The following is a 64307-nucleotide window of genomic DNA, read 5'->3' on the forward strand; positions in this document are numbered from 1 at the left end:
TAGTGCAGGTACAGCAAGCAGACATACTGTATGTTATACGCAGAGGCGTAGCCAGGAATTTTGTATGGAGGTGGGGCTATAGGGTTTTTGTAAAATCATTTTTTTAATATGATTATAATAATATAGGCTAAAATAAATACGGTCAATGGGAGGGGGGGTATAGTCCACTTATCAACCCTCCCTGGCTATGCCACTGTGTACACGTAGTGTGTACACACTACGGAGTATCAACTCGTTTGGCGTATGACAATATAATATAATTGCGTTCACGCAATCTTGTAGTATTATTGGTAGTTTGAACACACGTATCTTTGAATTTTACTATGACCCCTAAATTGAGAAATTAAAATAAAAAACATCGTTTTAGAGCAAAAACATTTATCATTGTTTTATAATTTTATTAAAATATGCATTATATAAGACATTTTGTTAACATTTTATCGACGATTTATTTTAACAATTGTTATACAAATTACAAAGAAATGCAGTAGTTTATAATGATACACACCTGAATTGAAGAATTGTAACGTATAAGCATTACATTCTACAAAACTTATTAATTACCTACACACATGTCACATACATAATATTATCGTAAATCACGAACGGAGACGGAAATACCGCGTAAACTAACACGTTTGATGATCGACGATCACATTTGTCCTGTATTTGTCACACGTATTATTAATTATTATGCATTACATATTTTAATTACCATATTATTATTATACTGGGCAAATTGCCGAGCACGACACGATTTTTTCATCTTCAATAATGCAGTTATCCAAAATCTGATGTTTGGAATTTTTAAATACCTATATTTAAAGAACATTTATTACCAAATCCTTGATATTCTTTGAACTACTTAAGGAGTGTCCCGTGGAAGTATAAAATATTGTTTTTTAAATGACCCCTCTCTTTTATACAGTACATTTTTTAACAGATAATTTTTCTGAAAGTGTTGACGTACCAAAATCAAAATTTGAATGAGAAATTTTTGAGTTATTTAACTTTGTGTGCCTACTAAGGATTATAAGATTGGAAGATATGACGGTTGAAAATTGTAGTAACATAAATTAATCTGTCAATATTTATAACTTATAAAATTGGGCCAAGTATATAAATACTAGATCTGACATTTCATCTATTTTATATATTTTTAAAACCATTTATAAGGACAAAAAACTCATATGAATTTTGAATTAGGTACATCAAATTAACAAAAAAAAATAATTCACTAAATAATTTTTCAGTCATCATGGTGGTTCTGTCATTTGAAAAAACAGAAGTTTGTAACGCTACAGAACACTCCTTAAGTAGTAAAAAAAAATCTCAACATTTTGAAAATACTACGGTCTTTATTAAATATGCTTAAAAATTCCAAAAATCAAAGTTTGAATAAATTTATTATTAAATGAAAAAATGGGGCTGAGCATTTTTGGTGAATTGCCCTGTATAGTAGTCAAATAAATATAATATAATTTTGTAGGTATTACATTATCAAGGACAAAGGTACATAGTACTTAATAAATATATTATTTTATAATCAAGTATACAGATTATTACAAGATATCATAATATGTAGATAGTCCGGTATAATTGTATTTGGTAGGTATTTTATGATGATATTTTAAATGAATAGCCGCTTTAGCTAAATTATCAATTCTATTAGTATCTGGACGCGAATATCGGAACGCCAATCTTCAATGATATTATTATCGCACAATATTATGGAATCGGTTTGGAATTTTATTTTATTTTCTATAGATTGTGAATCACTTTATAGAAGGACATTCGTTTAGAGCGTGTAAGGTTGCAAAACGTCTATAATATAAAATATTAATAGGTATAGGTATAATAATCATAGGCACAACTATGGTTAAAACTCTGGGGGGCTAAAGCCCACCTAACAAAACTATTTATTTAAAATAACACTACATAGGGGGCTTAAATCTAAATCAATAAGGGATATTTTTTTGGGCGGAGGGCTAAATCGTAGTCAGCGGGTGGGGCTGAGCCCCTCTAGCTACAATAGTTGTGTCACTGTATATAATAATATTCTAAGACCACGGACAAAAACAAAATAGGTACCGATTTCGACGGAAATAACGAACACCTAACGATTTTATAACGTCCGAGTTAATCACTTAGGTAACTTTATATAGTAGTCACTCAATTAATATGTATACCGCGTTTATCCCGTAGTTTTAATCGGCGTAGGTTGCCCCGTCTAAATAAATATTATACAGGCTGATCCGAATCTAAACTTTATACGCGACTAATGAACCGGAAAAAACTGACGTAATATATAATATTGTTCGAACGACTCAAACGTTCAAACGATTATTTGCGAGACGGCTTTCCGGATATGGCCAAACCACTGCGGTGTGGGTGTGCATTATTTTGTACATTTTATTTATTATTTGTATTTATTACATGTAATCGAATAATAACTGAGCACGTTATTTATGTGTTTGCGGCGTATAGGTAGGTACACGCGTTTTGTCATCGTAATATCATAGGCACCGGCAACGGAGTATTATCTTATTGTTGAACCCGAGGCCGCCGCATAATATAATAATCGCAGATTTGGTATTTGCAACCGGAGACCGCCAATTTCATTGTAGGTATATATATATAATTTCTTAAAAGGGAAAACACGTCGAGCACGATGGATATACGAGAAAAGAACGACCGTTTAAGTTTCGATTTCGTACAGTTGATCGGTACATATATTATTATAATATATAGTGGTCAATGACATTATCTTTAATATAGAGATATATCATATTATGTATGATACAATATATAGGTACATATTAAAAACGTGTATTTTAGTGATAAACATTTTTCGTATACTGAAATCTAATATTTGTTTAACTATTCGCGTTTGTAAATCGTGTTAAACCGTAATATAAATACGCACGAGAATTACCAGGAATTACTTAATAGCTCAATGAGATTGGGGGATGGGGGTAGTAAGGCCTACAAAATTCGATGTGAAGTCGAGTATCGTATATTATATATATTAGGTAATGATTTTATTTAGAATGGTTGAATTAAAAAGACCATTTTACTGATATCTATCAAAAATAAAAATAAATCAAGAACGGGATGAGCTTTATTGAATTCCCTGGCCATAATATATGACGCCAAAGTGCGCACAATAAATAATTATTTTATATTATATTGCAGATGGTGACGTGGTACGGATACATATTATACGGTATTATAGTGGCTTAGTCGGACGAACGGCGGCGCATTTATAAAATTACTTATTTAATATTATTATTCAATTGTATACAGTGTTATACAAAACAATGTAGGTACTATTATTTTATGGATAAAGTGAATCGGGTGATCGGACTATGAACACATTGTTATAAATATCTTGCATTTTACAATAAACAATCGAATCGACGACAAATTACTCGCGTATTAGTTCAAATAATAATTAGCTTACGGATGGCATCGCATAATTTTTCCAGTCTCCGTGAAATTTTACAATATGTGCATACACGATATACATTTATAAGTCATCAAGGTATATTAAGATGATTATTAATAATAATAATAATAATAAAAAAAAAAATCAACATTTTTGTACACAATTATATAGTAATGAAAACGAATCGTTTTCGCTATAATCGCTTTATAACAAACAAATGTAAACGTATTAAATGTTTTTACATCTACAGAACTTCAATATATTTGTCTTAGAAAACTCTTATTATTAAACGTGACTAAATATTATGAGCATACCTATAGGCTATAAGTCATATTATACATCGCTGCAGCAACGAGTATAACGTATTTATCATTCTGCAGAATTAATAAAATATAGGTATAATATTATAAATTAATGGTTATACAATAAACACCTTGACGACGGTTCCATTTTTTAAATTGTACGAGTATTGTACTATAGTACCTACCTTCGAAACGTCTCTCTTGTTTGTTTTTCGAGAGTAAGTAAAAACAAAGGAGAGAGAAAATGTGAGTGTGTGTTCAGTTAGAGAGAGAGAGAGAGTTATATTTAATATTGAGATAGAGAAAAGAAAAAATTCCAACGCGTTTACACTTTGCATGATCAATATACCTTATCAAAGACCAATATAGATGATCGGAACAATTTTCCAGGAAAAATCAGACATAATAGAATAGGTTAAATTTTTACTAATGCCATAATAGTTTTTTTTTTATAAATTATTATAAACGATCATTAATGCGGTAGATAGCATATCGAATTGCAAACGAATAAATATATTATAATATAATATAATATAGGCTCAATGCGAAATTGAGCAAAACCGATTTATATAAATGTACCTACCTATATCACAAGAGCGTTTGCGTTATTTTCTAGAAATCACAAGAAAAAAAAATCATAAATAATAGTAAAATAGTACCTATACAGTATAATACATGGCTATATTATATTATAATATTATAATTAATTACTAATAAATAATAATAAAAAATCACACTGTCCCTTCTCGCTCCCCTCCTCATAGATATCGCCGTGCAGTATATAATGTTTTTATGTATGTGTGTATGTGTGTATTTATGTATGTATGTATATATGTATGTATGTATGTATGTATGGTATGTATGTACGTATATATATATATGTATATATGTATGTATGTATGTATATGTTTGTATGTATGTATGCGTATGTATGACGTATAATATGTATGTGTGTGTGTTCTTTTCTCGCATATCAATTTCGTATTAATTTATCATATCGGATTACTTAATAATGTATATTATATATATATAATTAAACACAGCCATTGTTCCGGAATCTCGCCTATATAATTTGTCCAATGTGGCAAGAGTATATATATCATATACATAAACACCCCGAGTACGCCTGAGCCTGCACCCTTAACACCATTATTATCCTAGAATAATACAATATATTATATATTATAATATACCTATGTATAAAACAATGCGTCTAAAATAATATAATATGTACCTATATATAGAAGTACAGTGTCAAATGAATAAATAATATTAACGATGAAAAAAAAAGATTTTGAAAAAAATTACACAGACGTGACTATATAATCATAATAATAATAATAATAATAATAATAATATTACATATACTCGGTTACAGCTACAATAATGATAATAATGTTTCTAACACGCTAATCGGATGAATAAAAGTAACATGAAAACGCTTAACGAACAACAAACAACATTTAAAATGACTAAATTTATTTATTATTCTATTTTTATTATATATGTATAAAAAAGCTTAAGTATATATATTTTTTAAATTTATTTATGTTTGGAAATTTTTAAAAATTGTTTATTACATTTTCTTTTTATATATAATATATTTTTTCCTTTCATCGAATTGTACAGAATACACGTTTATACGTCGTTAAAATAATAGTTAAAAAAAAAAAAACAACGGAGGTACTGAAAACATACAAACTTAATAAAAATTTTAAAAAAGAAATAATAATAAGTTATTAAGGTTAAGTATAAATAAAAATATATAAAGAGGTGAGTTAATTAACAAAAAAAATTGGCTATTTTGTACTTTTGTTACAAGTATTTGTGAAATATCGTACTGTTTCATATATATCATTACATTATATAAACATGAGGTAGAGCTGTAAAAAAAGCTTAATAATTAAACATTTTACGAAAAAATTGTACTATTACAGTTACGAGTTTTGACTATTACAATTAATATATTTATTTATATTTATCAATTAATTATGTATACGCGGTGTGTTTTGAGATTTGTGAGTTATGCGTTTTAATACTGTTTTTGAGCAATATTTATCTTCTTAGCACAATATTGTACAATATATAATATTATATCCTATGCTGATATATGTCATGTTATCTCTGGCTCTGGTTCGGCCACCCAAATCTCAGTCTATTTATTATCCGTATCATATTATCAGAAATGCACATCATTGACAATAATAGTAAAATAGTAATAATTATTATAAGTTATAACATCATAATATTTCATATTATACTATATCGGATAATACAACACATTCTAACACGCTACAATACCTTTATAATAATACATTCATACAAATATGTATGTATTATTATACTTAATACATCATAATATTACTTATATATGTAGTATTACATATTTATTCTCTATTAAAATTCACAAACTTACACCTACACAATACCATTATTATCACCCGTTTCCTCGTCTCTGCTTATAATTAATGATAACACCTATATATCAGGTCATAACCCGCACTCACGACGTAACAATATGGGTAACAAATTGCTATATATGTTATCACAATCGCAGTCAAGTATATTAATACTTTATTATCTTTTATTATAATATTACCTATTTTTGTTTTTTTTTTTTTTTAATGGTTCGACGTTTTAAATACATATCACTTCCCTAACCGTTTCTATCACAGATACAATCACATGACATTTCCTTGACAATTTCTCAAGATAAATATATGCTTATTACGAGAGACAAAAAAAAATACAAATACATAAAAGCCCTATTGAATAAATCCTAATCTAAATAATATGTTTCCGTTTAAATAAAAATGTCGAATTGTCGAGTTCTATAGCACATCAATCCGGGACGTGCGACGACAAGAATGCGAAACACTCGACTCCGTGACGCCCCCCAATAACTATCGCAATGTAATTTCACATTTATCACATACAAGTTTATAGAAAAAAAAACATTATAATAAAATAAAAATAAAATAAAAATTATCACATCAAAAATCGCGAACGAATATAACCGACCGTGAATATGCGAGTAAACGTATTTATAGATATACATACAAAGTAACAAAAATTAAAACAATATAAATATGTCAAACATTTTAAAGAGAAAAGCACGACGATTTACGAAATAAAAAACAAACCGTACGTCTGATCACATAAACAAAAACAATTTTGATTTTTTTCAAAGGAAATATAAACGTTAATTTATATGACTAGAGAATAATAATTATACTTATATAATTTAGAGTTCTTTTTTGTTGTTGCTATCTTTCGTGTGTACAATTGAGTTGGATTCGATATACGTAGTGTATATAATATATATATATATATATTTTGTATTATTATTATAATAATACGTTTTAATAAAATGTTATTATAATATTTATAGGCCGTTGTCGTTCTTCGACGTTCGATTTCTCCTCCATACGACGACAATGGTTCAAAAGGGATGGTAAAAATATAATCGCGAACATTACATATCGGCTATACGTTATCGGTCGATTTCAATCGTTTCGAATTAAAAAAAATCTATCATAATATAAGTCACCAAACATATTTATTATTATGGCGGTGGTAGGTATAAAATTACGTTAAAAAAATTGAGCTTTTCTCTGAGCGGCGCTCAGAAACCGAATCGACCGACGTCGACGACACAATAACTGTCAGACGTATAACATTACATCGTTATAGATAGAAAATAATAGTAAAAAAAATTAAAATTATAAACAGACCACCGGAAATGAACAACGTGAAAATTAAAATAAAATAAAAAGACGTATCTGCCAAGAGGAAACCCGTTTTGAACCATAGCGCTGGGGCACGCGTCGTATTTTCTAGATCCATTAATTAGTGTAATAATAATAATAATAATAATTTTAATAATAATAATAATAATAATTATATTAATTATATTAATAATAATAATAACGACAACAACGACGACAACAACAACACATCTATTACAATACACGACGATGGTATTTGCTATAGCCTATAATGTTATAACAGTTGGCGTTCAACGTTGATGGTTGTTGTGTATGTGCGTGGTCAGATGTTTGGACAGGTAGTCGGCCCTAGCGAAACACTTGCCACACATCTCGCAGTGGTACGGCCGCTCGCCGGTGTGGATGCGCAGGTGTCGGGTCAGATCGCTCTTGCCGCCGAACGCACGGCCGCAGAACAGGCACGCGAACGGCCGTTCACCCGTGTGCTTGCGCACGTGCAGCTTTAGGTTTTCTTTTGACCGAACGCACTTGCCGCAGAATGGGCAAGCGAACGATTTGGCGTCTCGGTTGTTGTTGTTGTTGTTGTTGTTAATGCCACTACCATTGTTGTTGTTGTTGTTGTTGGTAGTGGCCGCCGTCGTCACTGCTGCGGTCGCGGACGCCGCGGTGACAGCGGCCACTGGTGTGGACCTGGTTACCGCGGCGACGGCGGCTGTGCGTTGAGCGTTCGATCGGAGCATATTGAATAGCGACGATGGTGAAGTGGCGGCCGCGTCACCGGCCGCTTTTTGCTGTCCGGCCGCCGCCGGTTTTGCCGACGTCACCGCGGACACCACTTCGTTCGTGCTGGTCACCTGGCTGTCGGGCGCCGACGACTTGGCGGCGGTTGGTGTCGCCGGTACATCTCGGCTGTCGTCGCTGTGGGCCGCTGTCACCGCCGCTGGCACATCCCGCTGTAACCTCTCCAGCGCGTGGTTGAGACGGTGCTTTTTGAACGACTTGAGGTACCTGCGAAAAACACACACAACATATACGCACACTTACGACACTCATAACTCTAATGTGGGTACGCATTAAAATATCAAATGTATTGTTCTAATAATGTATTAGGATTGTTTTTAATTTTCCTCGTAAATTGAATAATATTGTATCTATATCGATTATATCTCTTTTAGCATTTTAAGACATTTTGGCTTCTGAAATTGATAAAATATCACTATATAAACCCGTTTAACCAATAACATAATTTTTTTGCCCAATGAAAATGCCCTATATGAACGTATATAGTAGTAACTATATGGTGAAATGGTGAATATTCGAAGTATTATCACTTGTAAAATTATGAGAGCCGATCGATCAATTCTTAAAATAAAACGGCTATATTCTTGTGGTTGACAAACCATTAGAAAAATGTCAAGGCACAACACCGTAATAAGAGTAAAAACTATAAATGTCATGTTAGTTTCTACCTATTGCAATATGGTGCCCTCGTCGAGACTTCAAAAGAAGATTGAACGGTTAAAAATGGATTTTATTCCGATCACTATGGCTGTGATCAATAACAAATGACTGGACATGGGCCATCTGATACTCAATACCAACACCAATATCGTTGTAAATCTATTCAATGTAGTGGTCAATCTGCGTTCATGATTACCGTAAACCGATAGAATTACATTAGAAAGTAAAATCTGCACTCTGATTTTAGTAGGTACTAAGTACTTACATCGTAATGATCGTTATATTTAGACACAATTCCACCCCTAACAGATTTTGTATTGTTTACATTCTAATAGTGATTTAATAAAGTAGTGATATTGTAAATCAAGGTTATAAAAAATATTTAAACAAAATAATATTATATAATTACTAGTTTAATATACCCACATATAAGTATGAGGTAGAAATAAAATTATCTTGACTAAATAACGTTACTAAAACTTATTTCAATTCCTAAATAACATTTAAATTAAAAATGATATTAAACAGTAAAGTATTTGATATTTTATGTCTCAATAGAATGTAATCTCTTGCACACATTAAAAAGTATCACAATAATTTATGTATTAAAAATACAGTAGGTAGTTATAGTTATATTTTATGCAACGATTATATTATAAAACATGATGTGTAGGAATGTTTATAAACAAATGAAAACAAAAACTGAAATCATAAAATTAATTTATCATGATATTTATGGATATTATTATACCGTTGTAACGAATATTTTTTTTTTGTTTCTGCAGGCTGGATTTATAGTTTTATTAAGAACAAACGTTCTTAAAAATAAATATTGTAGAGCACTGTCCTGAACAGCCATCGCAGCAGTGTGTATAGGCAAGTAACGAAAAAAAATAATAGGGCGACGAGGCGTAATAATATATTGGCTGGTGAATCTCAAAAGAATTAATCCGGCGCTGCGGATAACATACTTCTGTAAGATAAAACGAAATGACTAAATAAATATTATAATCCAAATAGTAATAATAATAATAATAATAATAAAGTACCTAATAAACCGTACAATACCTATACGCGGGAGAGCTAACGGGAAGAAATACATCCAATGGGATTCACCGATAACTATATTTTTGCGGTACCCAAACAAATTATTATTATATATAATTATAATTTATAATACAACCGGACCGGTTTACGCCGTGGAAAATCGGTCGTCGCGAAACAGGTTGTTGTAGATCCGAGGGCCGTGCAAAAACTGGTTCACTCAAACGGTGCCACACTTTTGCGCGCGAAATTCCGGTCCGACTAACCCCTGCCACGTGCACGGGAATAGAAAAAACACATAAAATCTTCAACGGCAACTCACCTGAACTGCATGCCGCATATGTCGCACGTGAACAGCTTGTCGGCCGGCAAGCGGGCCCTGTGGTTTTGTTCGCGGTGCTTGAGATATGCTGAACGGTAACGGTAACTCTGGCCACACTGGTCGCACTGGAACGGTTTCTCGTCACCGCCGTCGCCGCCGTGGCCGCGCACTGGCTGCCCGGTGTGCTGCAGGGCTGTGTGCTGTTCTAGGAGCCACGTGGACGGGAAACCAGCCAGGCAAATGGCGCACCGGATCAGGCACCGGCTGGCTACCTCGTCGCTGGAACTCACACATGGCCCGATCAGTCCTTGTTGTTGGAGCACCGAATACAGTGACACGGACGTTTCTGTACACAAAAATCATGCACATACACACATAAATGCGACGTTGTTAAGCGTTGCCGAAACGAACGATTGCGGCAAGATTTATTTAACTCTCGTAAAAACATTTTCCAACTCTTGTGGTTTTTGAAAGAAAAAAAAAACGTTTTTTGCATATATTGTGGTTTTATGGTATCTTAGTATCTATTTGGCTATGTATAATAGCTATAGGTACCTACTTGACTATTTGTTTTACAAAAAATCTCTAATTTTTACCATTTTCATTAAAAAGTGTTTAACGATAACCAACGACCAACATCATAACCGGAAGCAAAATACTTTTCTATAAATGTACTTTGGATATTGAATTTTTAATTTTAATTTTTTTTTAAAGAACATTTGAAGTTGAGTGATACATTTTTAAATGACCGGAGTTGTAGAGCTCTATGACTAAAATTCCGTGTATGTAGATGCAGTCTCTGAGCAGATACTATATCATGTAAAAGCATATCTACATTCACGTTTTATATAGTATGTATATGAAATGGTTAGATTTTGAAAAACTAAGTTAAACTACGTTAAAATAATATAATAAATCTGTAAGCATTTCAATTAAATAGTTATTTAATTTAATGACTGTTATAATCTTTACTTTAATTAAAATTAAATTTAAAATAATTGTTTAATATGCCTTCTTCGCCCTCTAACGTCTGACTCCTGAGAACAATCCCTCATAATAAGAAGAGTGATGTAAAAAGAAGGTAGGTTTACTCTACCAGTTTTAATTTTACTTCTTTGAAAATGGAAATTCTTATAAATAATGGATTATTGACTCAATGTTTTATTTTACTATTGACTTTTATGAAGTGACATTTTCCAAAACAAAATACATACTGCCAGAATATGAAATTAAAAATATGTGTCACCGTAAAAAATATTTAAAAATGTCTATAATAAAAATTGTAATATGCATTTTTTTTATTATTAATGTTTTTATTTTATGAACATTAAACTATTAAAGTGTTAAACTAAGTTCGGTTCAATGTTTCAGTTTTCAGATATGACTGTTCATCTTTGCTTTGTCTAATAATTAATAATAACTAAATATTAAATAATTAATACTTCACGCTATTCCGCACCAATTTATTTTAACACCCTCCACAAGTTGCGTAACAAGTGTCGAGACAGTGATTTTTTTTGTTATACATATTCGTTGAGACTGTGTTCGTTAGTAGGGTGATTATATTGTTATAACTCAAAACACTCACAGCGAATGTATTGTCGTCAAGCGTCTGCTATTGTTTGTCTGATTTTTTTCGCTTATACGCCAGTTATGTAATAATTTTCATGGTTTGCTAGTTAAGAAATCAAGAAGAGTATAAGTGAAAGATAAAATCGTTTTTAAAGATTGTCCGCGCGAATACACCCACGTATAATAGATATATAATATATATATACTTATGTCATCGAAACTCCAAATGTTACATAACGATATTATATTTTATTTACTGTAGAATTTAATTATCTGCCTTTGCAACGTGGAGCTATATAACGTGTGTGTGGTACTAGCTACCTACTAGTCAGTAATTTTGTATTATTAGGTAGGCAGGTACGTGTTATATATATTTCGGTACAAAATCAAATTATACATCGAACATTCGAACTGATAATAACATTATATAATATTATCTATTTATCTGTATCTGTATGTCTGTATGATAGTATGGTATGCAATCGATGAAATACCGCGTCGATAGCTTACAAATGCCTTGTGCATTGGTGGGAATGGATTTTATCGATTTTTTTTTATATACATTTAAAAAGTCGAAACGCGTTCGTATAACTTATATATTAAAGATACTGAACACTAGAGAGGAGTTTGAATATTTGTCAAAGTCTATCTGATCAGACTGCATGGTTACATAAATATATGTATAGATACATAGCCACAAAGATATACGTAGGTTTACGTATAAAAGATGAGCTACTATATTTCCGACTCAATTCGTTCGACGACAGACGCGCGTCTCTGAATGATACGCAAATTTATCTGGAAACACTCGTTTCAAATACGCGCCAAAGTGCCGTACGCGAATATTTAACGTGGGCACGCCTATCTTTACCTATAACTGTTAATTGAAATTTGAAATTTGAATAGATGTACAATTTAAGCTGTCTAGTCGGTCTAGATTATATTGAATATACCTATTGCATGTTAGAAGTTTCACTACACTGCAGACTTATTAGTATATCGTGTATTTTTAGTTTTTATTATTTACTATTTAAAATGTGACCTCAAAGACGAATATAATATATTAAAATATAGTAGATAAGTATAGAATTTTAATGGATTTAAAACAACAACCATCATAATAGTAAAATGTTAAAAATTAAATTACGCGTGTTATAACTTATTAGTTATTATACCGTATTGTGATGTATTATACTAGATATTATTATGCATATATTAATACCTATATAATTATTATATTATGTCTTAATGTATTTATGTATAATGGTGACATAGGTACTATATAAAAATAAAATAATACGACAGTGGTCAGCGATTAAACTCGACGACCGTTTAGGTTTAGAGTATTTCCCTGTGTAGGGTATTATTATTTTATTATTTTTTTTTTACCTGTATTGTAAACGGGCGGCAGAGTCGAGAACCGACTGAAAGCGGAAAATCCTTGTTGTAGAACGGAAACTTGCGACCTGTATGCGGCCAACGTGTTGAACACCCCTTCCACCAAGCAAACTTCCTATTTCACACATAATACACACACATATCAATCAATGTTAACGTAAAACGACCCGCGTATAATGGACGCAATATTGGCTAAATATTCGAAAACCATATAATTATAATATATAGTGGCCGCATTTCATTACACTCATATTATATTATGTGTAAGATGTACCTATATAATCAGATGCGTTATTGCAAGTTTACAGTAGTAGTATGATACTATACTATTGATGAGTAAAAAATACACAGCGTGTAGTACCCATGTAAGATGTATAGACGTATAATGTATACTTAATATTCAATGTATGTTATAATAAATATATTATAAATAATATAAAATATTTAAATGTAAGTGTGTCCGTGTGTTGAGTAAGGATGGGGATAAAAATGAATACTCGGTTATTTTTCGTACATTAGCAATTTTTTTTATATGTATATTGCACTGACAGAAAAAAAAACTATAATAAAATACACAAAAAGCTAATCTTATAATGTTTTTAGCACCTAATAATAAAAATAATCGATGTTCTCACTTGTCTCGTTATCACATTTACTAAAAATTATTTCTTATACGCTACTCGGGGCTCACATAATCGCATCACCGTCGCACGTTATTGAAAAATAAATTTTCATTACATAATACAAATACTGCCTAATTTTATGCATAAACGTTTTACACTGGGTCACCACGTTAATAATTGGGTAACATTATAAGAAACATTATGGTTGTGCTGAAAGATAAAAAAAAAAATAATAGTGTGCACAAGTGCTTCTGAAAATGATAAATGATTTTGGTGACAAATATAAATGCTTAAACGTATTAAAAGATTTTTTCAAAAATTAAAAACTTAACCGATTTAACAACAAAAAGACACTTAATAAACGCGGAAGATTTTTAAAGACTCTCTTACGTGTTTGTAAACTTCGTAATTTTTTAAATATTACATGTCTTTAGATTTTACCCGCAACATATAATACTATAATAATTATATATTATGCTATTGTAAAGTTAAATTGCTGACTTGAGTCACGCATTATAGCTAAAAAGTATATACGAGTTGAGCATTACATGACTTGGTTATCGTTATCGAATGTTTTCCCTTTACGTAGGAATTCTGAGCTTATATTATTATGTTAAGATACTAAAACTTTATAAAATTTAGTGATAAGAATTAGAGCGCTGTTTGATTAGGAGCGCGTAATGACGAAGATTACAAAGCATCAAGAGGACGTCTTTCAAATCCCCTGTTTACATATTTTATAACAAATCTTTTAAATACCATACAATATGTAGCCTATCACAGTCGGAACACCTTAATCCTAACCCACGGTAATCGCAGACGACCATGGCCTAACCTAAAATTAAGCCCATATGGCCATATATTTATCTTTAAAAATACCACTGCTCAGTTCGAGTTCAGGTCATATGTTACGTTCATTTTGGTCCATCAACAAACTGAATAGAATTAAATCATGAAACATAAATGTTTGAGATAATTTCCTCACATAGTGACATTTGTATTTTGTACCATAACAATAAATTGAGACTTGCCATTAAAATTGTATAATTTTTTTAGTAACTTCACTGATAACTAAATATGACATTAAATTATATGAGACGGATTTGATACATCCTTATTGACAAGTTTATCATTAATTTTAAAGAAAAATATTTCAATCATATAAAATCATAGTTAGTTGGTATTGTTATGTACAAATAACTGTAATGTAATCAAACACTAAACATAAACCTAATTCCTAATCATTTTAATTATTATGGTGTAGATACCTATTTTATATTATTAATTTTTATTAATATCATTATTCAAAAACATAAAACTATTATTTTATACTATACTTTTTGAATAAATGAATACATTCCACGACTAAGTACAGTACAAATAATATCTTTAAAAAGAATTAATCTTATTCAATAATATAATACAATATATTATTCTAATCACCTATCGAAAAAATATCACATTCTTGTTCCTTCAAATCTCGCTATTTTAATTCTGGTATAGAATTCAACATTACGTACATTTTTTATATCTACTTTATAATTGTAATTATATATAATAATAATTTTATGAAAATGAGAAAATTTGATCACACGTGTTATATAGATTTTAACAAACAAATAATAAATAAAAAGCTTAAATTACTTATATTATATTTTGCAATTGAGTGCCAATAATTAACAATAAACGGTGACATGACTGGTAAAACGTACATAATATATTATAATATAATATAGTAAATGTTTTTCGAAAAAATAAAGTTTTGATCCTTACACAAACTCATATGAGCACACGTGTCTTCTGGAAAATATGTAAACATTTATGAGGATAATATTTGCAATGCGTTTAAATTAAGAATATTATGATGAGTTTATAACGACGAACTGGATTTTATAATATTCTGAGCATCATATTTTAAAAGTTTAAAATGCGGACGAACAAATTATTAAAATAAATTCGACGAAAAAAAATTTAAAGAATTGAACATTAAACCGAGAGTTAAATCAAAATATTATCTATATTTATTAAATATGTATAGTTAAATACTCGATAGTACCTAATTAAAAAAACCAAATAAGAGTAAAGTTTTTTGGTTGGTTAACTAAAAAATAAAATAATTTAAACAACAACAATGTTTTTAACGCCATATTGTATCATCATTAGTGGAACTAACTAATAATATTATTATAAAACAGATTCGAAGTTGTAATGTCAGTCAGTACTTTTGAAAATATATTAATAAGCTGCACTGGTCCATGTTAACGCCTACTTCTGTTATTAAAATTAGATATTGTTTAATTATTTATATAAATATATAAATTCTATTATATACTTGCATATCACAGAAAATTAAATCTACTGACTTATGAATAGGCGATAGAGCGTTATAATAATGATGAGCGAAATTAAGTATGTTAAAAAATGTACTCTGGATTTTTGAACCCTTAACCAATTATACACACCGTTAATTGTTACTAATGTTAGAAGTACTCAAGAGGTTTATCTGAATGTAAAGTTTTCAAAAGTAATTAGCTTGAACGTAAAAAAAGGAGGTTTTTTTTTAGAGAGTATTAAAATAATTACAATTTACGGATGAATAAAATGTTGTCCTCGTGTCGGGAGAATAATAAATGATGTGTCCAACTCTTTTAAACTTCTCTAACTCTGTGTGAAAAGAGAACATCTGGTTTGTGTTTGAAAACGTTTCAATACAAATCAAATGTATTTTAAAAACGGTGATTATTATTTGTTATTGTTAATTTTTTTAATTGAGAATTTTACAACGATCTGGTATTGCTCATGGCATTGAAGGAGGATGGGATGTACAAGCTATGTACCATAATATACGCACAGATTCAGTCGTCGGTTCGGAATCTAACAGCAACGTCGACGGGCTGTTTAATTTTTTTGCCAAACGTAGTAAAGATAAGAATATCCAAAGCATAAATTAGTCTAATGTACTAAAAAGATCATGCGTATTTGTCGTACTTTATGTTTGAAAATGTCGATAGTAAATCGAATCCAGTGCCAACGGCCGGGGAGGAAAATTCACCAATACGCACTCTAAATTTCGACGGATGCCGGAACAAAAATTCATAGATAATTGTTATTATAAGCTTTTTATTCATCCATATAATATGCGGCCGATTTCAGTAAAAGTGCAGTGCCCTATTATAGGTGTGAAGGCATTCGAGCCAATAATTTCACTGCGTATTATATTTATATATCCCATCGGTTTTTAACCGTGCGCATATCATATTACTATTATAGTTTTTATCACCTATATCCTCTCGACGATTTGTTGACCGAGGCCAATTTTGCTGCCTCATGTACCGTCGACAAAACGCAAGCCGACAAGGGCACCGCTATATAATATGAGGCATGCATGAAAGACGGCGCGGCGCGTGCAGGTATTGATTCTAACCTAAAATATTTGAACAGTTTTCGCGTACGATCCTAACCTTCGGTGATGGGGTGAGTGGGGCAAATTATTTGGGAGGGGGGAGGTGAAGCCGTTAAACGTTCCAACGATCGTTTTTGTTTTTCGTCACGCAACAAAGCGTGTAAAAAAACACAAACGACGAAATGTGTCGCGCGTATATGACATAAATACATACGTAGGTATACATAGGAAGTAGGAACCATTGTAGACGAGGCCGAAAGCACGTCCACCAAAGTCATTTCAAGATTTAATTCAGACGGTATTTTTTAAATTTGGGTGGTTTTTTTTTCACGTTCAAAATAATTACCTACGAAAACCATAAATCGTGGTGGTGGTGTGTGTTTTCAGTTTATCAGATATAGCGAATAATGCAATGTAATAATAAGTTAATAACTATATAATAATAATAATAATTATAATATATGACGGATATTACAATGTAACAAAATATATAATAGTATATTATCGTATATGACTGAGCGCGTAGAGAACGGTCCCGGCGCGACCCTATTTCTACTACACTCTATAAGGAAACAATCGTCGTCATGGTGGCGTGGGTGGAGGCGGAGGTGGGGCGGGTGGCGACCCGCTGCCGTGCCTGTGGTGATGATGATGCTGGATGACGGTCAAGTCAAATGGTCTGACGGCGGCGGACGCGATCGTCGCAACCGCCTGCGCCATTCCGCCTCCGAAATTCCCCAACCCACCACCTACTAACATCCCGCCTCCCCCACCTCCTCCTCCGGGTTCCTCTTCGGGACTGGGTGACGACACGAACCGGTGGCGTCCCGTGAACTTCGGATAGTGCGTCTTCTCGTGCGCTTTAAGTATTGTCGACCGGCTGAACGTCTTGCCGCATAGCGCGCATCGGAAGGGCCGTTCACCGGTATGCACGCGACAGTGATCCTTCATGTGGTGCCGAAGCTTGAACGCTTTGCCGCAGAACTCGCACTTGAACGGCCGGTCACCGGTGTGCGCGGGTAGGTGGCCGACTAGTGTGGCCACGTCCGGGAACGTTTTGCCGCAAAACTTGCAAAGCGTACCGCCCACGCCGTCGTCCATCGCGGCCGCGGCCGCAATGCCGCACGCCTGCTGCAGTGACGCGGTGGATGACGACGACGCGGACAATAGCGACAGCGACAGCGCCGCCGACGACGACAGCGGGGGTGGTACAGACAAGCCACCGCCTCCGGGATCCGTAAACGATGTGCCGCCGGGCTGGTTGTCCAGGCTGTGCGATAGTATGTGCCGCGTCAGTTTGCTCTGGTGCGGGAACGTTAGGTTGCAGTACAAGCACGTATAAAACCGCGGAGGTATCGCGGCCAAAGCGACGACAGCTTCCGTCGTTGGCGTCATCGTCGTCGTCGTTGCCGTCGTTGGCGTCGTTGTCGTCGTCCTGCTATCGCGCTCCTGTAACCGAAACGAAAAAAACAAAAAAAAAAATAACTCTCATCAACTTCTTTTCGCTGGTAAATTTCGTTTAGTATAATTGTTTACGTAAGGGTGTATGGAAAAAAACCGAGGAGAAAAAAAAGATAAAAAAAAAAAAACAAAAAAAAAAATTGTAATATTATTGATATACTGTCAAGTAAATAATACTCATGGAGGACAAAATAATAGTGTCAGCACAAGAAGTTGACGTTGTTTTTTTTTTTTGTTATTTTTGTTTTGGCTACAGGTGCGGCCAGGCCATATATATACATATATATAATATATATATATATTTCTATATTTATGTAAAATATAATATAATATTTTACGATCGAAAACTCCAATCCACGCGCACCGTTCGTTTAAGAAAACGCACAATATAATATTCAAGTGTAGTATTATATTATTATAAAATATACGTGTACAAAATGCATGTTTTTTTTTTTTAAATTTATGATCACACGGGTTAATGATTATAATTTTCGTACCGAACATTGGTATAGCAGAGGTATATGCAAATGCGAAATTTAAATGAAATAATCGTAGCGAAGGTCGTTTCTGGTTTGGTGAGTTTTTCGCAGTTATATTTTTGACAATCGCCTCCAATGCGCGATTGGCATTTTTTGGCCGGTTCGTCGCAGCGTAGATATAATAATATTAGATGATGGTACGGCACAACTGGGGTTGGTAATGGTCCTTGACCCCCCACAGCTTGTAATTTAGATCCCCATTTTCCCTGTTTGACCAATGGCTACGAGGAGAATTGTTTCTTATTACTTTCTGAGGTCCAATTAAGACTATCTTAACTAATACAAAGCTCTCTTTATACTACTTATTCATTAGGACTTGACGTCTTGTTATGCGTCATTATAACATTCGAAAAATAGTGAAGATAATAAAAACACACAATTTCGATTTGGGCTGTAGATCCCTTTGAATTATAACCTTAGTTGAGCTGTGGTACTTAGGTACACATTGAATTTTATTTAAAACAATCGTTCTTGCGTGTATATCATTATAATTGACTATGTAACTAGTAGGTATTTAATCAATTAAAAATAAAAATGACAAAATAAGAATCCGTGATTAAACGTTCAAATATTATATAGCGAGTATAGAGTCTCGTCGATTTACAATCATGAAATTACTAGTTTTTCAACAATATGAAATAGGATTAAGAGGTATATAAATCGTAAAATTCTAAGAATAATATTTTCATGAAATTCTTTTGTGTATTTTAAAAAGAGATTTTAATCCATGGATTAAGAGGAGTTTATATTCTCACAATTTAAGACACGCACCAACAAGTTTATAGAACTTAAATATAACAGATAATTCTGTATTTGGTTGTTATAAATAATTTTCTTTAATTGTATAAAATATAGTGAAATATCAGTATCGAAGTTGAAGAAATCAAATAAAACGAAAAAAATGTTCATGTTGAACGATTGGCTATAAAATCTTAAGATTAAGAGTTACTATACTCAAATTAGGTGACGAAGTAGAACATTAAGACTTATCAAAATTAGTGAAATCAAAAGTTAAATTTTAATGGCATTCATGCGTCCATAAAACATAATTATTGTAATAATAAAATGAATCAAAATAATTAATTACAATTATAATAGGTTTATCAACAATCATTTACGGTGGTTTAAAAAATTAAGTTTGACAACATTATACCTTTTATAGTCCATATTATTTTTAAATAGATTTATATCATACAAAACGTGGAAGTTGCAGCGTGCAGCAATCCAACTCTGAAATAGTCTCCACTTAGTGATTAATACAGAAATTACACAGCTCACAACATTTATCGCTTAAAGTACCTATGATAATTATAGAATTTGGAGAGTAAATCAAGTGAACCTATAATATGTATTAAATAATAATTAAATGTTTTGAAGTCAACTTCTTGAGACTGCACTTAGTTTGTATAAAAGCATTTAAATATTTTTTAGCCGTATAATATCAGCAAATTAGCAAATTACAAAAAAAAATTGTATAATTTGTTTTAGTTTTTATTCTCTAAATTACGTTCAGTCTCGTTAATAAATGAATATTTTTATCATTTTCTACTCCAAGTTCGATTTTTATTAATATTTATAAATATATTTAATAACGACGGGAATGGATGCAATTTGAATAAATAAATAAACAATATTTTATGCTTACCGGATCTGGTATACTCCGATATTCTGAAGAGCTTTCCCCTTGAATGCTTCGGTCGTCAGTCTTGTCACAGTCAGCTTCTTTCTTCAAGAACTATACAAATACAATACAATATTGGTTTTAGTTAAACCAGAATTTGCTTAAAACGAGTTCATTAAAAAAAGTTATACATTTGAATTGATTATTTGGATTGTAGGTATATTATTATTTTGAGTAGATATCGATGTTATTCAATCAATCCATAACGTGTACGATTATCATTATTAATTATAATAATAAAATCTTCAGGAATACGATAATTTAAAAAAGCAGCTTGCAGGTAATAAACGATACCTTTAATTTATATAATGATCCAACTTGAAACTGTTATCTGATACGGTTATACATTTCTTTAAGTGTATTTCAAAATTTTAAAATAATATGGGTGAGCATGCCTGCAGACGAAAAACTAGGTATATGTATCTAATATAAGTTGCTGCCGAGCTAGGTATACAGTTAATAACAATAGCCAATAGGTACAAATTACAATTACGGGATAAATTTAATTTAATTCTGACCACTTAAGTAATTATGGGAGAATTATTAGTTTTGTAAAGAATAGTTTTTATAATTCACAAGTTATGTAAAGTTAGTTTAACTTTTTTAAAAGATAACATTGAAAAGATGTAACCATAGGTAGTTATTTTACTTTGTTGTAAAAAAAAAAAACTTCACATTTTAGATTCTGAGCGGAACGATGAATATGTATTGATTTTACAATGATGTATATTTTTTTATTATTTTTGATTGTGAACACTGAACATGATAAGTAGTCGAAATAATGATTTGATTTTCAACTTCAGTAACTTTTCTGGTGGGAAAGTGAATCTAGTTGCAGCATTCGAAAAGTCACCATTTAAAATTCCCAGTAGTTTTCAAAAGCGTCGGGAAAAAAAATTGTGAAAAACAGGAAGTTTTACATAATCGATAAAATTATTTTAGTTCTTGGTGTACCGTGGGTACTAGGTACGTGAATATTTATATTAGCATATTATATAAAGTATACACTATAAAATTTTGGAAATTTTGGAAAATATCTTGTGTCTTTTGAGCTATTTTATAGGCATTAGTTTTTTTTTTAAATTATTGTCGATAAAAAATTGTTTACTTGGTAAAAAAAAATTGAAAACTTAATACAAGGTTCGTCTTAAGTTGTAAGTAGAAACTAAAAAGAAAGTTGAGTATTTGTATTGGTCTACAATAATTTTTTATGAGCATCTGACGTTAGAATTTCGATAAAATTCGACGAAATTTGTCAAGATTGTGAACATTTGCAAATTATTTTGTAATAACGAAATTCATAAAAAAATTTGTATTTATATCTAAGATTTGAAAATTGAATACGAGATTTCTCATAAGGTTTCCTATTTTTAACAAACAAAATATTTACCGGAAAGTCAAATCAAATTTTTATGAGATTTTGAAGTTTAAATATTTTGGGCATTGGATATTCACACGTAAACTAACGATTCCTAATGGAATCAAATATATATGTATATCAATACATGAAATCATTATATCAAATAATGTACCTATAAGTATGTATTTTTATCTGACAATTTTATTGAATAGGTTTACACTTTGAGACGATTCAGTCAATTTTAATTGTAATTGAATATAATACAATAAAATGAATAAAAAAAAAATGTAGAAATACAAATTTAATATTTTTATTTTAATAAATGAGTGTAGTGCTAAAAATTTGAGTTTTTCTCAAAATTATTAGTATAAGATCCCCTTATAAAAATATAGATTTAAATTGAAGGCCGTTCTACAAAATATTTAGTGTTACATTTAACTTTAGACATAGGTACTGTATAATTGAATTTTATGTGCAAAATATTTAAATTGATTTTTAATCAATTAAAATTTGAAGGATATTTATATATAGTATATAGATATTAGATATACAAGCATAAACAAAATCAGGTATATACTAGGTAGTACTGTAGCAGATTTATGTATATATGTCTACGTACTATGTAAAGCTTTAAAAAGTGAATACATTATTGTAATAATTATAGTAAAATAACAGATATGAAAAATATTTAAATATTTAATGTTTAGTAGTTATTTAGGTATTTATACAGGTTATTTTATTTAATAAAAAAAGTACATAATTAAATAAAAAGGCAGTAGACATGTCTATAATCTTTTTTTCATCTTGAGTAAGGCACTTAACGAATGTTTTAGAGGGAGTGTACTATAATATTTTGAAATGTGTCACGTTTTAAAAACGATTCAAATAGTAGAGCCATTTTTACATATTTTCTTGATAAATAGGTACTCAACATAATAATATACGTTTTTAAATATAAAGTACATTTTTACTTCTATGTTAAATAAGCATACTATTGATATAAATACTCAGTTGTACTCATAACGTAATATTCATAGAAGGGATAATACTTTTTGATAAAAACTAAAGTTGCTTTTCTTTTTAAATATGGAATTTTAAAACTCCAAGTTTTTTTCTGTATTTAAAACTTGCAAAAAAATAAACTATTTATCATTAATTCTGTACAGTTAATAAAACAAACCACTAGAAAACTTATAAATAAATTAGTTCAAAACTCAAACTTGTAGTAGGTATTTGATATGTTCATTGTACACCAACAAATAGCAATTAATATAAATATTCTAAAATTCTAAAATGAATGTCAAAAATCATTAGTTGAAGTTTTTTAATTAAAATATATATAACTGTCAACTACTTTAGTATAGGTAATATAAATAATATATTTATATTAATATAGGTAATATAAATAAAGCGAATCCTAAAGTATTATTATTTAAATGCAAAATACCATACAATTTACATAAAATAGTAAATATATTATTTCAAAAGATGAAACTATCACAAAAAAGTTAATTTTCATGAGAATGTCAACATTAAATAGCAAAAATTAAATTAAAAATAAGTTATCCCAGATAATTTCATATATTACGTGATACGAATGCTCTTAATATGCTAACATATGTTTCAAGGCTGTAAAACCTTTGTTACAAGTTTACATAATACATTGTGGTACAGTACGAAAATCCACGTTAAGACGAGAAAAGACAAGGCCAAAATAGTCAAAAACGTGGAATCAGAGGACAATTCTATTATTATTTTAAAAATTATGTGACGACTGAGTATCTATGAGTGTATGATATCTATTTATTATATCTGGGATGTGATTATAAAAATTGGACATAAGTTAAAATATATTTGAAAAGTGTTATTATTCATTAATTTATGCGTGGACAAAATAAAATGCATGTAATGATTAATGATGATAAAATAAAAGACTGCGCTACAAATTATTGGCAGTATAAATAAATAAAATAATAGAATAAATAAATTAATTTTAATGGTTTGGTCGAACGTTCATCAAAATTATTAATTACAAAGTTTAAAAGACTTAAAACAATGTGAGATAGCAAAGTGCAGATGTATGTATATTAAAAGATACACAAACTTAAAAACTTATAAAGTTAAAGGTGTTAACACGTATAATGTATGCGTAATGAATAAAAACAGCTATTATATATATTATATTTCTGTGTAGTATGCATAGATTGAATACTATACTATGTGTCATAAACCTATTACCTACAATATCAACTACACTAAAGGTTGAACAGATATACTGTTATATGAACCATAACTACAACATGAAATATTATTTAAACATTGCATTTTGAAGGTATATTTAACTAATATTTTAATACATTTGCATTAGAAATAAGTTTTTAGTGCAAAGTCATGAAGATATATTATATTGTAATATAGGCAGTTTTATTTTTTACGCCTATTTATGTAATGATGGGTAAGTATTGCATAATACTTTGGGCATAAATGTAATAATTAATTCTATTATAATAACTACACCCATTTAAAAAATGTACCTACCTATGTTAAAACGGTTATAGTAGGTAACATTTTGTAATAAGAGTTAGGGCCCTATAAATCCAAGAAGAATACAAGTTAATATTTATTAATTCTTATTATTATTATGTTTGTTTTTCTGAGAAATAGAACTAGGCTCTTAAAAGATAATTCTAATTTTGGTATAAAAAACATCAAAAATAGTTCTTAATAATTAAAAATTTAATCAAGGAAAATTATTTACTTTAAGTATTTTACTGATAATTATAATTAGACAAACGTATATCTACCTACGTTTATTAAAAAAAAATATAACTCATATAAGCAATTGATAAAAAAGGCTTATATATATAAGAAATCCTAATTAACTTTTAAATTATGTTAGAAAACAATTTGGTAGGTACTGAATTATTGTATTTTATTCTATTGAAATAATAATTTTATTTGTAGTAAAAAAAAATGTTCGTTATCAGTATATATTTTATTTTACTATTTATGGAAATTAATAAATATTCTGAAATGAAAAATATAAAGTACAAAGTTATTTGTTAATTTTTAAAAACATTCTAACAGAATAAAGGAATACTAATCCAAAATATCAAAAATATTTCTCTATATTTCTATGTTCTAACTAATAGTCATAAAAATAATAAATATTAAAATATACATAAATTATAAAAGTATACTTGAGTTCAAATATACTTTTGGGTCATGTTATTTATCTCTGATCTCTGAATTTCATGTCTTAATTAAACACGCACTTTAAGTTACCGATTACATTTTAAACACCAATGCATATTCATGATCAATATTATACGTGAAGGATTCCCTGGTTATAAAGAATTAAAAAAAAAGTTATTAATAATTTCAAAGTCAGAACTTATGATCTTGTTATTCAGTTATTTGTGCGTAAAAAGGAACTTCCATACAACGGATATCTTATTCTCTATACTGCAGTTATTTTATTACGGAAATACACCTGAATTATTCGATCTTTTCCGTTATACGTATACCATTTCCTACCTTTCGGGACACCCCTTTTTTGGGGGGACGTCAGTAGTGTCCACGTTGCCAGATTTGTAGGTCTAGTTTTTTACGGGCGTCTCTATTGTTAAGATAAAAGGTGATAGAAATGGTTTTCTTTACTGACGTGGTATACTGGTATATACGTATAACGGAAAAGATTATTTATTCAGATTTGGGGTGTTAAAAAAAAAACAAATTCTAGTCAAATTTGATTGAAAGTCTTTAAGGAAATTGCGCTTTTATTTGGTAATAAAAACTGTAATTAATAATATTAGAACAATCAAATAAAAATCAAACAAAATTGTTCAATAATCAATTACTATATTATTTAAACTATCTTACTTTATTAGCGTTATTATTCTAGATTTATTGATATTTTCGAGAATATAACTTCTCGCCCTACATTTTTACATAATATCTATTATTTGCTAATCATTACTTGTTAATAAAATTGAATATTATTCATATTACTTATTTTTTGTTTATTGTTTTGGTTTATTTTAAAACTATTAAAATTATCTAGCGAAAGCAATCATGCTGTACCCAATCTATCAGTGATATTAAGTATATAAAGTGGTGTATTTATGAATTTGTTCAGGAATGGATGATATAAATAATAGTGCTCAGTCCCGTTCAAATAATGAAAACATATAACTATATATATATGTATATATATAAATTTTTTTTTTTTTTTTTTTATTGGGTAACCCGCGGCAACATAGGCCATTGGGTGTGGGTAGGGCACTGTAGGTTTTATATTGGGTAGGTTTGGTAGGTTTTATATTGGGTAGGTTGGTGTGTACACGTGGTACACGTGTGTGTTGTGTTTGGCAGAATTTCTAATGGGGCACCCGTAGGTTTCTGCCGTGCCCCGGGGTGGGGGGATGGCGGCACTTGTTCTCCGGACACCGTGACTTGCACGGAGAAAAATGCCGCCCAGTGGTCGAGGATCGAACTCGGACCGGCTGTGCCGAATCCGTCGCGTTAGACCACTCGGCCACCTCGTCCCCCCTATATATAAATTATGATACATCATACATGCATACTTATGAAATATAATCTTATATTCAAAGATACAATTTACACTAATTTTGTTTTGTTTTTGAATAATTTTATTTCTCTACAAAATTTGATAGTTGATTTAGTCATATGTTCAGATATTGCCATATTGGTACATCTCAATGTTAAGTATTAACATATTATTATTTATTTATTTATTTATTTATTTTTTTTTTTTATTGAACATTTAAGCTTCGACAGCATAGGTCATTAGCAACATATTATTATATTAATATCAATAAATCGTTAAAAATGTTAAACTTTATATAGGTACCTACTTTCATTCTAAGTACCTAGTTAATCTGTAAAATGTATATGAATTGGTTTATTTTGTACGTACAACTAAATTGGAATACCTATTTAATATATTGTGAACAAATAAGGTTAAGATTTTTATAGTTAGAGATAGTAACCTATCTTAGACTTGACCTAATAATTGTTAATGTGAGTCTCCAAATATTTTTGCTCTGCCCTCCACACATTGTCTTATTCCGGCCTAGTCGAATCTACTTTATAACGATACTATCTACTTATTGACAGGTATATAACATTTTATACCCAACAATTATGCAAACATTTTAATTTACTTTAAATATTTCAAAATTATATTAGACATAGTAAGTTTAACACTAGGTACTATAATATAATATTATGTAATACTAGCTGATCTTGCAGCTGATCTTCACTTCGTTGCCCGTTAAATGTACCAACTCTATATGACTTAAACTTTGTTCAGTTGGTTATTTAATATTCGGTGTATGGTGTTCAAAATTTATCTTAACTATTCTGTTGCTCGGAATAAAAATTCTGATTCGCAGCAGTACATTATCAGGTAGATCGTGGTTGATGGCGGACCCTGTGCTGTTTGTACGTAAGTGTATGATTTAACACTTAAGTATCAAAGTTATACCAAGTTTGTCGATTTTATTGAATTCCACCTACGGTGGATTAATGTAATCAGTTAATACAAAATCCTATCCTAACATAACTGTACCTACTAAAATCAAAAAAAAAACTAAAAAACCAAATGTAACCCTTTTTAAATTGGCCTATCTTCTTTCCAGAGGTCTTTCTACCCACAAATATTCATTTATATATGCATCTAACTATATAAATGTGAAATGAAAATCTCTCTACGGGCTAAACTCTGGAACTACTTATCAGATCTTCTTGATATATTATATATATATATATATATATTCTTTATGTATATATTGACAAAAGAAAATAATACAAATCAACAAACATGCCCTATTAACCAATAGCAACCAATATAATATTATGCACTATTATTATTTTAATTTGCAACAATAAACTAAATTTTTATTTTATTATTTAGTTTATTTTTTTTTTGGACAGATGGCGTCACTATTGCATTTTTGACATCCAGATTTCCTACTTTTCCGGTGAATTTTCCTAAAAAAATTTTTCATATAAATCTTCTCCGTGAAATACTCTTTTGCTTAAAAAAAAATCAAGAAGATCTGATAAGTAGTTCCAGAGTTTAGCCTGTAGAGGGATTTTCATTTCACATTTATACCTATATAGTTAAAAGATATTATTTAACTATTTTATAAAGAGTAGAATTAATATAATACAATAAACCTATTGGCTATTTGTTTACAAAAATTATAAATTTATGATGTATAAAAAATAGTGGCATACACTGTCATACGTATAGAGTTTTATTAAAAGTTCAAATACAATTATTGTTTTTGTTACATGTAATCGTGCTTAAAACATAATATCTAAATCTAATACTTATTTAAACATATAAAATGTAGATAAATGATATTGATTCACTGATAGTATTTAATGGTTATTAATTATTATAGCTATATATTTTATTTAATACAATGATTGAATGATAAATACTCAGATTCGAAAAAAGGGTATAATAATACTCATCTTGTTTTGAATACTTCAGCAAATAATAGTGGTGTGCTGGTGATATTGAGATATAGGTACATTGGTACAATTTAAAAGCAATGATTTATCATTGCTTTCGAAAAATGCTTCTTAGCTTCAAACTAATTTTGAGATATCAACAAAATGTCTCGATGGTTAATAAAAACGTTTCCTTATGATTGCGGAAACATTAAACTTTAAAATACAGAGAAAATCAAACTCTTCAAAGAACCAACTAAATTTAATCAATAAATACTATATTACTATAGTGGTTATAATGGTGTTTATGAAACTATCAGTACCAGAACTAATCTCCGAAAAAATAGAAAAACTTAGTAATTTAAACCACTTATATTTTTCTCGCCTCATTCGGGATACAAAATATTTGAAATAATAAATTATTTAATACTGGAAATTGTTAAAATTATACAACATGTTGTACTTAAATACATCATTATTATTTTCTGAATTACGACAAAATAACAAAAATATATTTCGTTTAAAATGTGTATGCTGGTAATTTTAAGTTGTTGCCATAATGTTAATAATTTATCCATATACGCTATAGAATATTGAAAATTGGCCTAGGTTTAAAAAGTACTAATTATAATATAAAGTGTCTAATCTTGCTATCTAAGCATATCAGCTATCTAAGTGAGGTTATTACTTATTATACATCCAGATATTGTGGATAGTCATAAGTCATAACTAACTGATAATAGCCAATAGGTACTGAATTTAAAATGAATATAAAATTATAATTGAGAATGTAGTTTTTTTTATATAAGTCTATAATTTAGGTACAATTTAAATGATATTGCACGTAAATAAACAATTACTTACATAGTTACGTTATTCGTATATACGTCATTGCAGAGTAAGATCTTTTAGGTTGTATCTTTCAAACAATATGAATTATATTTTACGGACGACTAACAGTAGCTATATTAACATTGCTAACAATTTACTATTATAAAGTTGAATTTGAGGTTTATTATGCATTGAGTATTCAACAATTAAATAGATTTGAAAGTCGAGTCTAAATTTATTTTTTTTAGTTTCATAATTATCTATATATGAGTAGTTATTTATGCCGATTAACTTAACCAGTAGTGGATTTGATTTGTCTTCTAAGGGGGAGGGGAATGGCGGGCAATATCCTTTTGGTCCAAAAATTCTACTTTTAACTATTCACTCAACTTAGGCTTATACTTTATTATTAACAAATTGGCTAGACGTCAGTCAGTTACTGTGACCACTAATCGATTAATGTGATAACACAACTTACAAAACCAACAAGAAATTATTATTTATAGGTAGTTTCTGATGTCTAGGGGGGCATGCACAATAGTATGCCCCCCTCCCAAACACCAAGTCTGAACATAACACGTTAAGTAATTAATTTTTATCATGTTAAAATAAAACGGATATAGGTACCTACGTCTATATTATGTTTTAAATATAAAACTTTAATATTGTATGGTTAACGTTAAATATCAATTAAAATATTATATATTCGATCATACCTATAATATTATGCAAAATGCGGAAATATATTAGGATAACTTGAAACTAAAAAAAAGTTCACGGCCACCCTCAAAAATTATTATGAAAACTTTGCACCAATAACATTTTGCGGGTTTACATATATGTTATTATTTTATTGGAAGAAAAAATGTTGTGTATACATTGATACAAAAGTTGATGTTTTAAAAATGTATATAAATAAAATAATTTAATTAACGCCAATATTACATTTATCAAATTATTATCTACTAATAATAACGAGTTTGGCTTATTTAGCTTGTTTAAAATTATTTAGGAAAAACGAAGAGTAAAAGAAAAAAGAGGGTAAATGGATGTCGCTCTGGTGTACAGTAGGTTGCAAGTGGGTCGCTGTAATGGATGGTGTTAAATTTTAATTCAATGATATAATATCATTGTATAAGAAAAACGATTCTGAGCGCAGTCAGTCAGCCTATGATATTACTACCTAAGTATATATTTCATGATATTATTGTGAATAAAGTAATTTATATAATATAACTTACTTACGTGAAACCTTGTTTTTAAATTTCAATTCTTAGCTATACAATTTGAACATTAATACTATATTCAATAATATAAATAATTTATGAATTATATATAAATTATAATAATTACAATATATTTATTAAAATCACGAAATTTTCAAATGATTTTATGTTATAATTTTATATATAATCTTAAAATCTTAAGATTTAAAAATTGAATACAAGATTTCTTATAAGTTTTTAACTACCTATAACAAATAATTTAAAAAAAAAACATAATTTTATATTCAATTTGTATAGATATGAATTGAATATACTGTAACCAAAAAATTCTTAAATATATACTGTTTTATTAATAGTTAAATAAATTATTTTATTAGCAATAATATCAATAATATCATAAAATATACTTAGTAGAAAATTACTAATTAGCCTAACAAACTTACTTCGCTCAGAATCATTTTTCGTATATGCACAATGATATTATATCATTGAATTCCAATTCAACACATCCATAATAGTGACCTACTCGACACTTACTGTACAACAATGAATTCCCGTTCGTCACCTTTGTCACCTATTTTAAATTCTAAGTGGAACGATAAATGTATTGATTTTACAATGATGTTTTTTTTTTTTTGTGTCTGTGTACACGATAAGTAGTCAAAATAATGCTTCGATTTTCAACTTCAGTATCTTGTTTGATGGGAAAGTGAATATTGTTGGTGCATTGAGGATGTCAAAATTTAAAATAGTTTTCAAAAGTGCCGGAAAAAACAACATAAAAAGGAAAAACGGGAATTTTGGTATTTGGTGTAACTCTAAAACAAATGAACGTATATACATGAAACTGGTTGTTTATATTCACATTTTCTATGCACGATCAAATTTTCAAAATATTTTGATTTGTTTTGAATTGTTTACGGACATTTTGAGTTTCATTTTTTTAGTTTTTTTTTCTATAAATATCAATACAATTTTATTTGTTGGTTAAAAAGGCTTGAATAGAAGGCTCCTAGGTTATTGTTACAATGACATTTGAAAAATATTAAAAATCCTTAGTCACAGTTTTTTTTTATAAGCATTTAAAGTTCAAATCTGTCAAAATACGGAAAAATCACGAAAATTAGCAAATTATTTTGAGTCTTAATTATGTCTACAAGCGAATCAAATTATGAGCGTTTGAAGTTCATATTTTAGATTCTGAGCGAAGCGATGAATGTATTGATTTTACAATGATGTGTGTTTTTTTTTTTTATTTATTAATTTTTTTTTTTATTTTTGTGTCTGTCATCACCTTTTAGAACAGTAAAAGTGCTTAGATTTTCTTCAACAGTAACTTTTCTGATAGAAAAGTAAATCTAGTTGGTACTTTGGGGGGTCAAAAATTTCCCAGTAGTTTTCAAAAGCGACGTGAAAAACAAAAGAAAAATTAAGGAAAAACGGGAATTTTTACGCAAAATCTGTTTTTGAGAAAATCGATTTTGGTTTTTAGTGTAATTCTAAAACAAATGACCGTAGGGACATGAAATTTTGACTGAATGTTTATATTAGCATTTTCTATACACCATAAAATTTTGAAAATATTTTGACTATTTTTAAGCTAAAAAAGCTTGAAAATTTAATAAAAGGCTCCTAAGTTATTGTTTCAAAGGCAAATTAAAAAAATTAAAAATTCTTAGTCACAGTTTTTATTTATAAGCATTTAAAGTTCAAATTTTGATAAAATACGGAAAAATCACGAAAATTAGCAAATTATTTTGAGTTGAGAATTCATAAAAATTTTTCTTTTTAAATCTAAGATTTGAAAATGTAATATAAGATTACTCATAAGTTTGTCTACCTTTATCAAAAAAAAAATGTCTACAAGAAACTTAAATAAAATTTTTATGAGCGTCTGAAATTTATATTTTTACAACATTTGATATTCACTCGATTTCTCGTGTAACAATTTTCTTATTTTATTGTAATTAAAAAACGAATGACTGTAGATACTTGAAAATTTCATTGAATGTTTACATTAGCATTTTCTATACACCATAAAATTTTGAAAATATTTTGACTCTTTTTAAGCGGTTTACGGACATTGTGAGTTTTCAATTTTTTTAGTTTTTTTTTCTATAAATATCAATAAAAAATTTTTGTTGGGTAAAAAGCGTGAAAATTGAATATAAGGCTCCTGATATATCGTTCTAATAGTAGTTGAAAAATATTAAAAATACATAGGCACAATTTTTTTTTATAAGCATTTAAAGTTCAAATATTGACAACATTTATCAAATTTATAATTTATTAATTATTTTGTAGTTAAAAATGTATAAAATGTTTAACTTTTATGGCTAAGGATTGAAAATTTAAAACAAGGCTCCACGTAAATAGGTTAGGTATATATAAATTACTTTATTCACAATAATATCATCAAATATACTTGGTAATATCAAAGGCTGACTGACCGTTTTCGCTCAGAATCGTTTTTCTTATACAATGATATTATATCATTGAATTCAAATTTAACACCATCTATTACAGTGACCCACTTGTAACCTACTGTACAGCAGAGCGACATCCACTTATCCACCTTTTTTACAATATTGGATATCTACTTGATGTCTCATGTAGCGGTTTTGTTATTTTATTGTTATTCAAAAACAAATAACTGTAGATACATTAAAATTTTACTGAATATTAATAATATCATTTTCTATACACCATAAATATTTGAAAATATTTTGACTATTTTTGAGCTGTTAACGGAAATTGTCAGATTTCAATTTTATTAGTTTTTTTTTTCTATAAATATCTATAAAATTTTATTTGTTGGATAAAAAAGCGTGAAAACTTAATGCAATGTTTCTGATATATTGTTACAAAAGTAGTTGAATAATATTAAAAATACATAGGCACAATTTTTTTTTTATAAGCATTTAAAGTTTGAATTTTGACAAAATTTATCAAATTTAAAATTTAATAATTATTTTGAAGTTAAAAATTTATGAAATGTTCAAATTTTATAGCTAAGGACTGAAATTTAAAAACAAGGTTCCACGTAAATAGGTTATATATAAATTACTTTATTCACAATAATATCATGAAATATATACTTAGTAATATCATAGGCTGACTGACCGTTTTCGCTCAGAATCGTTTTTCTTATACAATGATATTATATCATTCTTCTGAGAAACCTTGTATTAAATTATCAAGTTTTTTGACGCTTCAATACATTTTTTATCGACATTTAATGAAAAATACTAAAAAAAATTTTAATGTAAAATTACTATAATATATACCTCAAACAGAGTCACACTGTTTTAGTATCCACAGTTATTTGTTTTAAGTCTCACAAAAACTGGTTTTGTATAAAACTTCACGTTTTTCCTTAATTTTTTTTTTGTTTTTCCAGGTTATTTTGAAAACTACTATACATTTTTACTTTTGAGTTTTGACCTTGAGAGGTACCAACTATATCCAAATTTCAACTAATAATCCACCCTCAAAGTTGAAAATCAAAGCATATTTACTGCCCTAAAATCTGATAACAGACATGAAAAATAAAATAACACTCATAATAAATTGTAAAATCGATTCATTCATCGCCCCACTCAGAATCTAAAATTGAAAACTTACAAAAATTAATTTTAAAATATCAATGATTTTAGATATATTATTATATTATATACTAAAATGTTACATTATAATTTAAAAATACTTTATATGGGTATAATAAAAATTGAATTTGATATTCTTTATAGCGAGCATTAGTTAAACAAATATTCATACTCATAAATTCAGAAAATGTAATTAAAAAAATTGACAAATAATTAACAGTAAAAATAGAGAAAAAGAATATAAAAAATGTAAATCTTTCGGAAAATGTGGAAAACATAAACGTTTGGTAAACATTATTAAAGTGCAGTTGTTTTGAAGAAATTGTATCATTTAATCGATAATCTCAATATATATATTTTTCAGGTCTGTTCATTATTAACACAATCGAATGAGTTAAAAAATAATTTATTTATTATTTAATGTCTATCAACTCAGAAAAATGTACAATATCAATATGCAAGGCTGAGCATTAACGAGTTAAAAAGTTAAAGTTAACTTAACTTAAATAGTTACTTTTGGCTTTTCATTAACTTAACTGTTAACTTACTAAATTTCTTTTTAAATTAACGATTTAATTTTCCATTTCAAGAAGTAAGTTAAGTTAATTTATTTTGTTTTTAGTTTTATTATATTTCACTATTTCAGTCTATTTCGTTTTCATGTAAAAAATATTGACCGTAAATTGTTTAAAGTGAAAAATGTATATCATTCGAATCTAACTAATATGGAAATACTGTATAAAGTATAAACACTATAGTCTATAATTTAGTTTTGGGTTGGAAAAAAATTAAGTACTCTAGCGTTGTATAAACAAATTAACTTTTTTTAACTTAATAAAAAGTTAACAAAAAGTGTGTATTAACTTTTAACTTAACTGAGTTAACATATAGTTAAATTAACTTTTAACTTTTAACTTTTTGTTACTGGTGCATATTAACTTAACTTAACTGAGTTAAAAAAAATCATTAACTTGCCCAGTCTTGACAATATGTATATAAACAATCAAATATTATTTATTACACATATATTTTATAAAACCATTACATTTGATTTGTTGAGTGCTATATTAATATTTTATATTTATTTGATTAAGTAGGTACAAAATATCGAATTTCGGAGATTAATGTTCACATTGTAATGTTGAATAGGTATCTATTATGATTTTACTAAGATAAACTAAATCACATGATAAACACTGCGCACGCACGTAAACACATCATAATATTATTTGAGTGCTACATTCTACTAATACAATTTACCAGCGAAGTCATGACGTGTTACGAAATTAAAATTGACACCCTTGACACGCGTTTATAATAACGGAAGTAGGTAGTGTAAAATATACGTTTGGAGGGCGATAACAAGTTAAAGACAATCGCTAGTGATTTTTCGCCACATTGAATGTTTACCTGAGATCGAATGGTATTGTTTTCGGATATTCTCACCTTTACATTGTTCTTAAACGTAATCCGAGAAGTTTACGGGTCGCCTAACTTGAGCAAATGAAATCATCTGATATATTTTTCAACGTAATCCAATTACAGGGGCCGATAGATATAAGTTCCTTTGATTGGTGACGGGGATTTTATACCCATATATACATAACGCATACACCACAAGAGAAACGATCGATATTAAAAGAAGCTGACCGAATGAAAAAGAAAATAAATCTTTACACCTAGTTTTTACAAAAATAATATTATCAGTGTCGAAAATTGTGTTACGACTTATGGTACTAGATCTTATTATTATGACTATAATATGTTTGTTACCGCGGCAAGTGACCGTGGTGTCTACGTTATGAAAAAGAAATATCGTTTATTGTACATAGATCCAAATTGATCTCTTCAATATTGTGACGTCATAGAAGGTCATGAATCATGATGACATAAACGAAAAGAGGAAAACACAAAAGGGATATAGGCATATATGAGAACCGTTTGAATATGTGTAAAAAATGCTTACCAAAGGTACTTGCTGAACTGGTGGCAGACCGGAACCGGACGGGGACGGTTGGTCGTCGTGCCTGCAGACAGTGGTCATATCGCTGGGTTCGCTTTGCATGGAAAGATTGTCGTCGCTCTCCGTGGGTGGTGGCGACGGGGTGCGGCTCTCGGCCGGTACCGGCGTCCGGCACCGGCTCAACGGCCGCAGGTCTTCCGGTTCCATGGGCTCGTCGTCCCGGTCGGCGGGCACCAGCTCAACGCGGTCGCCGACGGTGTCATCGTCGCCGTCACTGGGGCGAGCCATGTCGGCCAGCCCCTTGACCTTAAGGCTCTCGGCCGTCTTCAGCAGGGTGGTCAGCTGTCTGTGGTCTACGTTCACTTCGCCCCGGTACATAAACTCGACCAGGTCACGGAGTTCAGAGAACTGAACGTCTTTAAGTACCACGATCGGGTGGCGTGTCGGATGGTCAAGGAACAGTGCCTTGAAGTACGCGCTGCACGCGGATAACACGACCTTGTGGGCGCGGATCAAGCGGCCTTCTTCCGAACAGGCGAGCGTCACGTCCACGAGGGACTCTTCTTGGAGCAGTTGACTGAATACGCCCAGCAGGTTGTTCTGATGATTGTTCCACCGGAGACAGTAGTGCTCGCTTCCCATGTCTGAGACAGCCTATAACGATCAAAAGAACCCGTTTAGTATACAATATACACATGGTATATATTATAATATTATATGGGTGCTATATTATAAGAATAATATATACGATACGACCTACATACGAACTTTTGTATGTACTTATATACTTTTCTGGATTTCCCTCGGGAAACCACGTCACCCAGAGACTTTCGGTTAAAACATAACTTCGAATGGAACTGTTTATACACTTTATTTATGATATCAAGCGTATTTTCGACAAAACATATACATAATATTCGCGTGGTCACATAATAAATATAAATATATAAAGATTTAAAATATAATAATAATAATAATAATAATATTTAAATATAATATAATATGTTTCGGTAAAATATATTTTTTGATATTAAATACGAAGATTTAACTGAATTGTTTGTGGAATTATATTTGTGGTTACGATTTTACAAAAGACAATATTTTAATGTATTAAGGACTAAAATCATACAAGGTCGTCAGTATTAATTTTGAATTATTCAAGTGTTCCGGGAATTATTATTTATATTTCGATTTCGATTTATTTATGATATAGGTATTTCATATTTATCTATACTGCCTATACATCAAAAATGCTTATCTGCATTCATTCTATAGTTCTGGACTCTGGTGTACTCTATACAATCAAACAACCGACAGAAAGCTTGATGTGAGTATATATGTTATAACATTATGATATCGCGGGCACTGCAGCTGTATAATTCTCCAATATAGCCGTTGACTTAATGATAGACGGTAGTCAACATTCATAATCAAATGTCTAACATAAAGTATAGATAGGTATTAAATTTCCGTTCCTCTGGCCAAAAATGATTTATCCAAATCTATAATAATACATTATTAAACCACCGAAAAGTCAATATTAGTGTATTACCTACCTATTGATGAACAGAATACTATGGTGGTACTTTAGATTATTATACAAATAAAATACAAACGACATATTATAACATATACTACTAATTACTATACATTAAATAGATAATTATAATTATTATTTAAACAATATATTTGAAAATTAATTCGTATTTTTTAATGTGGGTACCTACATGCAATCGTATAAACAATTGGATTTAATCATTTCCCACTGCTGTGGTCGCAGACCTTATGAAATAAAAATCTGAACACCCATGTTGAGAAAAGTATTGATGAGGGTTTAAAAATTTATCGACAACATTAAAAGTATAATGTTGATTATATGCTATCACTGTTATTGATAATTATTTATACAATTTATTTTAATCATCTATTCAAAAAAGAATAAAACTTAAAATAATACGTAACTACCTACCGACTAATATTATTATTCATACAGCATACACCCACTATTTACATTAATAAATAGATTTGCAGTTTATATTTACCATAGTATAATATTATATAAAGACACATACCTAGTATAATATATTGTAGAAAAATAAATAAGTTAACGGATTAAAAAATGTTTATACAGTATTCGACAATCAATTGGTAATTTGATCGTTACTACTATATAAAGATAATTACGAATCGATCATCGTAAAAACCACACACTAATAAGTACTTTATCACTGAACTCGACCTATAGTCATTATTAAACAGTTACTATTACGACATAGTGAAATATGTATTTACTTCAATCTCATTAATAAAATACTATTTATAGATAATTTATGGAAGTTAAAAATATAGATACAGACTATATAGCTTAAGATATTATTCAATTCATTTATAATTATTTAACTAAGTACTGATAGGTATGTAATGTGTGTTGTGTATTTAAATATTTGTATACTTACAATACATTCGAGAAATGAAAAAGTATAATATAAAAAACTAGGTAGTAAAAATGTATTATGAAAATAAAGGAAATATTTGTGTCATTTAAAATTGACAACTCAATACAACAATAAATAAGAGATAATTCGTTTTTAGATATAAATAATAATAATATTTTTTACGCAAATAAATAATTGGAATAATATACATTGTAGGGTATAGATATTGACAATTTATGTTTAAGTGTTTAAATAATAATGATTTTAGTAGAATGTGTGTGATATTCATAACTCGTAAATTTGAAGTCTTTGAACCATTCATAATAATCTTTCCCATGTTCACTCTATCATTAGACTAGATTTAGTTTTCAGCCAAATAATGTTAATTATGTTTATGTAGTTAGATAATATTGTTGTCTAGTAATTATTGTTTTAGGTTTCAGTATATTGTGCAGTAATAAATAAGTAAAAAATAATAATATCATGGAGGTACATTATGAAATATTATAAACTAATAATTTAAATACAGGTGAGTAATTCTATTACATTATCTTTATCATTATTATAAAATTATGTGTACGGTGAAGCTCTATATAGTTAGATAAAAATTAGCCAATTCTATTCATTTTTTTTATCTTTATCGACATTTCTATGAGGGACGCAAAAAAAAAAATTTAATTCCATTATAGTTCTATTCAAAATTTGTTTGTATAATTTGTGATGAATGATAATATTTTTATTTATTATAAATGTTTGTTTTTCTCGTGATTTATTTCAATGTTTTATAATATAAGTGTTAGAATAAGATTTTTTAAATTGGACCGAGTAGTAGACCGTAAGGCACATAATCCATAAACCAGTGAAAACACGGATCAGTTGGTTGATGGTAGTTTATTCCCTTCAACAAGTATTGAAGTTCAATTTTCAATAAAATTTTAGCAGTAAATTAATAATCAATATCAACTAAAATATATTTTCAATATTATAGTCACATCATTATCACCTGTTCATCGTCTTACTTTAGACACAGTATATAATAATATGTGGTACAGTAATTACTGTTGAAAGTTTATTTTGAAATGTCTTTTCCCCTTAAATTTAATGTAACCCTCTCTCCCACTCGTCCTATGAAATAATTGTATGTATACCTAAAGACCAGATTTATCCAATATTGATTATTGATTTTTATGTATAAGTACATATAAACATAATAGTCTGTGATGTTTCGTAAGAACGTAAAGTTATGTTATCAAAATAAATTACGTATTTATTTCTGTATAGGTTTTATAAAAAGCACACTGACCGAAAAAAAAATAGTAATATTATCAATCTTGCAGTTGTTATACCGAGTCTTTTAAACAGTAGGTATATAAGAGTAACACCTGTATTGAATCATAACTAGATTCTAGGGTAGGTACTTATATTTACATACATGAATAGGTTTTCACTATTTCTGCGTTAACCTAGGTCTAATACTCAGACGTTATAAGAATTTTTTAGATTTTTAATAAAACCTATTTAAATATTAATGATCACTAATCAGATTTGTATATAAATATTATGAGTATCTATACTGTGCAGTGTGTATACGAATACGTAATATATACCTAATAGCCATAATATAGGTTTAGGTATTTAGCATGCGTATAGAATCAACATTTTAAATTTATAACCAACAAACGGTTATTATGATTGTTCCAACTTTAAAATGATTTTTTGATTTTCATTTGATTTAACTTTTATAAACGAGTATTTACTGAATAATAATTTTCAGCTAACTAGCTGAAATAAACTTCATCATACGTATAAAATGTATTCAAAATATTTCAAATAATAATTTCTAACATTTAATCACTTCGCTCGTTACCGAAAAACTTAACCAACATTACAACATTACTAACCTCAAACTCTGTTTTGACAATACGGTAATACTGTATTTATTATATTTAAATACAAAATTAAATATGTATTTTCAACAATATGAGCCACAATACAACCGTTTTTAATTATGATAAAAATAATATTAAAAAAACTAACATTTTTATCATTTAAGTATTTTAGAATAGTTTACACTCTACGGTATTTTTATAAATAAAATATTAAAATTTTGTTGTAAATCTTTTTAAAAATTAAACCGTAGTATATTTTTTATATATTGCAAACAAAAATTTAATATAATAGGTTCATTTAAAAATTCATAAAATAATACTTTTTTCTTGGTTTTTATAATTTGATTGTGTTAATATAATTTAATTTAATTTTTATGATACCTTTCTAAATTCGACATTGCTTAGTGTTTACACATAATACAATATTTTTTTAAAAAATTTGACAGTAAAAAAAATATTTTAATATTTAAAATCAATTTATAAATTAAAAATCTAATAAAATTTTTTCATTTATTTTTTACATTATCCTTAATATTGGGCTACGAGCAGAGCTTCTCAATTTATGGATCGTGACTCGTGACCCACAAGTGGGTTGAGCGTATAACCTCATAATTTTATTTTTTTATTAAATTTAATAATATATTACAATTTATAATGTAGTCACAATATGATACCTAAAGTTTAAAATTATTACATTATTTTTTATCAATATAGATTTTTTTCAAACATATATTAGTTAATTTGTATGGGTCATAAAATTGAATCAACTAAACATTTTGGTCACGTTGTCACAAAGTTTGGGAACCACTAAGGCTTAGAGTGTTCTACAGGTAAGTATCACCAGTCCTTTCTACTCAAAACCAATCAGATGATTTATAATTATTTTATAACCTTGACTCTCCATAGTTTGACAGTATTATTATATTTAGGTTTAAAGCACTTAATTTTTTTTTTAAAAATGTGAATCTGTAAAACTGTAGGTACGCAAATAAGTAGTTTGGCGTAATAACTAGAAAACAATATTATGAGTAACAGTTTATAGGTATTGCTTTATAGTTTTTGTATGGATATTTTTTTCTTGAACTCAGTGTCGATTGTAGTGTTGTCGTGGAAATATAATGTAGGTAATTTAGTTTTACTCAAATTTTAGATTTGCTGCAGACGAACGTGCTATTATGCTTTTTTAAAATATGGGTTTATTGGAAAACATTTTTTTGTGACAGTACAAACTATAAACTCAACAGTTTGCATTTAGCATCCCCACATGGATTAGACATTTATAGACCAAACAAATGGAAAGAAAGCACTCATTTTTATCAACATATTAACTATTTCTAAATAAACTTTGTTCGGTACAAAATAAATTAAATGTGATTACATAAAACGTTCAAACGGTTAATGTATTTTCAAGGATGGCGTTTCTAACTGCATCACATTTTAATATTTTTAAAGCTATTTTTACCATTTATATGAATAAATCAATGTCGATAATAGAAACATTATTATTGAGTAATGAACTCAATAAATCCTCGTAGACTGGCGTTATGTGTATGCAATTTAAAGACGTGCATGTCCATAACAATTACAAATATATACCTATATTTTATATGCAAATGTTTAATTGTTTTTTTTTTATTCAATTGAAAGATTAACAATCTCGAATACAAATTAAATACGAAAATATTTGATCTTAATATGTTTAGATAATGTATATATATATGAAACATTGTTTTTTAGATAACATACATTTTATTTTAGTGATAAGAATATGAAAGTTTGAAAGCGTCTGATAAAAGATTACAACATGTAAATACATGTATTTGCCTTAAATGAGCACTATACCTATAGCATAGTTAGTGGTATATTATACATATATATAAACCTATGTACATTGGCCGAATAGCATTTCTGCTATCGAGTATCGACATTGTACGCCAATACCAATATAAATATTATATCAATATATTATGAATGTGCGTCATCCACGGTCCACAGTGAATAGAAATAAACTACAAATATTAAATAAGATTTTAAAAATTCACTTAGTTATACGCACTGTGTGTTAGTAGTTATCGTCCTTCGCGAAATTCCTTTTCGTAACACCATTAGTACCGGCTAATAAAATATCACGGAAGTTTGGTTGTAAAGGTATATAACACGATTTCGTTTACACTTTGGCTAATTCGACACACCGAGCATGCACACACCAAAATAAATAATAATAATAACAAAAAAGCTTATCCGCAACGCCTTTTGCGAAATTCGCGTTCGAAAGACAACAACAACAACAACGACAACAACAACAAATTATTATATAAAATACAAAATAAAACTTTAATAAAAAAAATAGTAAAAATGTTTTTGTATTTTGAATTTCTTATATTTTTCTTTTGGTTTTTTCTTTAATATACCTTAGCTATATGAATTCATTTTGGCGCCTGGAGTGTGCGTGTAACACGGCGGCACTCGATAGAGAGGACACACGGAACGATAAAATTTTTTTTATTATTATTATAATTATTTTTTTTTTTCACAAACCGGTATAACACGTCGCCTGCGTATGACGAGCGCACTAATCGCGTCGTTCGCGAATATTTCTGTTCGCGCGCGTGTGTCGTGCGTGTGTGTGTACATATATTTGTGTGCATGTGTGTTATGAGTGTGTGTGTTGTGTTTAAGTGTATGTGTATAAGTTTGGTATGTGTATGTGAGTGTGTGTGTGTGTGTGTGTGAGAGTGTGTGTGTGTGTGCGTTATCACGCGCTTTCGATGGGAGTTCAACCGGCCTCCGATGACTTTGCCGGTCGACTGATCGAGTGACTGTGAGCGCTGGCGTACACCGCACTGGTGCCGTAGCGCGCGGCGCCAAAAAACGAAACGACCGGGCGGAATAGGACGCGCGCGCAAAAACGTCGCGCCGGCGGTGCGCCCGAACTGACAACGCCGCTTAGACGCCGGCTCCCGCGGCCCCCCTTCATGTCCCAGCGTAGGCCGGTCGACGCGGGCCCTGGGTCTAGATCGGAGAGGAGTAGAGGGGGAGGGCACCCGCGAATATCGCGACCGGCGGCGTTGGCGGTGGAGTACCCCGATTGGTGTGCACGCGTGTACGAGTGGTGTGCGGGGTTTCGAGTGGGTGAGAGGGGGCACTAGACGAACCTTCGACGCGGCGGCGAGGACGCTGCCCCGGCTTCCGCACCCACTTTCCCGACCAACCCATCCCGTGACGCGAAACCGCCGCCGTACGTTCACCTCCCACCGCGACCATATACCCACCGTGGCTCCGTCTCCACCTCACCGCTTAGTCAATGCGGGCGTCCCGCCGCCGTCACCGCCACCGCCACCGCCGCCGAAAACCGGTCGCCTTGGAAATTCGCGTATTTCGCGATTTTTTTTATACGCTCGTGCAGGTGATATTCGGCCGATCGCCTCGCGTTGCGTAACGCGTCATCAAACAGTTCGCGAATTTGTTTCGAGCCCGCGCACACATATATAAATAAATGTGAATATATTATTATTTCTATTATAAATGCCTCGTGTTTATTTAACATAATGTATTATATGTATTTTATCGTCCACAGATAGGTTACGATCGTTCCCATTGGTCGTCCGATCGAATTGCCGTTTGCGGATTATACACATATAATATTATTATAATGATATTCATACGCACACGTACATCCGTGTTTAGGACCGTCACCGCCAATTCCTTTCACGACGATAGTTTTTATTTGTGTATTAAAAAATTTTTTTTAAGACTTTGGTCCGACGGCTGACGCGCCTCAAACACGTTAATGACGTTTTGTACGAAAGTCCACGTACATCGTTTTCTGATGAAATTAATTTTTTGATCCGTATATTGTACATAATAATATATACTTAATTTATTAGCCACTTAATAATATAGTATAAACTATAGTACTATATAAGTACTAAATTATATAACTGGCAACTGCATTGACCAAATGCAGCTGTAAGCGAGATTTTTAATCCCGCGACTGATTATTTATTTTATATTTTTATTTAGGTGGACGTTAACGATTTGATTGCGTCTAGGTGAACTTTTCGAATTCACCATGCTTATAAACATAGTAAAATAAGGTTACCAACACGCAGAAAATGCAAATCGTTTAAGGCCACTGAACTGCCTTGAATCATGAAATTAATTTCAGCAAAACATGTCTGTACCTACCGGAAAAAGTTTAATATTTTAAGAACAAATGTAGGTATTTCTTTAAAAGCTTATTAGTTCATTTTTATTATAAGTAGGTATAAAGTTTTCATATTGTAATTATATAAATATTTATATAGGTATAATCTATTAGGTAGTTATAGTATATATATTTTGGCGAGTCTTTCAAATATTTCAATAATGGTATAATTTTTATTTCAGGCGTTATCGAATTTAACGATGCGCTAATTTTTTTTCTAATTTATTGAAACTTATTTCTGTATTTCCTGTTGTTTGCCCAAATTTAGCTACAGAGAAATATATTTCCCTTTTATTTTTATTTTATTATTCTTATTTTAACAAACAAGGTCTTTAATTCTAACTGGTAAAAAATGGTAGGTAGTCTATATCGTGTTTGTAATGACTGCTTATAAATTGCATATGATGTATTCAAGATATATGTGCAATACGTTCTAAAAGAATTTTATGATTTTTAATCTGCAATTTTGCACCTTCGAGGTCATATTATTATAAAAATTGTATTATTTTATGAAAAAAAAAATATTACAAATATATCTATAGATATTAGATGTACATATACATACCTACATGTATACTGTATACTGCACGTATATACCTATACTCTTCCAATAATTCTTTAGTTAATTTTTTTTTATTTTTTATTAAGTAACCCGCGGCAACTTAGGCCATTGGGTGGTTTTTTAACAGTGTAGGAGAGTACTGTAGGTTTAAACACGTTTACACGGTTTGGCAGATTTTTTAGTGGGCACCTGTAGGTATCTGCCATGCCCGGGTGGGGGATCGTGGCACTTTTTTCTGGACACCGTGACTTGCCCGAAGAAAAATGCCACCCGCGGCCGAGGTTTTGAACATGCGTCGGTGCGCGTCGCTACCGACGCCTTAGTCCGCTAGGATACTCCGTCCCCCTTTAATTAACTTGATTTAATACATAACAATATTATAATAAGTACCTATATATACAGTGCATTTTTTAAATTTTAAAGTATGCGGAGTATACCTACATTTATTTATTGATAATTGTATACGAATTATATAACAGCAATTATTTAAGTACTTATATCTAAATAAAATATTAGTATAAATGTACACACAATATACATTATACATCATCATATAGTTAATAGTTGAATTCGATTACATTGTATAATAATTTATATAAGTAATAAGTATTATACGAAATGTAGGTAATAATATTACCTACATTATAAGTAATATAAATGATAAAATACATAAACATATAACCACTAACTATTATATTTGTTATTATTATTGTATTTACTATTTATTGAACGTATTGCGTGTATTTCCATCAAATATGAGAGTGTGAACTACTATAATATTTACATTGCAACATTGTAGGACAAAGTAGATTTCAAATTAATTTAAACAATAAAATATTAAAATGTATACCAAGGTACAACTACTGTCTAGACGTCTAGAGAGTTTTTGCGGCTAGTGCGAATAGTGTTAAGAATAATAAAAACTAATCCTAATAATTGTCAATAGAATATTATTCTTTTGACAATATATTTAGTTATGAAGAATAATAATTAGTCAGTCAATATTTGAGCTCGTGGTGTATATCATATGTAATATGTATATATAGCAGAATCAATAAAGTCTATATTATAAGTAGCTGATATTACATATAATATAGGTATGTATAAATATATATATACTGCAGTAAGGTATAAATCATAGTCCGATTTGATGCTGATCGTTGTGCAGGTGGACATTGCAAATGACAAATGTGTATTGCTTTATTAATTATACATAGCACATTACTACTTTAATAAGTATTTAAGGTAGTACTCATGTAGGTATAATGCAAGTATAATTCAATTATATATATTCAACCAATCATGCTACGATGTTATACGTTACCAAAACGTTAATACTTATATACAAAATTCAGCAAATTCAACAAATACTAACCAAGATATAACCAACATAGGTATCATAAAAATAACGCTCATCAAACATTTAGTGAAGCCGTAATAATAGCTTAACAATTTTAAGTAAACACAAATGAAATTTTAATTGAAATTATTTAGAAAAGCTATATATTTTTAACGTTAGTAACCTATAATGATTAACAATTTAATATAAAACATTTATTATCAATAATGTAATTGTAATTTGCAGTTTGCCTGTATGCGAGTCCTTCGTATATAGGTGTAGGGACCCAAATTTAATATTCCGAGGGTCCAATTGGACTGAAGAATCAAATGGTCCCGGATAAAATTGATCTTCTTTTTATATAATGTTATAATAAAGAAACATATCATATTCATATAAATATCATATACCAAAATATATTGGCCCAATTCATTTAAAATATAGAACAGTTTATGCAAATATTGCTCTCGACCTCTAAAAAAATGTAACAATATAATGTTTCTCAGAATCTTATATATACATATACCTAACTACACCTGTTGTTATTATTGAAAATGGCCAGATCAAAATTATGTGTAGTTTAACACTAATCAGTAGGTTAGTACAGTATATTAAGTTCCACTTGAGTAAAGTGAAGTGAAGTCAAAATTAATGTGAGTGTAATTTCATTTGAATGGACTATTATTAATTTTATCCAGGATCAATTTTTATTTAATTAAAAAAATAAATACTAATAAAAAGGTTTTTATTAGATTTATTTTATACTAAGACCAAATTTATCTAGTAACATTTTAAATCGTGAGAGGAGCAAGGAATGTATTGATTTTACAAAGATGTGAGTTTTTTTATGAATGTTATCACGGGGGGAGGGGTCGAGTGTCAAAAGTAAATATTTACAAGGTTCCTAGTAAGTTGTTATTAGGGTAATTAAAAAAAAAATCGAGCGTAAATTTACTATAATTTTTTAAGAGCGTTTGAAGTTAGAATTTCGACATAGGTAGTTCGTAAAAATCACGAAAATTTGCAAATTATTTTGAGGTAGAATTACATAATATTTTCCTTTTTGTATCTAAGATTTGAAAATTTAATACAAGATTCCTCAAAAGTTTTACATTGTCTTAAACACAATAAAAAAGTTAACCGGAAAGTCAAATTAATATTTTATGAACTGGAAGTTAAAATTTTTTGACATTGGATATTCACACGCATAAACTAACGGTTTTTATATTTTGTATTTTTGTTGTAATTCAAATATGAATAACCGTATACTTGAAATTGTCATTAAATTTTTATTTTATAATTTCCTGGTACCTCGTTTTTTGTATGCAATAATTTTATATCATTGAATTCAAATTTAAAATTTCCATCACAGTGGCCCACCACCCACACGACATCTAATGTACAGCAGAGCGTTACCAACTTGCCACTTTTAAGCTATTAAGTTATACTATTATAGTGCTGTTGGAAATTTGATACCTATACATTTCAAATGAGGCATTGTGTGCAGATTTTCATACTCGAGTTATAAAATTATCCGTTATCCAGTTGGTATATATACTGGATTATAATCGTATATAAATATAGGTATAACTATAAAGATACAAAAATAAACGTTGTAGTAGTGTAAATTACCACTGATGTTAAAACATAATAAATAATATTATAGAGTGCGAAATGTCGAAATGTCTACCGTCGTCGTTGGTGTATAATAATAATAATATGTATTTTGTATATACACAATAGGAATATAATACTCGAACGTGTAAAAATAATGTATCGAAACGATATATTGTACAAACACGAACGCCAGGTGAAATAATGATATTTGGACGGAAACAAGAGTGGCGCGACAATAATATTAATATTATGTATATTGTATGTACATAGGGGACACGGACATGTCCGTCCGGAGCTGACGGATAAAGCACGTCGCGGTGGTCGTATTATTAAAAAAAAGAATAACAATAATAACTATAATGGGGCCTCTGCCGAATTGGAGGGCGGATGACAGCGATGATGGTCATCCACGTCCGTCGTGTGACAAAAATAACTACATTAAATTGTTATATTTTATTCTCGATATCTCCATGTATTGTTACCATTTTATAATTATGTACCTATATAATACCATATTATGCATCCATATACCAATTCAGCCGTATATAGGTGTAACATTGTAAGTGTATAACCGACTTGGAAGTGTTTGAGTAGGTAAACAGGTGTTTATTGCATTTGGGCTGTTTTGTATCAATGACCCGGAATTGTAACTACTTGACGCTTGTGTAATATTATTATGCTTACAGCGGGTATAAAATTTAAATGCAGTGAATTTCAACCGCCTTATAGAATATTGTATCATATTATTGTTTTTTAAATGATAACGCGTGAACGTTATACGTATAATATGTACGGTATACTTACATTTAGCATACACAATACATACATAATAATTAACAATATGGTCACCATAGACACAATTTGTATGGGGGAGGTCATGGGTTTTTAGGCTCACGGGGATGCTAATAAGAAATAATGATCACGGATCGAGTGATATAAGTATTTTGCCGAAATCATTTGTAAATAATCGTTTACCGGCCGCGACCGAGCGTTTCAAAGTTCAAAAACAAACGTCCAAAACAAAATAATATATCGGTATAATGTTATTATATAATTATATGGGTCAATAATAATTAATAGTATACCGCGATAAGCAATCCAAGATCGCGCCAAAAAGTGCAATATTAAATTTCGATAATTAGTTAAAAAGACGTAACAAAACAGAAGAAAAACCGACGTGACGCGTCCTATAATAATACTCTTATGTCGTTGCATCGCGGGCGGGCGACGCACGTCGCGCAACTGGTTTGAAGCGGCCGCCGCCGACGTACCACGCACGCGTGATCGTTCGCACACGCGCGCGTACACGCACTCGCGAAAAGGCGACGATGACGTCGGCACCGCGACCTAGGTATAATGTTGTAGTCGTACACTGGTTGTACGTACACATACAACACGCGCGTTTAGCTGCGGCGATCACGAGCCGCCCGCCCCGCGCAACAATTATTATAGTATTACATTATACCGCTGGCGCGTCCGCAAAACATAGTAATATTATATTATATCATTATTCATTATATAGATTATACAGCGCGGTCGCTCACACATACAGATGCAAGCTCAAGCTCACACAACCACTCACGCATATGGGTGTGTGTGTGTGTGTTTATGATTGTGTGCGTGTGTTTCAGTGTTTATACACATAATATTACAAGACGGATTTTGTAATGATTAAAAAACCGTGTACGGCGGTGGTGGGGGGCGATAACCACGAAATCTCGAGTCTCGGCGACGCTTCGTGAACGTCCGTCCATTATTCTCTTTATGCGCGCCCAACGCTCGCGTTTCCTGGTCGTTTCTCAAGGCCTCGGCCCGGCCGCAAAACCACCGCGCAAACATAATAATAATAATGTAATAATATTATACATTGTCCATTGTCTAACGGCCGCGGCCCCCCCGAGTTCGTGCGAGCGGTACGCGCGCGTCACCGAAATGAACCACGATCACGATATTATACGGCTAAGCTGGTACATTATAACTATAATATTGTAACGTTTCATTATGGTGCAGCTGTCGTCGTCGTCGTCGACATCGCCGCCGCCGATATTGTCGTTGTTATCGTAATTATTATCTTCACTCGTCGAGTATAATATAATAATAATATAATATAATATTTTATGAAGTTAACCCTATAGACGGCCGTTGTCCGAACGCGAGTATTAATTTTTATCTCACTCCCCACTCGTTATAGTCACCGCCAAAAACAATCGTTCGAATTATAAATTCAACGTCATCGGTCAGACCTCACTCATTCTCCTTCTCACTCACTCACTTCCTCGCTCTCTCATCCCCTCCCACTCACTCTCTCACTCCCTCTCACTCACTCCCTCTCTCACACACTCGCGCGCTCACTCACTCCCGATCAAAACGTTTTAAATTCAACGTACGATTTTTTTGTTTCACTCCATTACATTTCTATTACAACCGGCCATATCCGTTCGCCGTTATAAAAATACATCAATACTTGCATATTATTTCGTTTGGAGCTTATTATACAGCTGATTGCATCAGTCATCCTCAACTTTAGCTCGTCTATATAATATATTCACCATAATTTATGTATAATAGACATGCATTAAAGTCGTAAAAAGAATAAACATCCAACGCAATTTTCTACAGCACACCTACCTGCAGAAAAAAAATGTTTGTTCGATTTGTTTTTTAAAATGTATAATAAACGAATAGGTACGAGGTACATAAAATAATTAATACAATATATGTGTTTACACGATAATATTATGTGTGAGAAGACTTTTAGAAAACAATCGTAAATGATAAGTATTATAGCCTATAGGTATACAATATAGGAGCCAGGAGGTATATTATACATAATCATACTTAAGTCAACTTAAGTTTTAATGATTTTGGATCGCCTTTATAAATCTCCATATTTTTATTAATTCCTAAAATAGGTTCGTTTTTATTTTATTTTAATAAAATAAATGATAATACAAACGTCATAAATTTGTGTTTTTTTTTATTTCATCTTCTTATATTATTAAATACGAAACAGGTATATCGATTACCTGATACAAAATAATATTATTTGTGCACCCATGTGTAATTTGATATATTCTATGCAAATAAAATAAATATAAATAATAATATCTGTAAGTACAGTAAAAAAATTACTATACATTTTTTTAAAAAAGTAATTTTATTATGGGTTGAATTTTAATTAAAGACATTTGATAGGAAGTACATTTTAGTCGGTGATTTAATAAAAAAAAAAAATATCACTGTAGATATATATTACCATACTCAATAAAATAACGCACTGTTATTAATCATTGTCACATTGGTAGGTTATGCAACAGCGTTCACTGAAGTGAATATATTTAAAATGTAATAATGATATAATTACATTCAAAAGTAGCTACATTTACAACTTTCAATAAATCTTTTTAGACGATGACTTATTTTACTCAATACAAATTAAATATAAAATATGTTTTATGATCTAATATCAATTATCATAACATAACTTTTTTTTTATTCAAAATATAAAATATTAAGACCCTCACCTATATAAAACAGTTGGATAAAATTCATATGCGCATATAGTTACCAACTAGTTAGGTAGGTTTCATATGGAAATTGTTGCCGATTTATTGTGTAAACCTATAAATTATAATATACAATATAATCATAATATAGAATACATGTCTATAGACTCTATTATAGTATATTATAATACATTAATACATATTAATGTACCATTTCTGCATGCGCAGTTATCTAAAATGTAAAACTTCCTACATTTTTTCCCCCAGTAAAAATTGCACCTTTTCAAATTACACAGTGTAAAATCGGCATATTAAGGACCGTGTGCTTAATGTGCTTAATATGTATCATGTATGTATTCCAGTTATATCGAGTATTCTGAGTATATCGGCTATCTATATTTCCTATACACACGTTCTATAAATAATAAACCTACAATATATTATATTGTACTATTATATATTATAAACTTATTATTAATATTAAATATTTGATTCAGGATCATAATGACGCATATTATACTATACTATAAACTCTACACTTATTAGTTATTAGAATGTAACTAGAAATGTTTAAGCAGGGGCTTCTGCTCACTAAAATTAATTGAATTTTTACATGGCTATCTCATTCTTCTTAGTCTTCCTGAAAGGAATGTATTATAATATACCCATCGCCCAAGCAATATTATGTAACATACTTATATCTATTGACTATTAAAGGTTCGAAATAGTATAAAAAAGTTCGATTGTAGCGTAATATTAATTATTATTTGGTCTAAACGAATCCAATAAATTGATCCAAATATGTTTTTTTTTATTATTCCAAAAGGAACCTGTCCGTAATTTAAAGCTTAATTATAAGCTTGCTAGGACTGGTTTCAACAAGCAAGGCCGTATCTGAGAGGGGGTCCATACCCCCTGGACCCCTCGAAATTTCTTCAATATGTCTTATATTTTTAACCAAGTATCAAAACCTAAATTCAATAAAATTACAATAAACATGTTTCGGACCCCCTCCCCCCGAAAAAAATTCCTGAATACGGTCTTGTCAACAAGGATTCTTCCCACCTCCGGTCAGTTAAAATACTTAAATATATAATTTGAGCTTATAACTATTAGGTATAGTTTTAAATTTTAACTATGTGGAGAAGTTATATTATTTTGTATCAGTTTAAATGGACATTTTAAACTAGGTATATGTTTCTATAAAAAAATAATCCTTGGTAAATTATATAATGTAGGTATAATGTTATGTAATTATATAGTGATATATCATTATATTATGTTTACTCGAAAAAACCCTAGGAAAATGTTTTCAAGTTAAACTTCGAATTTTATTTCTCGGATGAAATACATATCATAAAATATATGTGTATCAGTGTATCATGTAAGACATACATTGATCTTTAGGATAAATATTGATGAGCAACGTTGTCATACATTAAATAAATAAATACCATATCACCACGGTGTGGTTTCGTCGTTTCTGAGCATTTAGATTCTCATAATGTCTTGGCCACCACGTCCCGAACCGGCGAAACGTAATTCAAACGGAAGCCTTGGCTAAAAGATAAACTACACTGAATATATTTATAGGCGAATACACATGTATTGCGCGTTTGTTTTAGTTAGGCCTGTGCGTGTTAAGCAGTCTTAACAATTATATGGGAAATTTTTTGGCAACGTCCGTGAAAATCGGTCGTGCGGGTAGACCCGCGATGTGAACGGCCTGGTTATTTCTAGAACTCGCGAAAAACACGCAACGGCCTGAAAAGATAAACGGCCAATTTTTTGGCAAAAATATTCAACAGGGAACGTTTCTTTCTCTCTTTCTTTCTTAAATATGGTTTACTGCAATCGTCTGCACTGACCTCAAAATGAATACAAAAATAAAATGCACCGTTTTAGTTACCAACCAGAGTTTATCATTTTGTATCCCTTTCCTCACTGCCATCCAGTGAAATGCATTTTGCTAATAGTTCATGAAAGTCACGTTTAGAAAATATGACACAATTTAATATTTATACGAGACAATTTGTAATTACTCGTGTTCACACAATGAATTTAGTTGTATTATAATGATTTATTTATTTATATTTACGTATTATTTTGTATTATTTATCAAAATAATATTATAATATAGAGGTGTTCGATGCATTATATTAAAAATAAAAATGGGTTCTTGCGAGAAATCCAGATGATTTGATGATTTGTATAGCAAAACAGATAAATATTTTTGGATTAATGTATGTGCCTTAAACCTTATTAAATATTGTTCAGTCATAAATATATTGTAGTATTATAGTTGATTACTATTTGTATTATCATTATTGTACGTACAAAATTAAAACACATAATATTTATAATGAATGCCACTCTATTAATAAACTGATGGCTGACCACCCGAAATTTCAATTTTTACGACATTTTATTAATAAAACATAACAGGAATGTGTCCTAATTATTTTGTTTTGAGTTGAAACGATTATTTATGAAAACCCCTTTAATACGAATAACCTATATACTACCTAGGATTGAAAACCGTATGATTAGTAATTTATTTTACTAAACATTTCAAACAAAATTTTTATAGACTAGAAAATGGATTAAAATTTAGAGAGAAATAAAATCGAAATGATGATTATTGGAGTGTCGACGTACCTAATCAACAGTTACACAAAAAATAACGCCCTCTACCCTTGTTAAGTATATTTGAAGTGAACATAAAAATCAAATCAATGAGACGTTAAAAACATATAATAAAATAATTTTATTATATTAGTTATACATTTAGACTCCAGTTGCGTCATTTCAGTTTTTATTAGACTAGGGTAATTTTTCAGTGTTTTTCCGACTCAAAATTTTTTTCACTCAGATTCTCATAACATAGTGCCATAGAGGTTAACGCGGGGGGGAGGGGGGCACGGTAAATGTGCCGATTTAAGGTTGATGTAAATACTAGACTGGGGAAAATGCCTCCCCCCAAATGACGCCACTGTTAGACTCCTAACCTAATTTTACATATCATATAATTTATGTTTTATTGTATAAATTATATTTCCTTATTAAAATTGTATAAAATGTATTAAATAGTTATAAATTTATAATATACCTATAATATAATATTTTATTACTTATACATACCGAAACAATATAATTATATATAAGTATTCATGAAATTGGAATACAATTTAATGGTTAATTATTATACATAATATATAGAAAACCATATTACCATACTACCGTACTACCAAAGTATTATCACTAATATAGATTACGTAATACTATATAGTATATACTTTGTCCAGCAAGAGAATACGTGACGGCCCGACAAAAATCGGTTCTTCTGCGGATCCCCACGTGATTCATTGACACCCTACCATATAGTGGAACCAGTCTCGATAGCTAGGGTGTCACATGAGGGTGTGTAGAATCAGCTTACTCTTTCGCCAAACAGTGTATAGAGGTAAACGTAAGAGTGTAGGACATAGATTTAGTTGCACAAAATTACTCAATTTAAATAATAAAATTTATTCTGTGGTTAGGTTACGTATAATATGATTAGGATACTGCAGGAAGTAAGAAATTAAATACCAAATAAAAAATTGGTATTAGCAGGCAATCAAAATTATGTACACAAATAGGTAATCTCTTAAAATTGTCTTAGGTCAAGATTTTTAATAATACTTCTTGACTTGTTAGTTGTTCTAGTGTTAGTTGATAGTATTAATTTATATATGCCCTCAATTTGAATTATTACTTAAGATTGTATTTCAATTAACAAATTAAGTTATTAGTTATTACCTATGAAATTTAAAATTAAATTTACTATGTTTATTTTTATTACATAATTATTTATTAACTTAAAGAAACGGTGACCAAAGTTGAATTATTTCTAACATAATATTATTATGTTTTAATCTATTTTGGCTTATTATATATTTATTATTTTATATAACCGTCAAAGTGCTGTAATAATTAGTATTATTTTTTTTCAAAAATGTATTTATGGTAACAAAACAATTAAATCATTCGAAAAAAAATGTGATAAAATAACAAATTCAACTAAAATGAAGGATATAACCATATAGGTAATATGAATATATAGAAACAAGGTTTGTTACAGAATCTGAGAAAATATGTGAGAGAAATCACTAATTATGTCATTATTGTAGGCCATGTATACACTTATTTAATAGCTTAATCAAGTATGAATAACATAAATTAATTTTAATTTAAGCAACAAAACTTACAAACATGAAACAGGTGGTAAATACAAAATACTAGTACATGATATCTTGTCCTCCAAGCGTAGTGTAAGAATAATGTAATGATATTATTATAGGTACATAAAAAAGTATAATATGTACCTAATAATAAAAACAAGACCAATAAATTATGAAATGGATTTTTTCTTTCTAGTAAAATAAATCTATTCTAGCTATCGAACAACGTGCAATCAGCGGAAATAAGTCCTGCAGTGACATAACTAACAACATTGTGTAGAAGATATATTTTCTTATCCTACACGTCTGAATGGTTTGTTTGCTTTTTAAAAACATACGAACAAGGGATAACAACGAGTCAATCTGATATGGAGTATAGTTAGATGAAAAAATCGAGTAGTTAAAAAAAACAAAGAAAAAAAGCAGGGGAAGAGAGGAGAGGACAAAGAATAATAAAGAAAGAAAGAGAGCGAAAAGTAGGGGAAGAAAAAGTCTAAAATCGGAGAAATGGAGGGAGTATGGTCTGAAAACAAGCGAACCAAAAAGTTCTAATGGGATCGAGTGTATGGAGTATTCTCTCCTCCACCACCGGTCCCCGCTATTATGGCCAAAAGGGGTTCAAAACCTTGTGGTGGGCGCCGGATTGATGTTGAGTGGACGGGTTGTGTGGGATGGGATGGCCGGGATCGGTTGTTATTCAGTGGTGGGGTTGGTGGTGGTGGTCGAAGAAAATAGATGGCGGGGTGGGATTGAGAAAAAATACTTCACCGTCCGCTGCGCAACCGTGTCTGGGTCGCACAGTGGCAAGGTGCGGGTGTCTGAAATTCGGCCGGGTCAAACGAGGTCGTACAAAGAGCTATTCCCAGACGGACTAGGTGGTGAAGGGAACACATAAAAGGAACGTGTGGTGGTCGGGAAAAGGCGGGAGCTCGAGGATAGAGAGGGTAGTTCGAAAATCCTCGGCCCGGAGATCAAAACCCCTCCTCTCATGGTTCGCCTCCCATCCACTTGCCAAACACCCGCCTTTGTCATTCCACCACCGTACACCACTATCCTAACCTAACCCTGGCCCTCGTCACTGCCACCGTCATCGCTATTACCACCACCACCGCGGCCACCACCACCCCTACCATCACCACCACCTTCGCTATCACCACCGCCACCTCCACCACCACTACTACACCACCACTACTGCACCACCACTACCACCACCGCAACGACTTACCCAAAATCCAATTTGGCTTTTACCCGTCAAAGAAACTTTATAACGGTTCCGACGCTCGAGGTCAGAACCCAATCCCCGGCAAACTTAATAATTTAAAGCACATAATTATCCGTATGATGTATGATATACTTGTACAATACACTACAGGCGATAAAATACACGCGCATCAAGTTATTCCGACGGCTAATGGTAACGGAGTATAGGGATTCAAAGCCTACATTTGTTGTAGCAATAGACAGCAACAAAGATTGCGAGGACATTTTGAATACAAACAAATAGCAGGCTCCATAAAAATACAACAACAACTGCACTTATGCGATTTTAAAAGGATTCAAGTCGTTAAATATATTGGACATTTTCAAAGGTTTAAGATTTAGTACGGTTTTGTTTCACTTAAAAATTATCACACAATGCTTGTCTGTGTAACTGTGTTGCATATAATCTATTAAAAGTATGAGGTACTTACTGTAACTATAATAGTACTATAATAGGTAATATAATTAAATAATATAATATAACAAAACATTATTTTTTTTTTAAAGTTATTACATACTAACTATACTATTACTTACTTACTAGTTAGTCCTACTTTAGTTTAGTATAATATAACTTTAAGTCGTTTATATACCTCCAATTGAATAATTTACACGTATATTGTATATTAGCCTTCATATTAAGTTAGTTTTCTGAGACAATGAATTGAAAAAAAATACATGATTTCAATTTGAAAATCTATTTTGTACTAGACAGATAAAGATAATAGAATAGTTGGACTTTATTAAGAACAATACGCCTAAGACAAGTATTATGATCAAAATTAAATTCGTGATCAATATAGTCATATAGTTATGTGTTAATAACTACTGTAAGATTTTCATATGGGAAATTCCAACAGCAATTTTATGAGTGTGCACAAAAAGATTCATAGATGGCATATGTCATAACTCATAATATAAGAGAGACTGGAAAACCCATTGACTAACAAAGAAATATCTTTAGATGACTTTTTTTGTATTATGAGTCCCATAATTTCACCTATACAAGCCACAAGGTCCTTATTGTTTTAGCTCATTTAAATATTAATTAAAACAGCTAGCATAAGATTCGTCTATTAGCAAACAGACGATCCAGATATTTGCTTAATTTTACATTAAAATTAATTATTCATTAATAAATTATGATTATTATAGGTAATATAATAAAAAAAATGTACTTACCATTGGTACCTACATGAGATTCCACACGTAATGTTTGTATTATGTGTTTATTATAACAATAACTAATATATTAATTGTGTTGAGTATACACTTTTATAGAAATTTGGATTTTTTGGACCAATTATGGGGCAACAATAACACAATATTTTAAACAATTATATTCTTATTTGTTTTCTTGTTAAAAGTGTAATATAGGTAATATATCAATCATGTTTCTTGAAAACATGTCACTTACATTATGTCATTGAGTTACACCACGGCGATATACACAAAGCTCGTCCGTTTTCGAGATATCAATTGCAGCAGAGAACATAATTACAATAAATTATGGTCTAGGTATGCGATGAAAACTCAACAGGCGTTATTAGAAAACAAAACCAGACATTTAAATTTAATGTAAAGAGTGCAGTGACGCGAACAACCCACCGTCAATAATATATTATTTGCATTTCCACGGTCTTATAAAATAATAGCGTTTTAATCGATTCCCATTAAAGCCATATTATTATTTTACGGTCTTCGGTAATTACTATTGTTTTGCCGTTATTATTGCGGTTTTAATTTACCTCGCGCGCGCGTGCGGGACTACGAGGCGCCGCGCTATTTGAAAACAGCACATCAAAAGGTTCGTTTCCAAACTAAATCCGACCGATTTGTATAATAAAATTATAATGTATACGTACCTACATATATATAGTGTATAGAAGTATAGAAATAATATAGGATGACTGGTTGCATCGCGCGTGGGGTGCAGTGAACTTGAAATTATTCGCTTTTTCCCGTTATAAAATCGGGCGAAAGTCGCCTATCTCGTCTATACCTGTATATTAATAGAATACACGTATTATATTATACATAAATATATAATACTTGTTGCTGCATGTCTATTATTGCAGCACGATGCACGAGTGTTCAGGTGACTGGATTTATGGTCGGAGGGAGGGGGGGATTGAGAATTTTTTCGGATTAACGATGTGAAATTCGGTATATAGTATATTGTATATATGATATACATTCGATCGGTCGCAGTCCAAGCCACTTAAAATATGCATGTAATATATTATACTAAAAGAATGTAACAACTTAAGATTTTACATTTATAGAAAAGAGACCTTCTTCGCACCCGTCCACAGAAACGAAAAGAAAAGAAAGTCTGAAGGACAGATCGCACCCCATGGGGGTCTGCATCCGTTATAACTTATAAATATCTAAAATACCCATGTGATGGAAAGGTGGAGAAGATAGTGGAGCAGTGATTGGGCCAGAAACGGAAATAAAGGTATAAGGATATAAGTATTTCCTTATTTGATATTAAATTATATACTATATTTTCCGCTATATTACAAGTACATATTAATATAAATAATAATAATAATAGTATATATTATTAAATAACATTAAAAAGTAAAAACAGACACATCATGTAGGTTCAACATGTATTATTTCTAAACTATTTTTCATGTTTTTATACTGTGCTTATCTAAAACTAACTTTAAGTAATTTATAATATGTCGTTTAATATTTAAAAAAGTTAAATCAGAGAACGCCGTTGTTAGGTATAACGTTCTCGTGCTTAACCAATTTTTGATTCACCATGTGCTTAAAAAACTGTGCACGCGTATTCCTAAAAACTGGAATTAAGATAACGGTTTGAAGTAATTTATACGAGTTAGGAAAAGGTTTTTTGTATACATATGTGGAAATTATTGTTATTACCAAATCTTTCTAATATTCTACATTCAATCTAGAATAAAATATTTCAAAACATACAATATACTGAAATCATAGACCTTAACTATGGTCGGCGATAGGAAAACTGGCCCCTGTGTATCTCGACCCGCTACTGCTTCCCTACCCGATAGCCATGGGTTCTCAACCTATACCTCATACTGGGTGGCTGTCGCAGTGCCACTCGTAATACAGTAATACACATAACTTTGTGGACCACTGAGACGAAACAGCCGCTAGGTTCGTGATAGTCAGGGGCTACTTTTCGTGTCACTGACTATAATAGATGGAGCATGTAAAGGGCTTAGTTCCAACGAGCCCACGCGAGTGCGCTGTTCGACTATTACTTTATTACTACGCACATGCGCAATAGAATTTCAGGTTGGGCAATCGATTATTGAGTTTTAACAATTATTGTATGATAATGGATTGATGAATAATGCACACAAATTATATTGTTTTTGAATGAATTATATATTAATTTATTAAATATATGATTTATTATGGTAAGTAACATTATGCTATTTTTAAATATGCATTTTTAATTTCATGCTTTAATAATATATTGTATAAATATGCGAATATATATATTTTATGTTGTTAGAAATGACAACACTGCTATGATGATGGCTGTGACCACTCCACCCAACCCCGCCCCACCTGTAATGCTCCGTCTATGAGTATAAGTTCTATGGCTAAAATAATGAATTTGAACAATCAAAAAACAACTTATTAACTTATTAAGATTGAATATTTATATAAAAAATTAAGAATTATGGCTTTGATTGTTGGAGGTGCTAAAGACCTCCTAAAACCCTTCCCTTAGTTGCGCATATAGCTCTTATGGACTATATAATGATCGTTATATTATATATACACGCATATAGGTACTTACATATGATATGTGCATTATATATGCATGTGGTATAAGTCGTAAAATAAAAATGTGGATAAAAGTTCATTGTAGAAAAATCTTAATGTATCTTAATGCTTCTTCAATTATCATAATTTTACCTGTATGATTAATCGAAATTAATAAGATATTATATTATAATTAAACACAACTAAATAATAACCATTTTAAAAAGTAATTTGAGAGTATATACACTATACAGCTGAGGTCTGGAATAGTTAGGTTATGTATTTTGTTGCAATAACCCATCATTACATTAGCACGATTAAATTATATTGATAAAGATGCTAGCGGGAGTCTGGTCAAAATGCACATATACTGAGGTTTCTGTGATATCTTAAGATGGTTTTCAGCTGTCTTTTCATACGCTTCAGGAAACAGAAAAGAAACACCAAATATCAATAGTATATTATAATAGTATAATACTACTCATCAAGAGTATTAGTTGCATTCACGACAAGTGTCAACCGTAAAAAAAACCACAGTTGACTGTTGTAGAATTATAATAAATATTAATTTTCGATTCCTGTTGGATTTCAAACATGAAACATCACGGTGATTAACAATTATTAAAACATTTAAAACATTATGTGATTGTAAAAGTACGCCAGTCATAAACGTGTCACCTACAATACTTAATTTTAATACTTATTTCCTACATTTCTTATATTATCTTTATATATTATGCATCGTGGTCCAAACTCGCCCACACGATATGTGATAATAATAGGTAATAAAACAATAATTAACAATAATACGTTGTTGGGCCCCGATAATCCAGTCGTTAAATTTGTATCCGCCGCGTACACGACATCACACTGTCCTCGGACAATTATTGTCGCGACAGTTATTTTAGCGAATAGTCATACATCAAGTCAATGCACGTTACGCGCGATTTCCACTGCGTGCACGTCGAAAGCGAAACTAGGAGTGGCAATTAATTCACATATAATATTATACGTATATGAGCCCAGATTAAGTACTCCAGTGGCCTAGGGGCTTAATACTTGGTCTTGCCTCGAACCCACCAATGAAAACAATTAATACTGTTTTGTTTTTAATATGAATTATGAATATTTATCAAAAAGTTATAACATTAGCGTACAAATTACAACTTTATAATATCGCCTTTTCTTATGATATTATAGTATTATACCGTCATAATATAAATAATATATAGGTACCTATAAATTGTTTATAAAATATTATACATAATACATAATACCTATATTATGGTTTAATAATAATAATAAGAATAGTTTTATTTATACAAGTTAGGTTTTAGCTATAGTAGACTGTAGGCATTTCAAATAATTTGCATAGTAAATTGTATAATAATAATTAATAACGGGGGACGAGGTGGCCGAGCGGTCTAACGCGACGGATTCGGCACAGTCGGTCCGAGTTCGATCCTCGACCACTGGGCGGCATTTTTCTCCGTGCAAGTCACGGTGTCCGGAGAACAAGTGCCGCCATCCCCCCCCCCCCCCCGGGGCACGGCAGAAACCTACGGGTGCCCCATTAGAAATTCTGCCAAACACAACACACGTGTATCAACCTACCCAATATAAAAAACCTACAGTGCCCTCCCCACACCCAATGGCCTATGTTGCCGCGGGTTACCCAATAATAAAAAAAAAAAAAAAATTAATAACAATATAAAAAGTAGAAGTGATTCGAACTAAAAGGGAACTTATGGGATGTATTAAAATGTTGTAAACGGGAGTTATAAGCATGTTCCATCGTCTTAACAAAATATAATTGTAAATTGTAGGTTTTTATGTTTTGTATCTACTGTAACTATAATAATGGTAGATAAATCGTGGTTTTATATTATATTTTATCAATTATTATACCTAGTGTTTATTTGATATTGTTTTTTATGAAAACTATAGCGCATTAAACTGCACATGTTATATATTATAACGCACAAACCTATATAGGTAATTTAAAATTAAATTTTTTTACAAGATCCATCTAATCATGTGATGTTATTAAAATATATATAAATAAATTAAGTAAGTAGAGGGATGAAAAATGAAAACTTAAATAGAAGGTAGTATGGTTTCCACCCCCTTTGTCTACTGAACATTAGACATTACTAAAATATACCTACGAATAATGTATACTACCTAAGAAATAATATATCAACACGACCACTTGATAAAATAGTTTCAGGTTGACGACAGACTTATTATAGGCAAAGGGTATCAGGGCATCCCATAATCCAGATTCAAATATATATTATATATTATCATATTTTATATTCTGCCCAAGAGACAAAAGGCAAAACTTATATTATTGTTATTCACATACATTATTAAATAGCCGAGAGAGATTTGACGGATGGTCAGACTTATTATAGGCAAAGGGTATCAGGACATCCCATAATCCAGATTCAAATATATTACATTATTTTATATTATGCCCAAGAGCCAAAAGTCAAAACTTATATTATTGTTATTCAGCAGTTTCCACATTTCCAGTGCCCCCAAAAATAAAATTAAAATGTTAAATAATAACTAAATATATTTAAATATTATGTCACTCTATTATAGGGATTAGTTTTATTGGCATTCTCGATAATAGAATTACTCCTTTTGTCAAAGCTGAACATGTGTTGCTCGACCTCCGAAGCACTATATTGTATGTACTGGTATATTATATTATGTTATTAATATTATGTTGATTGTTGATTATTATTATATTTTAACGTTATTCGTTTATTTTATATTATTTTTTACTGCACGTACGATAATTATTGTTAATATATTTCTAGTAACAAGATAGGGTTGTCACTTGTCAATTATAATTATTTCAGATATTATTATACGTTATTTTATAGATACAGTACATCACATGTTATGGGCTTTGACCACGATATTCTTAATACGGGCCTTCAAATGTAATATCGTTGCCCCTACCCTCCCACCACCACCAACCCGAAAGTCTAAATCCGGCACTGGCGGCTAGATGTTTTGCGTGCTCGCCCG

General features: G+C 30.3%; 1 protein-coding gene across 3 annotated transcripts; it reads right to left on the reverse strand.

The window, feature by feature from the left end:
• Window positions 1-7641: 7641 nt before the first annotated feature.
• LOC132949319 (zinc finger protein 768-like) lies at window positions 7642-43636 on the reverse strand. 3 transcript variants are annotated; one of them, XM_061020142.1, is made up of 6 exons: window positions 43189-43633; window positions 36457-37107; window positions 20947-21036; window positions 13267-13390; window positions 10306-10651; window positions 7642-8486 (listed from the first exon to the last, which is right to left on the reverse strand). In XM_061020142.1, exons 2-6 carry the CDS (start codon window positions 37093-37095, stop codon window positions 7769-7771), a joined length of 1917 nt encoding a protein of 638 aa, XP_060876125.1. In that variant the 5' UTR covers window positions 37096-37107; window positions 43189-43633; the 3' UTR covers window positions 7642-7768. The 3 variants fall into 3 exon arrangements, with proteins under 3 accessions (XP_060876125.1, XP_060876126.1, XP_060876127.1); XM_061020143.1 differs by lacking the exon at window positions 43189-43633 and adding an exon at window positions 42834-43182; XM_061020144.1 differs by lacking the exons at window positions 7642-8486; window positions 10306-10651; window positions 13267-13390 and adding an exon at window positions 17720-18750 and having other exon boundaries at window positions 43189-43636.
• Window positions 43637-64307: the final 20671 nt, after the last annotated feature.

Source organism: Metopolophium dirhodum, chromosome 7 (assembly GCF_019925205.1).
Source record: "Metopolophium dirhodum isolate CAU chromosome 7, ASM1992520v1, whole genome shotgun sequence".
Classification (NCBI taxonomy): domain Eukaryota; kingdom Metazoa; phylum Arthropoda; class Insecta; order Hemiptera; family Aphididae; genus Metopolophium; species Metopolophium dirhodum.

Bases quoted from the DNA above. Each gene is read 5' to 3' on its own strand.
- LOC132949319 (XM_061020142.1), bottom strand. From the start codon at position 37,095: ATGGGAAGCGAGCACTACTGTCTCCGGTGGAACAATCATCAGAACAAC. The intron at 13,391-20,946 runs GTAAGCATAAAA...TGTGTGAAATAG, and splicing joins ATCGGAGTATACCAGATCCG to GAAGTTTGCTTGGTGGAAGG. The intron at 10,652-13,266 runs GTAAAAAAAAAA...TTTTGTGTACAG, and splicing joins GCCGCCCGTTTACAATACAG to AAACGTCCGTGTCACTGTAT.